At 42.3% G+C, this 72,089-nt stretch overlaps 1 long non-coding RNA gene across 1 annotated transcript; it reads right to left on the bottom strand.

The window, feature by feature from the left end:
- Positions 1–7,652: 7,652 nt before the first annotated feature.
- On the bottom strand, positions 7,653–40,122 carry LOC148538232 (uncharacterized). Its single transcript, XR_015872556.1, has 4 exons — positions 40,041–40,122; positions 11,850–11,936; positions 10,797–10,934; positions 7,653–7,815 (listed from the first exon to the last, which is right to left on the bottom strand). It is a non-coding gene; the product is annotated as an uncharacterized LOC148538232 (long non-coding RNA).
- Positions 40,123–72,089: the final 31,967 nt, after the last annotated feature.

Genomic DNA, 72,089 nt, shown 5'->3' on the forward strand with positions numbered 1-72,089 from the left:
ATTCTGAAGGGGAGGGGCAGACAGACAGGCATGACACAGAGGGGGTAGATAGGGAGGAAAGAGCATGAAGTGGGTTAGGATGAGAGCTGGAAGGCCTTGATGAAGTAGTGGGTCTTGAGAGCCCGTTTGAAGATTTCTAGAGAGGTGGAGAGTCTGATAGTGAGAGGGACAGTATTCCAAAGGGAGCAGCATGGGCAAAATCTTGGATGTGGGAGTGGGAGAAAGTAATCAGTTGGCAAGAGAGGCGGCATGCATTTGTTGAGCGAAGTGAGCGGGTGGGAGTGTGGAGGGAGAGAAGGTCTGAAATGTATGTGGGAGAGGATTTGGTGAGGGCTTTGCAGGCGAGTGTAAGAACCTTGAATTGGCATCTGAAGGGGAAGGGGAGCCAGTGTAATGCTTGAAGGAGAGGGGACGCAGATATAGAACATCTGGAGAGGAAGATGAGCTGAGCAGCAGCATTGAGAGCCGACTGTAGTGGAGAGAGGTGAGAGACTGGGAGGCCAGCTAGGAGAAGGTAACAGTAGTCCAATCTGGAGATGACCAGCGAGTGGATGAGGGTTTTAGTGGCATCCTGGGTGAGGAAGGGTCTAATCCTGGAGATATTTTTTAGGTGGAAATGGCAGGACTGCTAGAGGTGCTGAATGTGTGGTTTAAAGAAGAGGGAGGAGTCTAGGATAACTCCAAGACAGTGAACTTTTGGGGCTAGAGGAAATAGTTGTGCCAACAATAGATAACGAGATTGTGGGAAGTTAGGTAGTGGAAGAGGGTGGGAAGATGATCAGCTCAGTCTTAGACATGTTAAGTTTAAAAAAGCGCTGGGACATCCATGAAGAGACAGCAGAGAGACAGCTGGAGATATGGGTGAGGAGCGAGGGGGAGAGCTCAGGGGGTGGAAAGGTAAATTTGAGTATCATCAGCATAGAGATGATATTGGAGGTCAAAGGAGTTTATGAATTCACCTAGAGATCATATAAATGGAGAAAAGGAGAGGTCCAAGAACAGAGCCTTGGGGAACTCCTACTGTTAGTGGAAGTGGGGAGAAAGAGGTGTCATGAGAGGAGACAGAGACGGAACAATCAGAGGTAGGAGGATAGCCAGGAGAGGGCAGTGCCACATAAACCAAGAGAGTGAAGGATTTGCAGGAGGAGAGGGTGATCTACAGTGTCAAATGCAGCAGAGAGGTGAAGGAGAATGAGCAGAGAGTAGTGGCCCTTGGATTTTGCAGCATGGAGGTCATTGCTGACTTTCGTGAGGACAATTTCAGTGGAGTGGAGAGAACGGAAGCCAGATTGAAATGAGTGGAAAGAAAGGTGGTATGGCGGGTGTAAACAATACGCTCAAGGAGTTTGGAAGCAAAAGGGAGAAGAGAGATGGGTTGGTAGTTGGATAGTATGTTAGGATCAAGGGTATGTTTTTTTAAAATCGGGGAGACAAGGGCATGTTTGAATGCAGAAGGGACAGTGCCAGATGATAGGGAGAGATTAAGGAGGTGAGCAAGATGGGAACAGGCAGAAGGAAACCGGTATGAGAGGAGACGGGAAGGGATTGGGTCAAGAGGGGAGGTGGAAGGAGGGGAGGACCGGATGATGACTTCCTCTCCAGAAACAGGGGAGAAGGATGTCAGAGTTGGTGAGACAGAAGGGGAGGGGTGGTAAGGGCAAGGAGGGGGAGGAGTGCTGAGGGTCTGATGAGATATGATGTCCTCGCATAAGGAGTCAATTTTAGATGTAAAGTAGGTGGCAAAATCAAGGGCAGAGAGTGAGGAGGGGAGGCGAGGAGGGGAAGGGCAGAGGAGGGAGTTGAAAGTGGCAAAGAGACGCTGAGGGTTTGAGGACTGGGAGGACTTGAGGTTCTTGAAATATGTTTGTTTGGAGAGGGACAGGGCAGCACTGTAGGATGAGAGAATAAATTTTAAATAGAAGAAGTCAGCCTTAGAGTGTGATTTTCTCCACTGACGCTCGGCAATTCTTGAACACTTTTGCAGGTATCTGGTTCATTTGGAATGCCAGGTTTGTGGTGTGGATCTGCGAGGGTGAGTAGTTATTGCCAGAGCCCTAGGTTGCCACATTGCCTCTTGTCCACCACATACATACCCATTCTCCTCCATACCCTATGGCATCCACAGCTTTGCTCCTACAGTGAAACCAAAGGAGCTTTTGTGACAGATATCTTCTCAGTGGCATGACAGACAAAACTCTTCCTGAATGACACTGCAAACATTTTATTGTGAGTCACAGTCAAGACTTAGGGGTCTTATTTATGTAGTTTCAGAGCAATACAAATGAAAATTTTGCTGATCTTTAGCGATCTGGGGCTCCTTTCTCCTCCTTACCAGCAGCTTTATACAGCTGGCAAAGACAATGGAGCATCTGAGAAATCGTTGCTCTCTCTAGTGTTAACCTGTTGTTAAATTAAGAAAAGTCCTTTCTCCTGAGAAAACACTTTTCACAACTTAACACATAGACCATTTAATTGCGGAAAACAAGTTTGCACAACTTAAACCATAAAGTCCTTCTTTCAATTGTTATTTCATAATGGTGTACTTACTGATGCCGAACACTCAGGATATCAGATGGCTCCACACACTAATGCATGTGACATTTACACTTTTGTGTGCGTCATCAGAAATGTCACCATGGTGTACTTCTAGCATACAGAGACATCTACCGAAGGCTTATTGGAGGCATGTACCTTGATATGTGCCGTGTGGTAAATCTAAGGGCCTGATTCAGAGCCGGACGCTATTTGTGCTCGCTCGTTCAGAAAAAAGGGGTGGCTATTCAAATGAATCGTTCGCTCTTTGCGGTCTGTTCATGCCTCTAGGTCTGAACGAGCAAACCAAACATGCGGTCGTTTTTTGGCAAACTACGCCCCCTGGCCGCTCGCATCCTACGTCATGTCCGCTATTTATTAGATTAATTGAGTAAATCGACCAGCGTATGAACTGCTCGCTATTCTTGTGGTTGGTTTTTCCTACCGCAATCACGCAAGCAGTTCTGACTATAAAATAACCCAGTGACATGGTCAGTGACACTGCTGTATTAATTATGCACACCCATAAAACGCCCGTTTTGACCTTTAAGCACGCCTGCGTTCGGATCTCCACTCCCCGTTTTCAAGCACCTTCCCCTGTTACCACCCACATACGCCTCCTCCTGTCACTCAAAATAGCAGGCATTCGCTATTTAGCGAACAAACGATTTTCGTCCGCACTGACTGGTTTGCGCATGCGTATTACGATCCGTATGCATGCGCAGTTGGCCAAACATCGCTCGGAACGAACGAGCGTTCGCTTACGAGCGGCTCTGAATCAGGCCCTAAGTATACTGGTGCAAAACCAAAGTGTTGTTAGAATCAGGGGTGGGTAAAAAGCATCCCTCCAGCTGTTGTTGAACAAAAAATCCCAGCATGCATTGAAACATTTTTAGCATGGCCAAACAGCAAAACTGTGATGGGGGAGAGGGGGGCTCTTATTGCCCACCTCTAGCTTTGATGGGCCACACAGCACAACTAATCTCTACTCTTGGGAGATGCCTAAACAAAGTACTCTTAGGATGCGGCCAGCAGCTACCTTCCTGTTCCTCCAAAATTACCCCAGCTCTTGCCATGTGACATCATGACATCACATGTGCTGGGGGTTGCTAGACCAGGTGAAACAGTTGCCATGCTAATGTACTGCTTATACAGATCCAAAGCAGAGGATGACACAACACAGTTTACAATGTTAAAATGAAATCTGCCCTGGCATATAGACACACCAGCACACATTCACATCTACCTATTGGCCTGACAGATGTAGTAGGAGCAGGTGCAGAAGCCCAGGGTCTGTGGCCTGTGGCTCACTAAAAGCATGCCTGTGATGCTGACCAAGATGGAGGAGCCTGTTGTAAGTGCTTGGGAAACTAGAGCATCACAGACACACCAACCTATCTGGAGAATGGCTACAATTGCTGGTCTGGGTTTTCAGATTATAAAACATTGCAGAAAAAAAGGACAAAAAGTTCAGGACATATTGAGTTGAATTAGCTTTAAAAATCATCATGAGATTGTAATGTGCTTTCCTGGTGTATAGTCATAAAAGTGTCATTTTATAGTAGTCTGTAAGTGATTCCCCTGAGAATATAAAGATGTACCAATCTGCTGTCATACAATAGGGATAAGCTATTCTCTGCTATGCAGCTACCCCAATTTAACAGAATATTCAGGCTTTTCTTTCATTTTTCATTTGTACAGTGCTTAACAAATGCCCTTCCTCAACCCTCATGGGACTGTCCGGTCCATCTACTGCTTTGTCAATTTTTGTAATTAGCCACCTACTGTTACAAATGAGGAAAATGACCCTTTTCATGTTAGATCTATGCAGGAAACAAAAGATAACCCATGCGTATGACAGCCAAACAAGGCACTTGCTTGATATAAGTTCAAGCAGTAATCTGCTATGACTAGAAGTACCGGACAGTCAATTAACAGCTGAAATGTAATTACGAGTAATAGCAATAGTGTAAATCATTATTACGTATTTCTGAAATGAAGCTAGTAAGACGCTACTGAAAACTAGTAAGACTGAAAACTAAGCATTGTGCAATGTGCATCACGAGGGAGAAAGGGGTAGTGGCCCACAACCTAAATCAGACAGACAGCATTTGAAGTCAGAGTAACATCCAGCCTAAAGGGGCAAATGTAGGATTTCTAGAGGAGATTTCAAAATGCACATTTTTGGGACAAAGCAAAATATAAAAAACTTTCTGCAATAAGTTTGCAAGACACGGTTTCAAATCATTTTACTGTATATAACATGTCTAAAGTTTAAACACAAAATATTGTTTATTCACATAGTGTAAAATGTTATCTAATAACTGTTAGAGGAGCACACCACACTGCATCTGTTGTACAGAGCCACTGGGCACTAGGACCTCGAGACTCCCGGAGACACAACCTCCGAACTGTACTACTGTGTGGCTCATCACTGTGTCTGTCTACTAAACAATCCATTGACTCAGATGTGCCTCTGAGAGTGTCCCTAGTTGTGGCTACTTATAGAAATCCCAATTACCACTGTGCCACCACCGCAATGCATATTAAATATCCTCCCATTGCCACCACGGCATAACTACAGTACATACGTGCATACTAAAAGCGCACAACAATGCACAGCATGCCCTGGCTGGAGCTGGATATCTTGGCATCCTGTACCTGCTGCTTACTACGGTTAGCTCTGTGTTATCCTGCGACCTGGTTCTACCAGTTAATAAACCAACTTCCTGGTTAAGTTTATCTGTCATGTGGGCCAACCTCCATCATATACCGCTGCCGCCTACTCAAACCTGCCGCCTACGGAACCTGCGGGAGACTCACGATTTTTTCGGGTTACCTCCTGAAAGAGTAGGTACTTTTCCCGCATCCTACCCACTTCCTAGTGAAGTTGGCAGAATGGGGAGATTTATTATTGAGAGATGCGGTTCGATTCTACAAGAATCGCAGCATTTGACCCCACCCCCTGTTTAAATATGCCTTATTCGCAGCAATTTACAGCGAGGGGTGGGGCTTAATGGTGTGGAAAGTTCAGCCCCGCCCCAGGGGCCCCCACAGAATTTAATCCGGCCCTGAATGTCCGTCCACTTTATCTCTCTCCAAGGCTTAGTACATAGACCATAATCACTTTTGGCCTCCTCTGCCAGGAGTGTGGGAGCGCTTCTTGAAATTCATGAGTCTCCTGACATTCAGGACAGTAGACAACCAAGAAATGAGTGTGTAGAGCAAAGGAGATCATTTACACACTGCAACTATAAATGTCAGATTTACAGTGCAGAATGAGCTATTCCCAGTGTGTTACTCGAATTCCACAAATGTGTGTCTAGATTTCAACTATGCATTTGACTCAGAGACAGATTATTTATAAGGTTATCTAGGCCAGTCTGTGCAGACGGACATTTTACTTTTTCTTTCCCTAAATAAAATGCTACATGCAGAGGGTATTAAGTACGAAGGGGGCCCTTGTGCATTACACACACTGCACCCATTATAAATACGCCACTGGCTGTTTGCTCCTCTGGCCCACTCTCTGTAAGTATTCAGACTGTCTCTATCTCCACTGCTCCAGCTATTTTCTTTTGTTACTCCCCTCTCTCAATACATCTCCTGCCTGTAACTCCCAGCCTTTCTACACAGCTCCTAATTGCCTCTCTCTCCCCTCTCAGTACATCTCCTTCATGTCTCTCTCCCCTTTCTATAGCTTCTACGTGTGTCTCTCCCATCCTCTCTGCACACCATCTGTCCTATCCTATATCACACCCTCTCTCTCCCTCATCTGCATGTTTCTTTCTGTCTATATATTCTGCCCAGCTTTTGGCTGTCTCTCCATTCCTCTGCCCAGCTTTTGCCTGTCTCTCCATGCCTCTGATCAGCTACTGGCTATCTCCCTCCTCTATATTCCCAGCTTCTACCTGTATTCCCCTTGCTCTGTGCATCTTCTGCTGGACTCTGGGCCTGATTCAGCAAGATACGCAGTTGCTAATACGCACGCAATCGGTCATGCATCATAGTGTGCATGCGCGAACTAACAATTCCGATGGGAACTAGGTTAGCAGCGGCTACGCAGTCCGAGAGCAGAGTGATTGACAGGAAGTGCCGTTTGTGGGTGGTGATGGGGAGGTGGTCGGGCGAATGCAGGTGTGCCAGTGCGTTTCAACTCTGTTGCATGGGCGTGCATAAATTAGCCACTGCGATACCAGATGCCGCCTGAGGCCTCATAGTGTGCGCAGAAGTTAGAAATTCCTGACCTGCCTTAACTGTGCGTGTATGGGTCCGATATTACTCGATGTTACCGATTGTTTCGCTATGTTGCCCTAGTAGAAGGAGAAGTGGGCGTCCTTATGTTAGGCTGTGATCGCAATGCGATTGCACACATTTACATATCCCTGTTGATATTAGCAACTGCGTAGTGTGCTTATTAGCAGAATAGCGATCCTTGCTGAATCTGGCCCTCTGATTGCAGAGCTTCTGCCACAATTGACAGCAGGCTGCACCTTGCCATATAGTACAGCTTCCTTCTGTGCATAAGCCTTGCTCCAGCCCCACCTCTGTTCCTCCTCCATATTCCTGAGCACATCATTATTCTGCTGTCTGCATTCTGATACCCCCCATTCCAATGTATGTCTCCATCTATCACCCACTGTCTCTGTAATTCCCTGTTTATTTGCCTCCAATTTTGAACATGCATCTTTCCCTTCCATGTGCACCTTTTGTCTCTAAATAATCTCATTGTCCTCATTGTGTGTGTACTGTATGTCCTCTGTGGGAACAGAGCTAACAAAATTATGGGCTATGACAGCTCACACAAATTCTAAATATGTTCTCTTTCTACACTCACACAACCAACTGACCCCAGTTAAACATTGTTGTGTGACTGGACAAGTTTTGCAATCTGGCTAGACTCATGTGCAGTATGTAACACGTATCCTCATATACTGTATATAATCACTATTTTCCTATAGAGTGCAGCATTGTGTTAGGGGAAACTTTCACCTCTTTGTTTGTCTGTTATTGCTTAGTCTTGTTTTGTTCTCAATTGTTAAGCACAATGGAATATGATGGCACTTTATAAAGAATTGTTAATAAATAAATACAAATAAAAATACATCAAGGCCAATCAGAACAATAGTATGGATCATTTACCATGGGCCAAATTGTTATCTGCATGAGGCATCTTCCCCTTCAACATTTTCTTTATGTATGGTGGTCTCTCTCTTCTTCCTGAGGTTGGCTTGTTCTCTTAATCTGGGGTTCCTGATGTAGATTCCCTGGTTCCTATCTGTGCTGCAGTTTGGGAAGGAGTAAGGAAAATATATCAACATTACTATAATTGTTTTGCAAATGCTGCTCAAGTCCAAATCTCAAGTTTGGGGCAGAATGTGGCTGTCCACCTGCAATCTCTGATTGCATGTACCCATCTTGAAATTTGCATCAAGATTTATTGGGCCTTATTCAGGTAATTAGTCCTGTGTCACTGAAATTAATTTAACCCACATGTTACTAATTTTAAATGTCTACAGTGTATGTCTTCAAAAACCTTTAGTTTTAAACCATTTCTACATCATTTACAGTGCTCCTAAAATCCCAAAAATTATTTTTTAATATACACCAAATGTTTTTTTCCTCAGATCACTTGAGGAAAACTAAAGTTCCTGGTTAATTGGAAGACATGGGGGCATTGATGATGTTGTTTACTTCAAGAATTTTATCAGTAGTATCACCATAAAGTCTTCTTTTAGCGTTTGCCCCAACTTTTAAGGAGAAGTATACTGTTAGGCATCAGGCTGTTTACATTGTCCAGGGTCAGGTTTGCTCCCTGGTAGATGCCCAGCTGTAGTGCCAATAGATTGGTTTTGGATATTACAAAATATCTCCCCTGCTGAAGCCCATACCGCATTTAGCAGTGGGCATGTGATTAGCTTTACTACGGTGGTCACATGACTGCTGCCCAACCTCCTGGTCTCTCTGGTGGGCTCTTTAAACCAGTCTGTGTCTCAGATTGGTTTCATAGTGTTATCATTTGATAAATACTCTCTCCCTAGTAGGTGACTGGGATCCCGCTAAATATAGTGTCCCAGGGTATCAGGGAAGGTTTACAAGAGGAGGGGGCCAGTGGGTAGCCTCCATGTGGGCCCCCTTCTCTCCAGCAATAGCATTCTGCCAGAGTCTACTGTGCATATGCAGGTCTTCGGGAACAAGGCACCCGCGCTATGTTCCCGGAGACACTTCTCTAGTGCGCATCAGCCAAAAATTCATATAGCATCTTTATATAGGTGTAATTATTAGAAATATGATTGACAGCACAAAAAAACTCCCTTGATCAAAGCTTTATTTTGAATGTGTGTAATTATTAATCTCTTATATTTTTATATTGCAGTTCAGCAAAATATAAAAAAAAATTTGTTCACCGTGTTCTGCACTTGACCACTACATTGTGCATTTTTCATTCTCAAAAGTTGGCCTTTTATGTTCCCTAGTCCTACCCTAACCACTCCTCACTGCAGAATGTATTCACCATCTATTCATAGCATACACATTTTCTGAAGCACAAATTAGCAATAACAGTTTGGAATGGGATAGCAAACTGGAAAGTTAAAGATTTAGCATCAGAACATAGCACCTGCATAAAAGGGCCTGCTCCACTGCAAAGCTTGAGTTATCCGCAAGTTTGCTCATCTCTAAAAGGATAGTTTATTGAAGTTTTACTAGTCTGCCTTTGTTGGCGCAAAATTGGAAGTGACTGCCAAAGAGTTGAGTCAAAAACTACCAGAAAATGGCTATGATCAATGAGATTGCTTGCATGCAGTTTGAGCTATTTGTCCAACCAGAACATAATAAAGAGGCACATTAAACATCTGTATTAATGTGTCATTAATTATTTTTTAATTAAGGGGCTCAATCAATGTTAGGATGCTTGTCCTTTTACCAGCACTCACAATTGTGTAACTCGAAGTTAAGTGTATCAATATGTTTTTGTATACAGGTTAATTTGAAGCATAGATACTGTATTTGTATCATCTGTTCATTATTAATTGGAGATAAATGTTTATAGACAATATAGAACAAGTGTAATAACCTTTTACAGAGCCCATCAACACTACTCCTTGAGGCTGTTGGAACCACCTAGCAGCTGGCTGGTCAAAGAGGTTTTAATGCTCGTATTGGCTGCAGGCTGGTCCTAACCTTACTCAAAATGGCTTAGAAATGTGAATCGTTAGGAGAAAATTAGCAGGAAACATGACTAAAACATATAATTATTTACTTATATTCCTTTTACATAGACTATAACTGTAAACAACATCATGAATTAATATTTCTTTGTAACAAGTTAATTTTCCAAGTGTACTAAACTAAATGAATGATAAATGGAAACAAATTAGACATATTACTTTGCACAGGAGACAGTATTGACCTATTTTAAAATGCATTATAAGCCCAGTTTAAAAGTAGAAGATTCACAGTAATTGATCAGCAGGAACACTAATGTTCTCAACATCAATAAGAGTGCTCATTCCTTCACTGGTAATATTAAGGCTTTTTAGCTTAGTAAAACATGATCACAAAACAGCCAGAATAAAATTGCTTAACAAAATAAAAGTGACATAGCTTAAAAGTCAAGGGCATTTTTATTGCAAATGTTTGAACAAGATATGTTTCATCTTATTTTATAGCCTAATAATACATGCTGTTACTTTCCCCCTCCTAAGTATTTTTGTGCTCAACTTTGACTAAGGCAGTGTAAAGTACGGATACCATAAAGGAAGGATATTGTTGCAATACTGAACTTGGCACTTGTTAATTTTTTTGTAACTGAAAACTGACATTACTAACCTAAAACATATATAATTTCACCAATAAATGACACCGATGAATGCTTAGTGATGTTTATCCCATTCATTGCATGGTTCTGTGAATTTTGTTGCCAAATGTTACTTGGAAAAAGGGTATTGGTGACCTTAATGCTTGCAAATCTCTGCAATTAGTTAACTGCAAATTGTGACCATTTATATATCAAATCTGCTGGGCTTTTTTACAGTATGGATCCTGGACCTGGTCTAAATGCTAATGGTCCCATACTGTGCTTTAGTGGTGCCCAAAGTGGAAAATATCACCCTATTGGGGAGTTGGGTTTATACGTTCCAAAAGAATGTAATAGAGTGCTCTCACCGGGGACTTTCTTCTTCAAAAGTGGTATAACATCATAGTGCATTCAACATTACAGCCTTCCTCAGGACAAAGCCCACATGAAATAAGGAGCAACAAACCTCCTGTCTTTCCAGCCTCCTGCCTTTCCACAGAGATTCAACCAGACTCGTGCCACCTATGTCACCTCCAGCCTTCAACCCATTGTGTCTCTCAGTCTCATGCTCTCTGTGTCTCTCCAGCCTTCTGCAGGTTACAATCTATGGGGGAGATGTTTTAAACTTAGGAGAGAGATAAATGCAACCTGTAAAATGAAAGTTAGAAGCTGATAGGTTGGTATTTTACCTCACATCCACTTTATCTCCAAGGTTCGATACATCTACCCCTATAGTCCCTAAAACATGGACACATTCAGGGGCACAAAGAGGGGGTAGGTACTAATTACCCATTCAGCTGTTGACCCCCTCTTCCTCTTACCTGTCAGCAGCCTCAATTCCCAGCCCAGCACTTGTTGCTGTGTGCTGGGCTGTAGTAGGGCCACAGAGGCTACTGCCGCTGGACAGCAGCAGCAGTCTCCTCTGCCTGTGTGATTGTGAGTGTGGGGGGGGCAATAACATTGATAGTGCCCCTTTGCTTTGCGAAGCTACAAATAAATTTTTTCCAATGGGGGCATGGCCGCACCTCCCACAGTTAGGCCACCCCCCTGAAAAGCATTGGAGCACCGACCAGCTCTTTACGGGCCCTGACACATATACAAACTAGGGTTATTTTTGTCAGAATACAATGAACCTACAAGTATATTTTTGGATTGTGGGAGGAAACTGGAGTGTGTGGGGGAGTAACCCACACAAACACAGGAGAAAAGAGGCAAACTACACACATATAGGGCCCTGCTTGGAATCTAAATAATGACCCCAGCCCTCTGAGGCAGCAATGCTAACTAGTGTGCCACAGTGCACATTCCTTTATCTGTGGTACTCTACCTGGCTCTAAAAGAAGGCACATGGGTGGTTTATTGATGTTTCATTTCTGACCCACTTAATACAAAAAATTAGTTTCTAAATATTGTTCACTAGTGAAACCCACAAGTATTGACAGAGGCAAATAATGTGGGAACATTTACGCATCATATGTATTAAAGATACATCACAAGAAAAAAGGGTAACCAACCTTACCAGGTATCTTTTCCTAATGCACCCTTCCATCATGTCCAGCGACCTCTTGTATTTCATTTGTAGGTTCTCCAAACAGGTACCATGTTCCTAGGGTGTGTAATAAAAGTAGTTTTAAAGATGAAACCATGGCAGAGCTTTATAGGTCAAAGTATTATGGGCGACACATGAAACCATTATTAAGGCACAGTTCATAAAAGTGCACATTTGGTTGGATAAAGAAATATCTGTTATTATTGTTTGGAAGCAAAAATATAGTTAATAATTTGTTTTGCTGTTGATCTCCAGTGTAATCCTTCATGAAATGTATTTGTCATTTATTGCATGCTTTTGTTTCCTTTAAAAGCACCTTACATTGCAACATATGCCCCAGTAATGTTAATGAGTTGACTGCTAGTAAATTGGAGCAATGGTAAAACCCTGGCCACAGCATGCAACATCTTGAAGTGCTGTTGCCGTTGGATGCCTTCATTTTAGTGAACTCCAAATCTTTATCATCATGTTTAAATGTTGTAATCAGTAAATGAGAAAAGGTCTCTTATCTGTCATTGTTTATTTGGTCTGGTTTATTACTGTAAGTAATTGATTTTAATCATCACATCTAACTTAAACAGCTTAGAATAAGTGAGTTTATTAGCAGTCCATTTGTGATTGTGTGCCTAATTCCATGTAACCAGAAACAAGTTAATCTGATTCCATAGATGTAATTACTTTCTAATCAAATACAGTTAAAAAATGAAAACAAACACTGAATTTTTGTATACATCACTTTACATATGTGTCACCTTGTGTGTTTCAAATGCATTGTGCTCTGTGGGGGGATACAGTTCCATTACTTACAGTAGGGACATACTGTAAATAGGGATTTATTGTTATAAAGACAATCAGGTCTCCGTTACTAGCTTATAATATTTACTCCATCCATGCTAAATCTTCACTGAGCCCTGCATGACATTTCAAGATTTCCCTTCTTAAACACTTGTTTCTGGCCCTTAATTTCTGGCAATTTTACCTTGGCATTAGCTGCACTGAAGTAATTTTTTTATTTTTTTTTTAAAACTATAATTATATTTAATTAAGTACATGGAAGTAACTGTGGTGGTAAACACACTGATCTCTCTCTCTCTCTCTCTCTCTCTCTCTCTCTCTCTCTCTCTCTCTCTCTCTCAGAACAATAATGACATACATCAATCCATTCAGGGACGGCGCTAGGCTTTGCTGCGCCCAGCGCCGTCCTGTGTTGCCACCCCTTCCCTCCTCCGCTCCCTCCCCCTGAAGCTACATAATGACTATAGCGGCGGGAGGGAGGGTGGGCATTTCCAGCGCCCGCCGGTTACAATGGCGCTCCGGGCGACGGCCCGGTTTGCCCGGGCCTAGAGCCGCTACTGAATCCATTCTAATCAGAGCATTCTTTAGTACCTCTCTGTGTATTGTACTATGCTACACGCCAAACATTTTTCTGATCCAGTTATAAATACAATGGTTCAGTAGAACCAGATGTGTATCACAAAACTCCTAAGAGAGAGCTTAATTTACAGTAGCTCAATGTTCCTTAAAACACAAAACTAAACAAGATATGAATCCAGTACTTCCAAGCAAAGCAATACAGATGATGCTAACTCTATGCAAAATGTATCTAATACTGCTTTTACACCTAAATCCTGTGTCTGACCCGAGATTTGGAACACAGGGGGTCATTCAGACCCGGTCGCAAGCGCTGAGCGCTCGCAACCGGGTTGATGTTCCCCCACTGGGCATGCGCACGTCGGAGCCAGCTCCGTCGTGCGCATGTGCGAGACCCGGCTAGCGACGGGCGCTCCATCGCTAGGGGTCGCGCACCAAAGGGGGTGAGCTGTCGATGGTGAGTGACAGCTCGCCCTGTTTGGGAGGCGGGCAGGGGGCATGGCCGGCCAAACGGAGGCGTTCCCGAAGCTTCCTGCTAGATTAGAAGTCAACTTCACCTGATCGGCCGGCCGGGCACCATCCCGCTGACTCGTGGAGAGACGCTCCGGAGAGTCCAAGCCGTGCGCACACACACCATCCGGTACCACGTGACACTAACGCCTGGGCACCAACCCGCTGACAACCGGAGAGACTTTCCTTGTCAGTATGCGGCTACTGGCTTACAGTAAATACTCTATTTAACAACTTGTCCTTTTTCTGCATAGCTGTTGGGACTGGCTTATTATAGCCCGTTACACAGGCATGGGTGACGATTACTTATCCTTTTGAAAATATCAATATAGTTGGGATATACTAATGTACGATTAAGTCGAGTGAACTGGTATCTAATATACTTAAGATTATGATGGTTCTGGTATAATCAGCTATTTTACTATTATACAGCTACCAGTATATAGCTATTCATTTAATATACTTGGGATTATGATGGTTCCGGTACAGCAATTTTACTATTATACAGCTGCCAGGTTATAGCTATTCAATCAGCCTATTCACTGTTTATCCCTACTCCCTGCTACCATAGAGGTTCTTTTTAAGACTCCTTTATATGTGTCAGCTATTGGCTACATAAGACGCTTTTCTGTCATATAGCCATTGGATTTACAGGATTGTGTCACTTTTATATTTATTTACAGTGTATCCATATTCTTCTGTTACTTCTGATTTTGGATTTTGATCTGTGATTCACATTATTCCTAATAGGATGGATTTATGCTTTCTTCTAACATTATCCTTATGAAGGCCAAACAATATAAAAAAAAAATGTCTGCACTCTCTCATCGGTGTACCTACCATGCCTAGACTGCAATGTCTTTGACATCAGGATAGACGTGGTTTGAGCGCACCGACAACAGAAGTGCTCTTCATTCTTCCAACCAGTCACCTACCCTGTTCTCTCATCCTGTGTCCTCTGTTTTACACAAGACGCAGCGACAGCAGAAACAGGGGAGACCATATCTGGGCCCCTTTGTAACTTTTTTTGTCTTCTTTATTAACATTGCATATGTACATGCTAAATATTATAATAAGACATTGAATGTAATTTAAATTGTAATTTTTATGTGGGTTCCCTGGATTTATGTTTTGATGGCTAAACAGGTTCTTCCTTCCTTAGGTGATACTGTATGATATATTCATATTTTCATATAGATGTGTAATGTCTAAGGTCTAATGTCAGTATTCTCTTGCCCCAAACAATCGGAACATTCAAGCTTATCCAATATTACTCAATGGGCTAAAGAGACTGGTTCTTTGATATTATTACTTTACAATTTCTGACATCTGTAATATATTCTATCCTAATCTAGAACTGTGTTACATTTCACAGTATATCACTTTATATCTGTGCATTGTGAATTTGGATACGTCGTTCATAATCTATAAGCAGAATTTGGGGACAACCCTATTTATTACGTTTGAAATCTTCTGTGTTATTCTGTTAGTTAAATAGCCAGTGCATATTTAATTCGCCATATGAGAAACAACAGAGTTTTCTCTCTACAGAATTGACCTGGTGCAGTTCGCACCCTTATATAACCAGGTGTATTGTGTACATCAATCTCCCGTTTATTTGGTAATCTAACTTGACTATTTATTGTCAATAAGAATATCTATGTTTTGTTAGTCAATGTGGTGCAGTGTATATCATTCACCCCCTTTTTTTATATACAAAATTAAAAGTTAAGTTTTACATTTTTTCATAAATCATTTTGATTTACCAACAGAGTGCCCCCAACAAAGAGTCTTCTTTTCTCCATTTATCCTAACTAATTAAACCTGTGGTGGTATAACCCAGTACTCGATAACACTTTGCGGTGAATTTGTAGTGCTACATTAACTTCATTATCTTATTAGGAAGAATTCAGGGAAAGTGGGGTTTCTTTATAGTTTTGCTCATCTGTCCCTATTAATTGACCAAAATCTAATACTATATTTAATACAATACCAAATAAAAGCTCAACCTCTTCCGAAAACATAAAAATAACTTAGTTTACTTAAAAAAAGAAAGTCTGTCTCAAAAATGCCAGTGTAGCACAATACATCCACAAATTGTTAAGTTACAATCATGAAGGAGTTAACAAGAACTTAAGAAGCATATCAAATACAAAAGACAAAACGTAGAGTGTAAATTGTCAAAAAGAACCAAAATAATTATATGGACTCCATAGAAATATAAACTAATGTTAGAATTTGCAGATAATTTATATCTTGGAACACATAAGTGCATGCATTAGTAGGATTGGGCAGGTAAACCATTTTTAGACCAACTGTTAACAGCTGTATTGCCAAACACTAACATTCCCTGCTGTTCCATAAATAATGCTTGAGACTTGTGCTGTATGTAACCATGGCTATTCCAGTTACAAGTCAACTGTTAATTGGGTATTTAACTACACTGAATCTGTATCAAGTGCAAAGAAATAAGTTTCATCTGTAACAAGTGCATATAGGTTAATTAACAAGAAGCAGGCCTTTTGTGTTGAAACAAGACTCCCTAATGCTGTACATCCAGGTGCTGTTAAGAGCCAATTGAGCTCCTCTGTATAATTATGAAATACCTTTGTGTTCTCAATTTGTTAACAAAGCACTGCTTGCAATTTGCCTAAACCTATAAACCATCATCTGTGATCCACAGCAGTAATTAAGTGACAAGCCCCTTCTCAGTAGGGACTTGGCACAACATAAGAGACAGGATGTGAATTTTAGGAGCCAGATGGATAATTTAAAAAGTCAACTTTGACAGCCCTTTTTCAATAATACTTCTGCTAAATTAGTATACATTAAATATATTAATATCCAGTGAGCACTCCTATCCTCAGATCGCTCAACACAAGCTCAACACAAACACATGATGCTGGGAAATAAAAGGTTAAAGAACAATATTCAGCAGAAGGAAAAGGTCCATCGTTCCTTTAAATGTCTCATTTTAAGGCCTCTTGGGAAGATAACATGTTATGTAAGAAGATGGCATTTGTCCTATACCGTGCATTGCAAATATTCTAGACCCCCATTTATTAACGAGTTTTATCACCAAAACGAGTGATAAATTTCACTTTGTAAAATAAATGGTGCTCCAGCCAATCAGCTCCCAACTGTCATCTTTCTAACAGTTGACAGTTGGGAGCTGATTGGCTGGAGTACCATTTATCATACACAGTGAAATTTATCACTCATTTTGGTGATAAAACTCGTTAGTAAATGAGGCCCCTAATTAATAAGAATATTGGCCCTCATTCAGAGTCGGTTGCAAGAAGTGACCGCTTGTTCTGAATGAGGGCAGCCACTTGTATTTTTTAGTGCGGCCTCCTGGTCGCTAGCTAAGCTGTGGGTGACTACCCACAGCTTTAGCGACCGACCAGGTTGATGGTCACGATGTTCAAGACCATCGCGATAATCAGGGCTTGAGACGAGACCCTAAGGTTGGGTCTCGGGAATCACAAGCCCCAGGGAGCTTCCTGCTCTGATCGAGCAGGAAGCTCCCCACTGACATCACTGGTGAGCTGTCGATCAACATCGACAGCCGCCCCTTTTGTAGTGAGCTCCGGAGCGAGAGAATTTCTCTCTCGCTCCGGGGCTTGCGCACGCGCCATATGGCCGCTGCACTGCGCAGGGCCTTAACATCAACCCGGTTGCGAGTGCTCAGCGCTTGCGACCGGGTCTGAATGAGACCCATTGTTCTTCAATAAATATTTCCTCATCCTTTATTTACAATACCTTAATATTTTAATAGATTACTTGGGGAAAGTGGCATGGTAATCAGTACTAAACATAACCTTAACATTCACTAGTATTAGAATTTGAAAAATGAGATAAATAATCATTTATAAAAACATAGCATGGCAATTTTTTTTTATAAAATTCCCAAACTCAGGTGTGGACATGTTATACACCTACTGTGACTGAGGAGATGCCAATTACCCAGCTGTGGGTCCCGTATAATCAGCACCCAGTGTTACTATGGTAGTTTCCATGATGTCTTTATTTCAAAGTGAATTAATACATTGGCATTCTCATTTTCAGCCAACAAAATGGCAGCCCCTATTTGGCATAAGTGACAGGTGAATTTTAAACAAAACTGCAACAAGCTCGATAGGTTTTTAGCACAGTTATGTTTAAGGGAATAAATTGCCTTTTTGATAGTGTGGATTTTTAATGCAATGGTCACGTTGTCATTAAAAATTGAGTAAAGTAAAATAATATTAGATTATTGGTATTAATATAATATATTATCATACATTTTTCAAGTATATAATATTTCATTGTATATCATACATTTTACATGTGAAACATTTGAAAAATTGAAGCAATGTCCCCCAGTGATGCTAAATTGATGCCTGTCACACTTATAGCCCCTACACAGTACACGATATCTTTAACAATTTGGCCAATTCCGACACATCGGAATGGCAAATCTTTAAAAAATGTGTAGTGTGTATGCACTATAGCGTGTAGCGCGGGGTCCCGTGGGGTCGTTAGCCTCATCGCCTGTTCTTATGTACTGCATGTAAGATCAGGCAATGCGGCTGATGCTCCCATGCAGCTCTATGCGGGGGTCCGGCATATCGAGCAGTTGGGCACCAGATCGCCCAGTGTGAACAGACCACCCGATATGTCAGCCTGTCGGTGCTGGGTTTGTCGGCGACATCGCTGGGTAAACACATCGTTTAGTTACCCAGCTTAAGGCTCGTATTCAATTAGTTTTGCGTATGCGATAAAGTTTTGCCTGCCGGACGTTTTGCCTACATCGTGTATTTTAGCCGCGGAAAATTATCATGTGCGTACCCATGATGAGCCCTATTCAATTCCAAAAGACGCAAAATAGGCGACACGCAATGTCAGAACAGGCGAAAAGTGGTGTGAGAATCGGGGAAATCAGCCTGAACCCCCCAAAAAAGATGCAGAAACATTGGCGATCAATGTAGTAGTGCCCGATTAGCCCTAATACTACTGTTCGGGGTACTTAAGTTCGCGCAATTGCCACTTATTCGCATCTTTGCACAAGTGGTGAAGAATGGCATAATGCAGTATTTTTTGGAGAAAATAAGTAGTCCTGTCAAATTTGGGGTACCTGAAAATGGGTGCTAGCATATTTTTATGTCTCTAAACTGCATTTTTAATAATTGCGAATTTCCACCCTCATAAAAGCACCTGCAATCCCAAAAACACTTGACCCCTTCTTAGTGCACCCCCAGAACCTTATTTTGATTGTTTGCGAACTCGTACCGCCACTTTGTGCTTATTCGCCCCAAAATTCAAAGTACTTTTTTGGGGTGTTCTTAAGTTTTTTTTAGGAATTTTTTGATGCAGTTGCCCATCGGAGGGCTGTTCAAAAGGTTCTGAGTGGTTTTCCCACCTTTGCACCCCAAAACAAAAATTTTGCACTTCTTTTCTCCTGCTATTCAGAGGCAAATCTATTTTGCCTATTACACGCGAAAAGCGGATGGAACTGAACACGGAGATAAGTTTTCATCTGGCGAGAAGTCGCAATCGATGATACTTTTTCACGGATCTCTGCTTTTCGCTTCTAATTGAATACGGGCCTCAGTCTCCAAGTTCTAAGCTAACACTGCATGATATTCTATTCTATGTGCCCATACAGATTTGTGATTATTCCTGCATTCATACCCATCTGCGTTCATAATCATGTCTGCATGTGTTTACAATAATTGTGGGTAAACTAGCTTTGTGCCATTTTTTCCCCATTGATGCCAATGACCTATTGATTTAAATACGGTAGTGTGATACTAGTAGAAACTAGAGATGTGCGCAGAACCACAATTTTTGGTTTTGGTTCTAAATCATTGTCGTGTTTTAGTTTTGGCAAAACCCAAGTCAAGTGTTTTGGGTTTGGTTTTGTTATTGGTATCAATTTTGGATTTCTTTAAAAATTGATAAAACCGATAAAATCATATAACTTGGGCCTGTTTTTGTTCCTACAGTATTATCAACATCATTAACATTAATTTCCAGTAATTTACAGACAATTCTGACCACCTCACAGCTCACAATACTGTGTTCACCAATATTGGACCAAGGCTGCAGTGAGCTGGCTGGCAAAACAAAGCAACAGAGCAGCAGCCCAAACTCATGTCAGTTTAATAGAATATAGCACATCTATGAAAAACAATTGTAAGTAAGTTCAGCTCACTTCAAGTTCACTTCTAACAAACATACACAAGAGCCTGTTTGCACTGGATTGTGGTTACTAGTTAGTGTCTGCCAAACAAATATACACAGTGACAAAGATGCCTGCAGTCTTTTATATGCTTCCTACCCAATCTATTTACCTACTACTCTGGCACTTGAAATCACAAGTATTCCAAAACCCTCTAGATCCAATTTTGAGCTCCGAGATCAATCCTCATACTCAGAACTCCAAAGTGATCTGAGCCGAGACTCGGTTCAACTTGGAACCCTAAAGTTCGGATGTGTTTGGTTTTCTGCAAATCCAAACCTCTCATCTCTAGTACAGACTTATTGAACTATATAAACAACTAGCTGTTGCTCATGGCTTTGTTCACAATGAAATCGCTTTTGCCACCATTTTCTTTAGTTGAGGTGTTCTAGTTGTATTGCTCTGCATAGGTGCCCTGTTGCGGGAGTGGCCCACGTGACCAGCCGTACTATACAGACTGGTGGCACCAGCGCCTTCATCCACCACTCACTTCAATGTCACTGTGTGCCCTATGCACAGACTGCTATGTAGCCTATCCTATTCACTCACCTCTCACACCAATGTCACTGTGTGCCCTGTGCACAGACTGCTATGTAGCCTATCCTATTCACTCACCTCTCACACCAATGTCACTGTGTGTCCTATGCACAGACTGCTATGTAGCCTATCCTATTCACCCACCACTCACACCAATGTCACTGTGTGTCCTATGCACAGACTGCTATGTAGCCTATCCTATTCACCCACCACTCACACCAATGTCACTCTGTGCCATATGCACAGACTGCTATGTAGCCTATCCTATTCACCCACCACTCACACCAATGTCACTGTGTGCCCTATGCACAGACTGCTATGTAGCCTATCCTATTCACCCACCTCTCACACCAGTGTCACTGTGTGCCCTGTGCACAGACTGCTATGTAGCCTATCCTATTCACCCACCACTCACACCAATGTCACTGTGTGTCCTATGCACAGACTGCTATGTAGCCTATCCTATTCACCCACCACTCACACCAATGTCACTCTGTGCCCTATGCACAGACTGCTATGTAGCCTATCCTATTCACCCACCTCTCACACCAGTGTCACTGTGTGCCCTGTGCACAGACTGCTATGTAGCCTATCCTATTCACCCACCACTCACACCAATGTCACTGTGTGTCCTATGCACAGACTGCTATGTAGCCTATCCTATTCACCCACCACTCACACCAATGTCACTGTGTGCCCTATGCACAGACTGCTATGTAGCCTATCCTATTCATCCACCACTCACACCAATGTCACTGTGTGCCCTATGCACAGACTGCTATGTAGCCTATCCTATTCAAGTGAACGTGGACCCAAAGCACCTCTCCCCCCCCCACCTACTGGCTGTGCGCATGGTGCCACACATATCACTTGCATTGATGATATTAATACATTTTGTTTTTGTTATTGCTTAGCTTTCACTGAATGGATCAAGATGAAACAAAGTGCAGGATATTTCTAAGTGTTTCCACTACAAAATTGTGAAGCTTTCATGAAAATTGTTTCAGTAGTTTTTGCGCCAACTTAGAACAAACAGGTGACACAACGTTCTAATTTTATTAGTATGGATCATAATAAATGTGTCATTGACATGAGTGAAGCTTCACAACATTTTTTCACTCTCATATCAGAGAGATCCAATTAATATCTAACAATATGTGAGCAACACAGGAAGCCCCTGGACACCCATTACTGACAGTAAATCACAATGTAGCTGATTGGCTAATGACACTCCCTGATAATTCTTCTGTCATTTCGAGACAGGACTCCTAGTAAGATGATTGTGGTTTCTCATGTTGCTTTCTTTTTCTTTCCCTTAGATAACTAATACAGAAGATTTCCAGTGAATTAGAAAAAAAAAAAGAATTGATTTTATTAATAAATTGGTAAAGTTTGGTATTTGCATAAGTTTTTATTTGAAAAATAATTAACAGTTGTTTCTACATGTTATATGTACATATTCTTATTATTATAGTATAATAAAGCAGTGTGTTATGGTCCAATCAGGGTAACAATGCCACTCAAGTTTCCAAATAGTTCTTCTTGACTCAAACAGCCCAAGAGGACTGGGAAGAGCCCCATTTGTTTTGGTAGTCTCCGGTAGGGGGAACACCTGGGCCTGTCTCACAATGGTGGCTCCAGTGCTTTGTTAACCAACAACGGTCTTGTTTCCACTATGACATGTGGACCCCAATGCTTGTTGGTCCCATGTTTTAATGAAAACCAGCCCAATCTATCTAGTGCTGGGGCTGACTGAGGAAATGGAGGGCATTACCTATTATTTATATATTTAGTCCTGGAGATTAATTTATTGCTACTTCTATTTGGGTTAGTGGCAGAGTTTGGGAAGCTCTGGTATAATATATTTAGACAAGCAAGAAATTGCCCTTTTCCTAGTTAAAGCCAAAGAGTTGCTGCAGCTGCAAAGATAAAGCCTGTTTACCTATTACAAAGTTATTGCCCATTGCCTATTCACTACTGTATTGCTAACTACTGTGTTGAAATTACTAAATTCCTTTTTTTTGCTGCAATCTCCTGCTATATGTATGGTGATCATTATTTGCATACAGTAACCTGCCCAGGATGTACAGTACATCCTTCTAGCCCCCTTTAATAAATCTACTTAATTATTCTATTATTTATTTTACTGTGTGTATGGGGCTAGCCTCTCTGCTACAGCCTGAGGTTGATAAAGCTTGTGGAGTCATTACCATAGAAGATGGAAATTCCTCTGTTGCTGCCATCTCAGCTACACCTACGTTATCTGTGCCCACTTCAACACCCGGGGTACCACATTTACATGTGGTTTGCACTGTTGTTTTAAACTTAAATGAAGTACCTGTGGGTAAGAGGCCTCATGGTTTTATTTTGACTTCACCTGGATTAACACACTGTGGGGCATATTCAGTTGTGTTTGAGGTTTTGCCCACAAAATTTTTTGTGACCTCGTGGACAATTTTGAATTATCACAATTTTGCATGCTCCTAATACCTGCGGTATTCAATTTTGAAAATATGGTTGTCTTTTTCCAACCTTACATTCCCAGTATTTAACTATGTAAAAGCAAATTAATTCCTTTCCCAATATTATCATTATTCAAATAACATTTAAAAATATTATCAGAAACCACAGGAAATTTTCACCACAGTATATTTTAGAATACATAGAGGGTGACTGTTAAAATAAAAACCGACCTAGGGTAAAATAGTCAGACAAGCCTAATGAAGCACAAGAGGAGTGAAACAAACTCTGTGATAACTAGAACTGATTTGACCCTTTTCTTTGTACTGTAATGGGTGATTGTGTACCTTTGCTACTTTCCTCTGGATTTATGTTTTTTTTTCTCATGAATTATTTAAATGCTGCAATTTCCAATCTACAATTACTTTCAAAGAAGCCGAGATTGGGGAAAATAATCACAATTTAAACTACTAAAAACTGCATGACACCAGCAGAAAGCAACACTTCAGAACTATAGTTAATTCCAAAAAATGCTTTCTTCTGCGAATAGCTCATTATTTTTTCCCTTCTCTTTCTTCTTAATTTGAACAGCATGTACAATGACAACATCAATTTAAGTAAAATCAAATAAGGGCAGAGGGCTTCCTTCTATATAGTTAGGTGCTCTATATTTTTTCTCTAATATTATGCAATAGATTTTCATATGGTTCCACTGTAAATAATCCTACAAGGTAGAGATATTTTTAGAAACTTAATTTGCTTGGCTGTATTAATGGTTCATTCTTTATGATATAAATGTTCCACAATGAATATACGTTGCAGAATCTAATTGTTTTTACACTGGATTCTAGTACAGTTTACTTAATATGAGATTGAATTGATACCAGTGATGGACAGCAGAGCCATCACCAGCACGCCCTTCTCCAGTTGGCTTCAGCTTTGACATATTCTCATAGTATTACACTGGCAGACTTCATCTGTAGTCATAGTCTGACTGCGGCCCACATCAGATACTTAATTAATTAATTAATTTATTCATTCATTCATAGGTAGATAATAATTTGAATTATTTTACATACACAGTGAATTAGCTATTAGCTTAGTAGGTGTTGCTTACTGTTGCTCTCAATGAAGTGGGGATGGTGGCACATGGACAAATCTCAGGGTAGTTTTGGAGAATATATGGGGTATTTTAGGGTGAATGGGATCATTTCAAGTGGAAGGTCTGAGAGACATGTGAATGGCTGTCTTAGGGCATAAATAAATGTATTATTTTATCTTAATACAGAGGGTTTTGTACAACTGTTCTGAAGATTAAATGGGTGTTTCGTTATGGTCATCAATTACAAGAAACTGTTTCAATGGTTCAGACAATTTTATGTTGCAAGTATTTGTGCTTAATTGGAAATGATCAAAGATGGTGGGAGAATGTCGGGCTTTTATAACAGTTTGACTTTAGGGACATACTGTACATTGTTTTCAGATATTCTGTGTAAACTTTACAGGGATATCATATTTTCTCCAATCATAGCTAAGGAGTTATCTAATATCTACGTAACCATGACAGTTTAAGTTAATTAGGTGCCTAGTGTTTTTTCCTTAGTACTTTGGAATGAAGAAAAATAAAATAAATTAGATAAAATATATGACTGAGTCATGTTATATGGAAGCTTTTTGTACCTTTAAGTAATGGAATATATATTTTTATATATATATATATATATATATATATATATATATGTCTTTCAGTGACGAATTGTACCTAGGGGCTGAAGCTCCCCCAGGAAAATATGCCACCCACAACAGAGGCAGTGACTTCATATTGGAAATGCTTCCTGCTAATCACATGATGGACAGGCAGTCCCATGAGGAAGTGTTTTCTTCCCATGGTATTGCCAGTCTTGGCTGTGATAGAAGAAAGCGTTCCATGTGGGAAGCCACTGCCCTGCTATCATGGCAGACCTTCCCAGCTTCAAGGGGCTGCATCAGATGAAGTCCCTGGAAGCCGGTCTGCTTGTTAATTTGTGCTCATATTTAGGATCACAATCCTGTGCCTGTGTACAATTACAGACCAGATGTGCATTGAATCCACTGTAACTTCTTTAAACAGACCAAGCAACAGGAAAATAAAAGCATGCAACATAGGACCATTACAGCCATTGGGGAACTTGCAGATATACTGCACCCTCCATCTAATTAAGTTTAATTTTGCAATAACAGACACTTCCTGTAGTTGCATATTACTTCCTCTACAGATCCCCTTTCAAACTCAGTAACCAGTTCAATTCACAATGCCTGCCGTGTATGTGTGCCTCACAGAAGATCCTTTTACAGTATTCAATGTCTCTCAGTGACTCACAGAAGATCCCTTTACAGTATTCAATGTCTCTTAGTGCCTCACAGAAGATCCCTTTACTAGATTATATGTCTATTAGTGCCTCACAACAGCTCCCTTCATCATCATCCTGTCTCAGTGTGCCTCACAGCAGCTCCCTTCATCATCCTTCCAGTCTCAGTGTGCCTCACAGCAGCTCCCATCATCATCCTTCCTGTCTCAGTGTGCCTCACAGCAGCACCCTTCACTATCCTTCCTGTCTCAGTGTGCCTCACAGCAGCACCCTTCACTATCCTTCCTGTCTCAGTGTGCCTCACAGCAGCTCCCTTCATCATCCTTCCAGTCTCAGTGTGCCTCACAGCAGCAGCCTTCACTATCCTTCCTGTCTCAGTGTGCCTCACAGCAGCTCCCTTCACTATCCTCCCTGTCTCAGTGTGCCTCACAGCAGCTCCCTTCACTATCCTTCCTGTCTCAGTGTGCCTCACAGCAGCTCCCTTCATCATCCTTCCTGTCTCAGTGTGCCTCACAGCAGCTCACTTCACTATCCTTCCTGTCTCAGTGTGCCTCACAGCAGCTCCCATCATCATCCTTCCTGTCTCAGTGTGCCTCACAGCAGCACCCTTCATCATCCTTCCTGTCTCAGTGTGCCTCACAGCAGCTCCCTTCACTATCCTTCCTGTCTCAGTGTGCCTCACAGCAGCTCCCTTCACTATCCTTCCTGTCTCAGTGTGCCTCACAACAGCTCCCTTCATCATCCTTCCTGTCTCAGTGTGCCTCACAGCAGCACCCTTCATCATCCTTCCTGTCTCAGTGTGCCTCACAGCAGCTCCCTTCACTATCCTTCCTGTCTCAGTGTGCCTCACAGCAGCACCCTTCATCATCCTTCCTGTCTCAGTGTGCCTCACAGCAGCTCCCTTCACTATCCTTCCTGTCTCAGTGTGCCTCACAGCAGCTCCCTTCATCATCCTTCCTGTCTCAGTGTGCCTCACAGCAGCTCCCTTCACTATCCTTCCTGTCAGTGTGCCTCACAGCAGCACCCTTCATCATCCTTCCTGTCTCAGTGTGCCTCACAGCAGCTCCCTTCACTATCCTTCCTGTCTCAGTGTGCCTCACAGCAGCTCCCTTCACTATCCTTCCTGTCTCAGTGTGCCTCACAGCAGCTCCCTTCATCATCCTTCCTGTCTCAGTGTGCCTCACAGCAGCTCCCTTCACTATCCTTCCTGTCAGTGTGCCTCACAGCAGCACCCTTCATCATCCTTCCTGTCTCAGTGTGCCTCACAGCAGCTCCCTTCACTATCCTTCCTGTCTCAGTGTGCCTCACAGCAGCTCCCTTCACTATCCTTCCTGTCTCAGTGTGCCTCACAGCAGCTCCCTTCATCATCCTTCCTGTCTCAGTGTGCCTCACAGCAGCTCCCTTCACTATCCTTCCTGTCTCAGTGTCCCTCACAGCAGCTCCCTTCACTATCCTTCCTGTCTCAGTGTGCCTCACAGTAGCTCCCTTCATCATCCTTCCTGTCTCAGTGTGCCTCACAGCAGCACCCTTCATCATCCTTCCTGTCTCAGTGTGCCTCACAGCAGCTCCCTTCACTATCCTTCTTGTCTCAGTGTGCCTCACAGCAGCACCCTTCATCATCCTTCCTGTCTCAGTGTGCCTCACAGCAGCACCCTTCATCATCCTTCCTGTCTCAGTGTGCCTCACAGCAGCTCCCTTCACTATCCTTCCTGTCTCAGTGTGCCTCACAGCAGCACCCTTCATCATCCTTCCTGTCTCAGTGTGCCTCACACAAAATAATTTATTACCAATACAGTTCTAAAGTGATTTATGTTATTTTTATTGTAAAAATGCTTTTTCATATTTATTTATATCGGTGACATAAGGGTTCATTTTAAAGGTTCTTATGCAAGTTATGAAAGCCTGGTTTGCAAAAAAACTCACATAATGCTGGTTAAATCAGCTTTTACAATAATTATTAATGAAATGACACAGTATTAGATAAAAGCAAAACTGTGTAGCAAAGAAAGCCTGATTCAGCATGGATCACAATTGCAACCGAGTACGCAGATCAGCTGTATGCACCACAGTGCGCATGCACAGGACAACATTGCAATCGCACTGTGATCACGCACACAGATAGAAAGTGAGTGACAGGACATCAGTGTTTGGGGGCGGTGACAGGGGAGTGGTTGGAGAAACGCAGGCGTGCCTGTCCGCTTGAACACCATTGCATGGGCGTGCATAAATTAGCCACTGTGACGGCATCCACAGCTTGTGTACTCACTGTGGGTCTGATTCAGAGCCAGACGCTCTGACAGAGCGCTCGCTCTGAATCAGGGCCGGCCTTCTGTTTTTTTAGAGCGGCCTCCTGGCCGCTCGAATAGCTGTGGGTGACCACCCACAGCTATAGCGAGCGGCCAGGAAGATGGTCGCGATGGTCAAGGCCATCGCGACCATTGGGCTTGCGACAAGACCCTTGTGGTAGGGTCTCGTTACCGCAAGCCCAAGAGTGCTTTCGGCTCTAACAGAGCCAAAAGCACTCCCACTGACATCACTTGTGATGTCAGTGGGGACGACCCCAGACGGTAGGCGTTCCCATGGGAATGCCTCCGTCTGGGCAGCCACGCCCCCGGCCCACCCATCAAAGGGGGCGTGCTGTCACTCAACATCGACAGCACGCCCCCTTTGGTGAGAGATCCGGAGCGACAGTTTGCCCGTCTCTATCCGGGTCTCGCGCATGCGCACGACGGAGCCTGCTCTGTCGTGCGCATGCGCACTGGGCCACCATCGACCCGCTTGCGAGCGCACAGCGCTCGTGAGCGGGTCTAAATCAGGCCCTGTGTGCGAAGAGATATGCAATTTCTGAGACAGGTCAGAGCTGCTGTAATTGTGCGTGAGGGGCCGATGTTAGTCGATGTTACCGATGTATACCCAGAACTGTAAGGTATTACGAATGTGAGATAGTGGTAGTGGATGTCTCTATGCTGGCTGAGCGGTTGCAAACATTAGCATATTTAGCAGCAGAACTGCATGCGTAATTGCAGCTGCGATCGCAATAGAGATCCAAGCTGCATCAGCCCCTGAGTTCCTGCATGTTACAGTGTTTTGTAGCTAATCGATCAGTTTGCAATTCAGAACAATTTTGTCATGTTTGCAAATATATATTTTACATTTTTTCTTCTTTTTTAAAGTTCATGTTAAGCAAGATGTTGATAAGACTTTACCATGAAACACATTTTTGTTTGACAGAACAATCCAATGTTTCCCCCTGATATTTGTATTGTGTCCTGTAGCTCAAATCATTCTGCAAACCAAAAATTAAAGTTCATTTCTGCACAGAAACTTTCATATTAAAAAGTCACCCCTGGTTACTTCAGTGTGTGGAAGTCAGACTGTGTTCACAGGTCTACTCAATAAAAGGAGCAGTCTTTAATAATTAATTATCCTAATGTGCTTAAGTTTATAAACCTTTGAACCATAAAATGGACATTCACATTTGATTATAATCCAACAAAATATCTAGAGCATTTAATGAAACCATAATCATATAATAATGGAAATAATAGTATTGCCAGCAAGGAAAAACATAAGGCAATATATTATGTTAAATACTATTTTTTATGTGCATTCAGTACAAAACATTTTCTCTGTTTTCTAACATTTTAAACCAGTGTGAGTGATTTATTATTTCAATTTATGAGGTATCTAGACGACCACAATTGTGTCAAATGATAAGTTCAGTGGCCACACATTTACAATGAAAGCTTTCATCTTTTACTAGCCATGCCTTATAGGAACCAACACACAACATTATCAACTTGTCAACCTGGCACATAAAAAATAAAAACAATTATTCAGTAAGTATATTAATATTTATGTGCTCTGACCATGGTCTTTAAAGATTTAATCCTTTATTTTTCACAGGCCACATGGAAGAGATATAAACAAAATATTTGAGACTGAACCCTTCAGCATTTCCAGTAAAACCCTCTTTCCATAATACACTATTATCTGTGATCTGAGGCTTCAATGTCAAGCTGGAAATTTCATGTAGTGGTTAGGGCACGTTGCAGGGACAAATTCTTATTTCCATTGTCCCGCAGGAAAACAATGTATGGCACCAGTAACAAGTCTGTTATTTCCTATCCAAACAGTTTATGTATAAAAATGTGATGTCTGCAGTCTTGAAGCTATTTAGCTTTAAAAAAGAAGATATCCTGCTTTATGCAGAACAACCAGAAGATGGCATGCTCTCTACATTGATTGAGTTCTGTCATCCAACACATAATGTTAACAGTCATTTTTTCCACTCACAAGTACAAAGTAACAAATACTGAAAGCTTTAGAACTAAAAATAACCCTTCAGTCTACAGCTCTCTAGTTTAACAGAACATTTGTTATGCAGTAACAGAGCTTATACACAACATTAAGTGATTCCAGGAAGCAACCAGGACATATTCCAACATGTTTCCTCTCATGGCAATGCTGACTGGGACATTATCACAAGTCTGTCCTCAGATGTACCACAGTTTTAATGACTTCATGGTTGACTCAATCACTGGTCAAGAAGGTGCTCAGTCAGCATTATTATCCTCAAATGTAATAATAATACATAATATGTGGAAATGTTACTACTGTAGACTTAAAGACAAGGCAAAATTATATAATGTCAAAAGTATAGATGCTGGATGGTTACATAATACAAAACAAAAATACAATACAACCTATAGAAATTCACAACTTTCAACACACAGGTTTCCATTTGTGTATAGGTTTAATAAATCATAGAACTAGTGAGAAGCAAAACAGTATGGAAGAGTTTCCAAATCCTAAGGTTTTGGCCACGTTAGGGATCTTGAATATTCTTTTATACCACGTTTTAGATAAGTCATTCTCAGGACATTTTTTAGTAAATGGTGTTTCCTAACACTGCCTTGGAAAACAAATTCTATGAAAGAAAACAACAATGGATGTTTTGAACAAATCTGAATTAAAGACAAATGTTTTAATCACAAAATTTTTTTTAAAATAACTTTTATCTGAAGTAAAAAGCAAATTCATTTATTGAGGAACAAACTAATATCAATCTCAGTATGGTCAATATTCGACAAAAAGAAAATCAGTAGACTGGCTCATCTCTATGTCCCCTCACTTTAGTCATTTTTTTTTCTTCCGCTTTGCAAATGTACTAAAATAAAAAGACTGCATTTTCATATATTCCTTTCATATATTCCTTTCCCACAGTTACAGTAACAGGAGAAACCATTATGAAGAATATATCTCCGCCATCTAGAGCAATTAAAATCCAACTGCTAGCAAATAAGATTGAGGACTCCAAAATAAAAGTAAATAACAAAAAAGAAAATAAACATGTCACTAATAAAGAGGTAGCACAATACATAGGCAGTTTTTGTTTGTGTTGAAGTAGACCAGAAAATATTATTTTTTGGTGATACACATATGTATATCCACATTAGTAATTTCACATCATAACTTGCTGTAAGGCCATCTATCGCTGTTGACCTTTTCTTATTATCTCCTTTAGAGTTTAATGACATGTAACGTGCCATTCTTTATTAGGGGACTAATAGGACTGCCTAATATTCAGCAAACTCCGAAAAGTTTTTGGAATTTTCTTGCGATAACTAACTTCATCTTCAGATGATGCTGGTTCTGGGAGCCCTGCTCCTTCCTTTGGGAAGGAGGTCTAGGGCTGCATAGAGAGATCCAAGCGGATTCATCCACCTCCTCCTCGCTGTGTACCCAGCGGCTTTGCACATGCGTGATACAGTAAGAGGAACAGTGTCAAAATCTCAGCAGTTTACAAAACCAACTTCAATTTTATTTTAAACCCTCTGAATGCCATTGATGTTGGATCTACATGAGTTCTGCTCTATTTCCAGGAGATCATCAATACAGAGTTTACATCATCAAGTTTTTTCCTCCTAAGTGCTGAAAATTTAGTGGTGGTATACAAATAAACTAAAATAAATTAAATATAATCACCAGACACAGACAAATACAGATGTGTTCTCACACACCTATCTTTTATCCATCATAAAGCACCCTATACTGTATATGGGATGAGTATGGGATCCCGACGGTCACAATGCCAACAGTCAGAATACTGATAGCAGCATCCTGATAGTCAAAATTCCGACAGATTTAGGTAAGTATTCTAACCCTTCCCCTAATCCTAACCCACCCCTCACACAGCCTAACCCTCACTCACCAATACTTCAGCCTAACCCTAACTCACCAATACCTCAGCCTAACCCTCTCCCTAATCCTAACCCACCCCTCACACAGCCTAACCCTCACTCACCAATACTGCAGCCTAACCCTAACTCACCAATACCTCAGCCTAACCCTCCCGCTAATCCTAACCCACCCATCACACAGCCTAACCCTCTCTCACCAATACCACAGTCTAAACCTAACCCTCCCATACTGCAGACTAACCCTCCCCCTAATCCTAACCCAACCCTCGCACAGCCTAATCCTCACTCACCAATACCTCAGCCTAACCCTCCTGCTAATCCTAACCCACCCCTCACACAGCCTAATCCTCATTCACCAATACCTCAGCCTATACCTAACCCTCCCATCCTGCAGCCTAACCCTCCCCCTAATCCTAACCCACCCCTCACACAACCTAACCCTCACTCACCAATACCTCAGCCTAAACCTAAGCCTCCCATCCTCCAGCCTAACCCTCCCCCTAACTCACCACTCCCACAGCCTAACACTACCCCACCAATACCTCAGCCTAACCCTCCCCCTAATCCTAACCCACCCCTCACACAGCCTAACACTCACTCACCAATACCACAGCCTATACCTAACCCTCCCATCCTGCAGCCTAACCCTCCCCCTAAACCTAACCAATCTCTGAACCCTAGACAATTCATTTTCTTTTCTAAACAGCTTGGTTTACTGGATACAGGTTACCTGCTATATTGTAGCCTTTAGAGTGTAAGTACTTTTACTTCCCTCTATTATACCATCATCTGATACAGCAATGTCTTCAAACCTTGTCCTTGTCCAGCAATGTTTTGTACTGCAAGTCACTTTTTCCTTGTTTTATTGGGGGTGGTATGATATTTCGACAGTGATAATATTGACATCCATCATGTCAACATGGTCATAATGGAGACATTGACAATATCGATCATGTAGACAGTGATGAAATGTCGACATATTGCCCCTGGTGATCCAGTGGTCATTTACTTGCTCATGACTGTTGCAGCTGCTCCATCACAGCTTCCGGGTCCCAGCGGTCATGTGAGTGTCACTTCCGGGTCAGGCCTCCAATGATTCAGTGTTCAGATGAGTATTCCTCCCCTATCCTTTACACTGATTCCTAACCCTAAACCTCCCTTTAGTAACTAACCCTGACCCCTCCATCCCCTGCAGCCTAAATGTTTACCTATTAACTACAACCCATGGTTCATACTGTTTCTGTTATGTACTGTGAAAGGAGCTGCGGACCACTTGTGATGCCAAATAAATAAGGATAATAATAATAATAATAATAATAAAATGGTCATTATTATTTAATTTCCCTTTATACAAGAAGTTCCAAAAAAGGAACCTGTTGCTGGCACATGATAGTGTTATAAGGGCAGCCGTGATCACCACACGCCTTCTCCAGTCACTGTTATGAACACTACTAAATTTTAATCAGTAATTTCCAGGAGGAGTGTATAATAACTTTGCATATTGTAGACATGATGCACACATTATGGGGATGATTTTGAGGCGGACGGATCTCAGTGTACGGAAGCAAATGGCGAGTTTTTCATACGGCGCATGTGCAGATATAATTTACACATGTTTGCATACATGTGTCTAGGCCCACCAAGAGCTGCGGCGGGCCCCAGTAATAGGGGGCGTGGCCTAATAGCGGGAGGCGTGGCCACGCCCCCTTGCTGATAGAAAAAAAAAAGATTTGCAGTGCTATGCGCTGGGGAGGGTGGACGCTCTGAGCCCCCTCAGCCCGGTGCAAAGCCAGGGGGGGCGCGATCAGTGTGATCGCTCCCCCCGCACAGGCATAGGAGACTGCTGTGGCTGCTGCTCAGCAGCCACGAGCAGTGTCCAACTGCAGCTCAGCACACGCTGTGTTCTGGGCTGCTGTGAGGGGGGGGCGGCGCCGGACTCGGGCCCCTGCCGGGCCCCTCAGAAAGCCTGGGCCCGGGGAATATATGTACCCGCTCCCCCCCCTCTCGGCGCCCCTGCATGTGTCCTATTTGTACAGAACTCAGTCGGATCTGTCCTTTAGTGAATTTGGGTGCTTTGGAGAGGCAACAATGCGAGTGCACGACCGGCCCTGATTTGTGGGAGTGCCATAGCAGTGTCATGGGAGTGTTGTGGGCATGTATCTAACGCTCCATGCATACTGGGAAGGGAAGCCTGTTTCTGACATACAGTATCTCTTGCACCTAACATCGGGCTAGTGCAAGTGCCGATACAAATGAGGAAGGTTGCACTGGCTGGCGTAGTCAGTGGGTGGTACAGGTTTCCTCTTGCAGATGCTTGAACCCCCACATTATCCCTACGGATTCTCACTTCAGTATAAATTAGGGAATCTGCAGCTGCCCACAACTAATGCCACTTTGCACAAGACTCAGAATAAGCCCCTAGGGTGGGGAAATAACTATTGCATAATGTATTATTGTGTTCGATCCTATTGCTAAAATATATTAATGTATGTATATAGTAATGTATACCATTAAAAGCTGTTGTGCTAAATTCAACTAAATTCAATTGACTGCAAATAGGACAGTTACCCCCTTGTACATTGTAAGGACAGTAGAAGCCCTCTTTTGAACAATCCATACTGCAGGGCTGCGCTCAGGAACCATCTGATGTATATATTTCCACAAACTGCATTCCAGTTCTTGACTTTTCCATTTCTAAAATGCATAGTGCACTGGGACATACATTAAACATGTTATCTATTTAGACCATACGTCTTTTTCAATTTCAAAAGCATTAGTATGTGTCAGGAATCTATTCCAGAAAATCCTTTGTAAATATTGACTTCTTTTAAATAAGCATTCAGAGTTACACACTTCCATGCAGTGGAACCAGTCTGATATAGGACAAACATATATGTATATAGATGTATCATCAGGGCCGGATTAAGGTCTGTGGGGGCCCCTGGGCAACAAACATATGGAGGCCACTATTAAATATGAACTAAATGGGGGTATGCGTAATGGGGACCATATCGCTCGTAAGCAGTACATTGATAAACAGCGATAAGCTAAGCTTAGCGCTGTTTGTTAAATACTGAAAGGAGGACATAACACCTTTAGTGAGTGCTAAAGGGGTTATGTCTCATTATGAAATGGGGCCCATGGACTCCACATGAAAAAAAAACCACAGACACACAATCGAAAAAGAACACACAATATACACCCAGAGGAAAGAAAACACATATAGACACCCACATGAAATATTACTCACCAATTGCACAATCTTATCCACATTACAACGCACATAGGGCCTGATTCAGACCCCCTCGCGAGCGCTGAGCGCTCGCAAGCGGGTTGATGTTGGGCCAGTGCGCATGCGCGAGACCCGGATAGCGACGGGCAAGCCATCGCTATGGGTCTCGCTACAAAGGGGGCGTGCTGTCGATGGTGAGTGACAGCATGCCCCCTTTGGTGGGCGTGCCGGGGGCATGGCTGGCCAGCCGGAGGCGTTCCCATGGGAAAACACTACTTACTAATACTTACCTTAAGCCCCGCTCCCAAATTCACGTCCGTCTGGCTGCCTGCTCCTTGGAACTATGGGAGAGATGACGTCATGATGTCTCTCCCATAGTGCACTGCACTACTGCAGGAGCCGGAGGCCAGAGCTCAGGTGTGAGCTCCAGCCTCCGGCTGACACTGCGGGAAGAGAGACTGGCGCCCGCTTGGAACAAAATCTTAGCGGCCGTCCGGCACATGGAACCTCCCTGCGGCGCCAGAGTTAGGTGGGCTGGAGGAGGCGGAACTGGTTAAGTCTCCGGCCTACTTTAACTCCTGGTGAGTGTGGCGGACGACCTCCCCTGTCGCCCCCCCCGTTAATCTGACCCTCTGTATCATGTCAATCTGAAAAATTACACTCAACAAATATCTACTCTAACCTGTTCGCATAACCAACCAATCCAAATATGATAGCCAAAATGCACTGTAACTTCTTCACTGAGCAGTCTGTAAATTATAGGGTTAAAACAGACATTATCAATGCAGCATTTCATTGTGAAGTTCTCGTTACATTACATTTTTGAATATTTAAATCCATATTAATCATAACAAAGAAAATATTGCTAATTTGCATTATTGTTTCATAAGATAGATAGATAGATAGATAGATAGATAGATAGATAGATAGATAGATAGCGAACAAACCTATATGAAATTATCATTATTTTTATTGGAGCACAAATCAATAACACAATGACTTCAGAGTCCTTATTGTTAAATCGTCTTCCTGGTAAGGTTAAAGCAGTGATACAAAGGGTAAACTTCAAAGTCTTAAAAAGAAGCTTGAATTAAGTAGCAGGTCGTATATGTCCTCATGGAATGCACTGTATGGTAGTCTGTTATCTAAATGCCAAAACTGCTTTCAAAATGTCACCCTGGAAAATGCCACTAAAAGACTGCAAAAGATTTCACATTTCTGGGAAACTAGTGTCATGTAGATTTTAAATTATTTTATTTACATATTCCTAATCCTTTAAAAAATAAAATATATTATGGTAACACATACTGTAAACAGTAGTGCAAGAAAACAGGAAAATTTTTAATGTGTAGCTTTTTTTTCAGAATTATTAACAAAATTAGGATAAGCAAAATAAATTTTAAATTCCCTTTTATATTTTATAATAACTTATTGCAAATTACCATTAAGATTAGAAGAACTAGAGTATATGAAAATATATCAAAACTGTATTCAACACAAAGTTGTAATACAAAGCACAAAAACTCCTATAAAATGTTATAAAGATTTCCAGCTGCGTATATACTTCAATTCAAACTTTCCTGATGTTTCAGTATCTGTTCCTCAGCGAACTTTGTAGGGATGTGTGAGGCTCGACCAAATGGCCAATCCGGTGTATTTGTAAATTTAAAATTCTTTAACAACAAGGTATAATTTATTTATCAGATGTTAAAAAAAAATCCAAAAAGGTTTTACAAATAAATGTGAAGTATCAATGGCCTATTCTGCCGTGCTTCCTGGCGATTGAGCATCAGAGCCAAACGGTGAACAAGGCAATCACTTCTTCCAATACCCTCCATTAGCTCAGTTATGGGCTTTGGTTACATTGCATCCCTTTTGCTGATCAACCATGACCAACAATGACAAGTCTCATGTGGACCAGGCCCAAATGTCATTAACGGTAGTTTATGCTTCTTGCTGGCATAAGCTGGTATGAATAGTATAAAAACAGTTACATAGGACACCAGCAATAATAAATGGCTATCTCCCTACCCTAGGGCCACATAGAGTCAAGCAAGTGGTGTGCCTGATTTTACTGGTGGTATCTGTAGAGGATACATTGTATGCCTTAGGCTATTGGTGATGCACTGGTGCCTTTTATAGTGTATTCTATGTTCTTAGACCAAGCTAGTTTAAGTCAACTAGTAAAAGCTATGACCCCAGTATATGTTTTATCCCAGTGGTAGTTACATTCTTCTCGTTTTGATTAGAATAGGGCCAGTGGTGTAACTTCATCCCAGGTGCCCGGAGGCAAGATAAATGTTGGTGCCCCCCCACTCCCCAAATTAAAATGTACTACCCCCCAGCACCTATTCCAGCCCCAGCTGCCACCGTCCCCCTATGAAGTTCCTTTTATACAATGCCCCCAGTAGTGGTACCCCTATGCAGTGCCCTCAGTAGAGGTCCCCCTATGTTGTGCCCCCAGTAGTAAGGCCCCTGTAGTACCCCCAATAGTAAGGCCCCTGTAGTGCCCCCAATAATAAGGCCTATGTAGTGCCCCCCAGTAATGGTCCCCCTATGCAGTACCTCCAGTAGTGGTCCCCCTATGCAGTACCTACAGTAGTGGTCCCCCTATGCTGTGCCCCCAGTAGTAAGGCCACTGTAGTGCCCCCAATAGTAAGGCCCCTGTAGTGCCCCCATATGATGCCCCCAGTAGTGCTGCTGCTGTAGTGCCCCCATATGATGCACCAGTAGTAAGGCCCCTATAATGTCCCCTGTAGTGCCCCCATATGATGCCCCCTGTAATGTCCCCTGTAGTGCCCCCAGTAGTAAGCCCCCTGTAATGCCTCCAGTAGTAAGCCCACAGTAGTAAGCCCCCTGTACTAAGCCCCCAGTAGTAAGCCCCCAGTAGTAAGCCCCCTGTAGTGCCATTATTAGTAAGCCCCCTGTAATAAGCCCCCTGTAATGCCCCCAGTAGTAAGCCCCCTGTAGTACCCCAAGTAGTAAGCCCCTTGTAATGCTCCCTGTAATGTGCCCCCAGTAGTAAACCCCCTGTAATAAGCGGCAGCCCTCTGTAATGCCCCCTGCAGTAAGCCCCCTGTAATGCCCCCAGCAGTAAGCCCCCTGTAGTGCCCCCCCACGTGCACACACACACATACATACAGGAAAAAATATAAACTTTCTGCTCCTCGGAACTATAGGAGTGACGTCATGATGTCACTCCCATAGTGCACTGCGGGACGCAGAAGCAGGAGCTCAGGAGTGAGCTCCGTCCTCCGGCTACCGCCGGGGGGAGAGAGGGAGCCAGGCGCCAGCTGGTAACACACTCAGCGGGCGCACGGCAAATGGAGAGTTCAAGGGGTTGCGACCGCACCCCCTGCACCCTCCGTAGTTACGCCACTGGAGGTGGAGCACCGATCAGCGGCACTCCTTCTCCATGCAGCTCCTGGTGACAATGGAGCCCGGTGCCCCCTTCGGGGCTGGCGCCCGGCGGCAAATGACTCCATTGTCTCTGGGAGTTCTGCCACTGAATAGGGCTAATAGAATAAGAGCTAACCAGAAATAATGTAATGCGGTAGAGAAAACATTTCATAGAGACATTAAGTGCTCACTATTGATACTAGTTTGGCATCATTGAGTAGGCAATAGACCCTGTTCATTGTTGGCCATGCAGCAGGAAAGTTGTTGTTTGAGACAGTACCACTGTACAGCAGTGTAGGGCCTGCTTTGTGATGCCAGACTTTGGGGTCTGTTCATACAGCAGTGAAAATCTCTTCATCACTCATCCACTGTGATAACAGGTTTTATCACAGCTTCATTTAATTCAGAGAAGGTGTTAACATGGAGAACTCTCATATTTCTCTAGCGGTGTCCCCTATAACTGCACAATTCTTTCCCTCATGCACTAATATATAACACTATTTAGAGAAGAATGGAAAGAACAGTTTTCCATTTTGCTTCTTAAACAAATGTAGCCATCTGTGGATGAAGAGCAGTAATTAAGGGAAACAAGTCAAGTGTTGGAAGAAAAGCAGAGAGGATTCATTTCTTCCTGTCTCCTCCTAGTCCTCACCAGTTGCTCTGCCCCATTTTCAGTGTCCAGGTAAAATTATAATCAGTGCTCGAAGTGGGAAGTTTGAAGTGGGGGTATGGAAATTTTTGTTGAAACCTCCCCCCCAAACCTTAGAGACTACCCGCAGGCTCTTTCCCTCTCTCACCCCCTGCACCTCACAGATATAATAATTGGCTAAGGAGTGTCCTGTCTACGGCATGTGCAGTGAGTACCGGTGCTTGTGCCTCAGGAGCCAACGGCTCCCACTGCAGCAATGGGACAGACCTTAGAGGACAGAGAAGGACCACTCTGCAGATGCAGGGAACGGGGTAAGTATTCAGCAGGGATGGAGTGGGGAGGGAGCACAACAGAGCATGGGGTGGGACGGAGAGGGCTTTGGACTGAGGTGACCTAGCACATGCCTAGTCACTGTTCTAATCTGTAATAATGCTGCATAAAGTTTTGTGATGGTTAATTTGAACATGTGGAAAATATTCAATAGGTCCATGTTCTTATTATCCCCAGAAGAAATATAAATTTATCCTTGGAATTTTCCTAAACTGCCACATATAACTTTAAACTAAAGGGAAAAGCCTTGAGTTCAAACCTAATCTATTATTATCAAAGTAATTTCACATTCTACATTTATACAGAGTAATGAATACTTCTTTCAGTTCCCTCTCCAACCCCCTGCATCTCACACTACCTACTTCCCTCCACCCACCCCCTGCACCTCACACTATGATCTTCCCTCTCCCAAAGCCCTGACCTCACACTACCTGCTTCCCTCTCCCAAAGCCCTGCACCTCACACTACCATCTTTCCTCTCCCATTCCCAGCACCTCACACTACCTACTACTACCTCTCTCCCCCCTGCACCTCACACTACCTGCTTCACCCACACCCTGCACCTCACACTGCCATCTTCCCTCTCCCATTCCCAGCACCTCACACTACCTACTACTACCTCTCTCACCCCCTGCACCTCACACTACCTGCTTCACCCACCCCTTGCACCTCACACTGCCATCTTCCCTCTCCCATTCCCAGCACCTCACACTACCTACTACTACCTCTCTCACCCCCTGCACCTCACACTACCTCCTTCCCTTCAGGCTCCACCCACCCCTTGCACCTCACACTACCAGCTTCCCTCTCCCAAAGACCTGCACCTCACACTACCTGCTTCTCTCACCCAACCCCAGCACATCACACTACCTACCTACTACCTTTCTCACCCCCTGTACCTGCGGAGTTGGCGCTGACAGAGTCCGGATTCTCCTCCTCCTGTTCAACGGCTGGCACTGGGGCTCCGCAGGCAGTTCAGCATCCACCTCCAGGCTTTGGACTTGATGCCGGCTGTGAAGCAATCACAGCATGCACCAGCAGCCAATCAGGTGTAGCAATGTGGCTGCTTCTGATTGGTTGCCGGTCCGCAAGCTGTGATTGGCTAGCGGCTGGCACCAAATTTAAAGGGCCACCACTGATGTTTTTTTATTGGCTGCCGGTCCGTGATTTGTTTACAACCGGCACTAGGTTTGTACTTTGGCCGCATCTGTCCTGGCCTCGGGACCAGTCTCCCGATGCTCAGTCAAACCAGCACTACACAGAGATGTGTCCCCAGCGGGACAGATCTCCAGCAGCTGCTCTTTATCTCCCAGTGCCGACTGTCAAGCGGGAGTTAGGACACAGGCTGAAGTGGCGGTATGGTATATAGCTGTATACTGTCTCACTTCAAGCCCTGATTATAATGCTATTTGTGCTAATCTGTCCACTGTAGTTGTTACTCAAACAATGTCAGGACTGAGTAAAGTGTCATAAAGTATAAAAGTTTTCTGTCTGTGTTCAAGATTCAAACTAGTAATTCTACATCCTCGTTCAATGTAAAATCTAGGATCAAATCCCCAATGGAATTGCTTAAATGGGGTGTTAGTGTTAATGAAAGGGCACATTGTGTACCCGGCCATCTCTGCACCACGTATAGGAGAAGTATGCAATGTTAGCCTAGGTGGAGGATTAATTAGCTGGTACAGCTCTCCCTTACCCTAAACATAACCCTCCCCACTTAGTGCCTAACTCTAACCATCCCCCTAGCGCCTACCCCTAACCCAGCTAGTTATCTTTGGGATGCCGCAGGTCGGGCTGCCAGCGCCAGGAATCTGACAGGTGTTGGGATTCCCTGCCGGCAATCTGAACACCGGAATCCCTGCGGTCGGTATTATGACTTCATCCCCTCCATTACAACCCCCCCCATATTCCCTGTGCCGCTTACAAATGATATATGTGCAGTGACTGGAGAATATTCAGTGCGTATCCCCGATGTTCACTGGCACATTTGTTATTACTTTATTCACTTTGCTACGGGACACCGTGAAATGAGTCTACATGAATCTATACTAACAATACATTTTTAATGCATTGATAACATGCAAATTGAATGAAAAGGATTTCACTGTTCTTTATGAATAGAACCCTGTGATGGTTCTGAAGAAGGCTGCAATGGTGACATAGGGCCAAATGTAATAGGTAGTCAGTTTTAGTAACAGTACAAACTCGTACTTTCTCGCACTTTTAGAAAGTGCGAGTTTGTACTGAAACTCGCAAATTCAATAGCCTGCGAACTTTTCAGCTCGAGGATACTGCATTTGCTAGTTTAGGCGAGTTTAGGACTATGTAAACTGACACCTTTTAATGCGAGTAGCATTAAAAGGTGCGAGTTTTAGAGAAGCCATCACAGATCAGTGAGATCCGTGATGGCTTCTGTGTGTGTGTAAAAAAAAAAAAATGTGCACCCCCTCCCCAAAAGCATAACCAGCCCCGGGCTTTATAAAGCCTGTTCTGGTTCTAAAAATACAGGGGCCAAAATGCGTAGGGGGCCCCTGTATATTAAGAACCAGCACAGGGCTTTGTTGAGCTGGTCCTGGTTCTGGAAAATCAGGGGACAAAATGAGTAGGGGTCCCCTGAAAATTCCAGAACCAGCACCGAACTCTGTTAGGCCGGTTTCCCCGGCCAAAGCATTACCCCTGACCGCTAGTCAGTCCTGGCCGGGGATCCCTGGGGAGTTGGGTACCCCCCCAATAAAAGGGTACCCCTCTCCAGAGCACCCCAGGCCTAGACTGATAGCCCGGGGCTATCCCCGGCACCCTAGGGCGGTGGGTGCCAGGTTGATAGTGTAAAGTGTAAAATTAAGTTTGCAATATTGTCTTTATTTGTAGAACCACAAGTACCAGCAAGCCTCCCCTGCATGCTGGTATTTGGAGAACTACAAATACCAGCATGCGGGGCATTACGGGCCCGCTGGCACTTGTAGTTCCACAACTAAAGAAATACGTAAATAAACAAACATACACCGTGAAAGTATAATTTTAATAAAACATACATGCACACTCACACTCACACTCACACTCACACATACTCACCTAGTATCCGAAGTAATCCATAGGGGTGTACCTGAAAAAAAAAATCCATACTCACCTCTCCTATGCATAGATCACGTCCACTTGTCCGAGTAGGCAATCCAGGGGTTAAAATAAAAAATAAAAAAAACGAACCATACGGACTGAGCAAAGGTATGTGTGTACACATACCTTTGCTCCGCGTAAATGACCGGGGCACACGTGTGCCCCGTCAGTGAATGGGCCGCCAGCCAATCAGGGAGCATCTCCGTTGGAGCAGCTCCCTTATTAGCTGAATGCGGCCAGCCTGTGTTCCATAGACGTCTATGGTGAGAAATCCCCATAGACGTCTTGTGGGAACCACTACATCGTAGCCGCAATATTAACTGAGGTTAATCTTGTGGTTACATCACTGATACAATGTTGTGAAAAATTGCGAGTTTAGCACCAAACTCGCAATTTACCAAAACAGACTACCTATTACATTTGGCCCATAGTCTCTGAGCAGTTGTGTTCCTGTTTCACATGGCAGCTTATGAAGTCCAGATATGAGATGACATTTAAGCTGCCCACGTATTGTTGCAATTTGCTCTAGCTCCCATGCTCTGTGGTCAATTATTTGTTCTCTGTTTTATATAATGTTTACTAAGACAATCTACATATTGTCATTATTAAGTGTCTCTTTGTAATGTATGAACAAATATCGTAGCAGTTCACCTTGGTTATACTGTATGACAAGAAATCATTGTGATTCTATACAGGACTTGCAGAGAATATGGCTGAGATACCAATACTAAACCTGGCTTTATCACTGTGTGCATCTGTTAGTATTATATGTATTTATTTTACTTGGAAACTATATTGTACATTTTACTTCTAGAACAGCTGTAGCTTCTTGTGGCCTCATTGTTAGTTATTTTCTTCAGGTGAACTATCTTTTTACAATCTTTGAGCTGCTGCAGAAGGAGGCATCATGCTGTATATTATACTCTAAATCCCAGGCTGTTCTGGCACTATCATGTAAATATCCAGCTTTGCCTGAAAGCCAGCAGGTGAGCACCATTCTCAAGAGCTTATATAGGCAACAGGGAATATGCTCTTAAATAAGACGCATGGTGTATGATGACTGAAAACTGCACTAGATGTCTGAACAACTTAGTTCCTTCTTTCTATATTGATATACTGCTACTATAAAATATTTACTTTTATTTTATATTTTGTATTGTTCAAACTTCCTGAAGGTCAGCTGTAGAACGATTGCTACAGAGTACCATGCTGCTGCTGAAGATCACGAGCAGGAAATCATTACAGTGCAGGAAATTAGATACAATAGTCTTGCTATTGTTCTCACTTTTTTATTCCTATAATTGCTTCCACTTCTCTTCTTTTTGTTCCCATTAATGAACAAATCAACAATGAGATTTTAAGCCTAGTGCAAAGTTAGATAATGAAAGCAAGTGTCTGATTGGTTACTATTGTTAAGTGTAAGCTTGAAACTAATTGTAAAGATTAATAACTCAATGTTTAAGGTTTTATAACAGAACATATAATGATATATATATATATATATATTAGGGGTGAGCGGGTTCGGATTTCTAAAATCCGAACCCCCCCGAGCCCCCCCGATCCGAGTCCGATCCGAGTCAGGCTCGACTTTTCCCGCCTGACTCGGATCTGAAATCGAGGCAAAACGTCATCATCCCGCCTTCCGAGTCTCGCGGGTTTTGGATCCTATATAAGGTACCCGCGTCGGCGCCATTTTCTCACTCGGCTGTGGACAGTGAAGAGGGAGGGTGGGAGTTAGGGCTGTGTAGTGTAGTGTAGTGTAGTGCTGCTGTTGTCCACTACTTCAAAGTCCATAGGGGCTGGCTGTGTTGTGCTGTGCTGCTGTTGTTAATAGGGGCTGTGTCCACTACTTCAAAGTCCATAGGGGCTGGCTGGACTGTGTTGTGCAGTCAGTTCTCCATAGGGGCTGTGTCCACTCCAAAGTCCTGTGCAGTGTCCCAGTCCTAAAGGAGAGCTGTAGTGTTGTCCAGGGGGTGCTCTGTCCATCAGGGGCGCTCCCCCCAAGTGCTAAAAAATTAATATATTTTCTGTGTTTGTGAATTGTGTGCGCAGTAGCCGCACGTGCATCAACAAAGTAGTGCCAAGCGTGCGCCTGTGTCATAAGTAAAGGGCCGGCTGGCTTGACCGTTAAAGGGTGCTGTAACCCCCGAAAGTACACTCCAGTCCAAACCAAAAAAAAATTATTTTCTGTGTTTGTGAATTGTGTGCGCAGTAGCCGCACGTGCATCAACAAAGTAGTGCCAAGCGTGCGCCTGTGTCATAAGTAAAGGGCCGGCTGGCTTGACCGTTAAGGGTGCTGTAACCCCCGAAAGTACACTCCAGTCCAAACCAAAAAAAAAATTATTTTCTGTGTTTGTGAATTGTGTGCGCAGTAGCCGCACGTGCATCAACAAAGTAGTGCCAAGCGTGCGCCTGTGTCATAAGTAAAGGGCCGGCTGGCTTGACCGTTAAGGGTGCTGTAACCCCCGAAAGTACACTCCAGTCCAAACCAAAAAAAAAATTATTTTCTGTGTTTGTGAATTGTGTGCGCAGTAGCCGCACGTGCATCAACAAAGTAGTGCCAAGCGTGCGCCTGTGTCATAAGTAAAGGGCCGGCTGGCTTGACCGTTAAGGGTGCTGTAACCCCCGAAAGTACACTCCAGTCCAAACCAAAAAAAAAATTATTTTCTGTGTTTGTGAATTGTGTGCGCAGTAGCCGCACGTGCATCAACAAAGTAGTGCCAAGCGTGCGCCTGTGTCATAAGTAAAGGGCCGGCTGGCTTGACCGTTAAGGGTGCTGTAACCCCCGAAAGTACACTCCAGTCCAAACCAAAAAAAAAATTATTTTCTGTGTTTGTGAATTGTGTGCGCAGTAGCCGCACGTGCATCAACAAAGTAGTGCCAAGCGTGCACCTGTGTCATAAGTAAAGGGCCGGCTGGCTTGACCGTTAAGGGTGCTGTAACCCCCGAAAGTACACTCCAGTCCAAACCAAAAAAAAAATTATTTTCTGTGTTTGTGAATTGTGTGCGCAGTAGCCGCACGTGCATCAACAAAGTAGAGCCAAGCGTGCGCCTGTGTCATAAGTAAAGGGCCGGATGGCTTGACCGTTAAAGGGTGCTGTAACCCCCGAAAGTACACTCCAGTCCAAACCAAAAAAAAATTATTTTCTGTGTTTGTGAATTGTGTGCGCAGTAGCCGCACGTGCATCAACAAAGTAGTGCCAAGCGTGCGCCTGTGTCATAAGTAAAGGGCCGGCTGGCTTGACCGTTAAGGGTGCTGTAACCCCCGAAAGTACACTCCAGTCCAAACCAAAAAAAAATTATTTTCTGTGTTTGTGAATTGTGTGCGCAGTAGCCGCACGTGCATCAACAAAGTAGTGCCAAGAGTGCGCCTGTGTCATAAGTAAAGGGCCGGCTGGCTTGACCGTTAAAGGGTGCTGTAACCCACAAAGTACACTCCAGTCCAAACCAAAAAAAAAATTATTTTCTGTGTTTGTGAATTGTGTGCGCAGTAGCCGCACGTGCATCAACAAAGTAGTGCCAAGAGTGCGCCTGTGTCATAAGTAAAGGGCCGGCTGGCTTGACCGTTAAAGGGTGCTGTAACCCCCAAAGTACACTCCAGTCCAAACCAAAAAAAAAATTATTTTCTGTGTTTGTGAATTGTGTGCGCAGTAGCCGCACGTGCATCAACAAAGTAGTGCCAAGCGTGCGCCTGTGTCATAAGTAAAGGGCCAGCTGGCTTGACCGTTAAAGGGTGCTGTAACCCCCGAAAGTACACTCCAGTCCAAACCAAAAAAAAATTATTTTCTGTGTTTGTGAATTGTGTGCGCAGTAGCCGCACGTGCATCAACAAAGTAGTGCCAAGCGTGCGCCTGTGTCATAAGTAAAGGGCCGGCTGGCTTGACCGTTAAAGGGTGCTGTAACCCCCAAAGTACACTCCAGTCCAAACCAAAAAAAAAATTATTTTCTGTGTTTGTGAATTGTGTGCGCAGTAGCCGCACGTGCATCAACAAAGTAGTGCCAAGCGTGCGCCTGTGTCATAAGTAAAGGGCCGGCTGGCTTGACCGTTAAAGGGTGCTGTAACCCCCAAAGTACACTCCAGTCCAAACCAAAAAAAAAATTATTTTCTGTGTTTGTGAATTGTGTGCGCAGTAGCCGCACGTGCATCAACAAAGTAGTGCCAAGTGTGCGCCTGTGTCATAAGTAAAGGGCCGGCTGGCTTGACCGTTAAAGGGTGCTGTAACCCCCGAAAGTACACTCCAGTCCAAACCAAAAAAAAATTATTTTCTGTGTTTGTGAATTGTGTGCGCAGTAGCCGCACGTGCATCAACAAAGTAGTGCCAAGCGTGCGCCTGTGTCATAAGTAAAGGGCCGGCTGGCTTGACCGTTAAAGGGTGCTGTAACCCCCAAAGTACACTCCAGTCCAAACCAAAAAAAATATTATTTTCTGTGTTTGTGAATTGTGTGCGCAGTAGCCGCACGTGCATCAACAAAGTAGTGCCAAGCGTGCGCCTGTGTCATAAGTAAAGGGCCGGCTGGCTTGACCGTTAAAGGGTGCTGTAACCCCCAAAAGTACACTCCAGTCCAAACCAAAAAAAAATTATTTTCTGTGTTTGTGAATTGTGTGCGCAGTAGCCGCACGTGCATCAACAAAGTAGTGCCAAGCGTGCGCCTGTGTCATAAGTAAAGGGCCGGATGGCTTGACCGTTAAAGGGTGCTGTAACCCCCGAAAGTACACTCCAGTCCAAACCAAAAAAAAAATTATTTTCTGTGTTTAGCCGCACGTATATATCAAATCGATATAACATAAATGGAGGACCAAACTTTCTCCGATAAAAATAAAATAGAGAAAGATCAAGAACCACTTCCTCCTAGTGCTGAAGCTGCTGCCACTAGTCATGACATAGACGATAACATGCCATCAACGTCGTCTGCCAAGGCCGATGCCCAATGTCATAGTAGAGGGCACATACAATCCCAAATGGCAAAGTTCAGGAAAATGACCTTGAAAAAGACATTTAAATCAGCTGAAGAGAAACGTAAACTTGCCAATATGCCATTTACGACACGGAGTGGCAAGGAACGGCTAAGGTCGATCCCTAGTATGTTCATGACTAGTGGTTCAGCTTCACATGACGATGGAAGCCCTCCTCCCACTAAAAAAATCAAAAGAGTTAAGCTGGCAAAAGCACAGCGAAGAACTGTGCTTTCTAAGAAGATATCACAAATCCCCAAGGAGAGTCCAAGTGTGGTGGTGGTTGCGATGCCTGACCTTCCCATCACTGGACGTGAAGAGGTGGCTCTTTCCACCATTTGCACGCCCCCTGCAAGTGCTGAAAGGAGCACCCACAGTCCACTTGCTGATATGCAAATTGAAGATGTCACTGTTGAAGTACAACAGGATGAGGATACTGGTGTAGCTGGCGCTGAGGAGGAAGTTGGCGAGGAGGATTCTGATGGTGATGTGGTTTGTTTAAATCAGGCTCCGGGGGAGACAGTTGTTGTCCGTGGGATGAAAAAGCCCATCACGGTCATGCCTGGGCAGAAGACCAAACATTCCACCTCTTTGGTCTGGCAATATTTCTATCCAAATCCGGACAACAACTGTCTTGCCATATGTACCATATGTAAAGGTGAAATAAGTAGGGGTAGGGACGTCAACCACCTAGGAACATCCTCCCTTATACGGCACCTGCAGCACATTCATAAAAAGTTACTGTCAAGTTCAGAAACTTTGGCTAAGACCGTAAGCAGTCCAGGGACACCTAAATCCCGTTGTCCTGTTGTATCCAAGTGCCTGCAAACCACACCGTCAACTCCCTCCTCGTCAATTTCCTCCTTAGTCAGGATCGGAAGTAGTCCTGCAGGCCATGTCACTGGCATGACTGACTCTCCTATCCGGGATTCCTCTGGAGGATCCTGCATTGCTACGCCTACTGCTGCCGCTGCTGCTGTTGCTGCTGCTGGGAGTCGTTCATCATCCCAGAGAGGAAGTAGGAACACCACTACTTTTACTAAACAATTGACCCTCCAACAGTCCTTAGCGAGGAGGATGAAGTACGACAGCAGTCATCCTGAAGCAAAACGTATAACTGAGGCCTTGACTGCTATGTTGGTGTTAGACGTGCGTCCGGTATCCGCCATTAGTGCAGTGGGATTTAGACAATTGATGGAGGTAGTGTGTCCCCGGTTCCAAATCCCGTCTAGATTCCACTTCACTAGGCAGGCGATACCGAGACTGTACAGAAACGTCAGAAAAAGTGTCCTCAGTGTCCTGAAAAATGCCGTTGTACACAATGTCCACTTAACCACGGACATGTGGACAAGTGGAACAGGGCAGACTAAGGACTATATGACTGTGACAGCCCACTGGGTAGATGTATCACCTTACGCAGCAACAGCAGCAGCGTCACCAGTAGCAGCATCTCAGAAACGCCAGCTCGTTACAAGGCAGGCTACGCTGTGTATCACCGGTTTCAGTAAGAGGCACACCGCCGACAACCTCTTAGAGAAACTGAGGGAAATCATCGCCCAGTGGCTTACCCCACTTAGACTCTCCTGGGGATTTGTGATATCTGACAACGCCACCAATATTGTGGGGGCATTACATCTGGGCAAATTCCAGCACGTCCCATGTTTTGCTCACACAATAAACTTGGTGGTGCAGAATTTTCTGAAAAGCGACAGGGGCGTGCAGGAGACGCTTTGGGTGGCCCGAAAAATTTCTGGCCACTTTCGCCATTCAGCGACTGCGTGCCAAAGACTGGAGCGCCAGCAAACACTCTTGAACCTGCCCCACCATCACCTGAAGCAAGAGGTTGTGACGCGGTGGAACTCAACCCTCTATATGCTTCAGAGGATGGAGGAGCAGCAAAAGGCCATACAAGCCTATACATCCACCTATGACATAGGCAAAGGAGGGGGTATGCACCTGACTCAAGCGCAGTGGAGAATGATTTCCGTGTTGTGCAAGGTTCTCCAGCCCTTCGAACTTGCCACACGTGAAGTCAGTTCAGACACAGCCAGCTTGAGTCAGGTCATTCCCCTCATCAGGCTTTTGCAGAAGCAGCTGGAGAAAGTGAAGGAGGAGCTAAGACGGAGCGATTCCGCTCGGCATGTGGGACTTGTGGATGAAGCCCTTCATTCGCTTTGCCAGGATTCCAGGGTGGTCAATCTGTTGAAATCAGACCACTACATTTTGGCCACCGTGCTTGATCCTAGGTTTAAAGCCTATGTGGTGTCTCTCTTTCCGGCCGACACAAGCCTGCAGAGGTGCAAAGACCTGCTGGTGAACACACTGTCAGCTGAAGCGGAACGTGACACGTCAACGGCTCCTTCTTCATTTTCTCCCGCAACTGGGGCTGCCAGGAAAAAACTTAGGTATCCTAAGCAACCCGCTGGCGGTGATGCAGGGCAGGCAGGACCAAGTTTGGACATCTGGTCCGGACTGAAGGACCTGGCAACAATTTCTGACATGTCTACTGTCACTGCATATGATACTGTCACCATTGACAGAATGGTGGAGGATTACATCGGTGACAGCATCCAAGTAGGCATGTCAGACAGTCCATACCTGTACTGGCAGGAAAAAGAGGCAATTTGGAGGCCCCTGTACAAGCTGGCTCTTTTTTACCTGAGTTGCCCCCCCTCCAGTGTGTACTCCGAAAGAGTGTTTAGTGCAGCCGGGAACCTTGTCAGCGAAAGGCGTAGGAGGTTGCTTCCACAGAATGTGGAGAAGATGATGTTCATCAAAATGAATTATCAGCTCTTCCAGGCAGACCAGCCTCCAGAAGGTACAGAGGGACCTGTGGTGGTGGATTCAAGTGGGGACGAGTTAATACTTTGTGAGGATGAGGATGTACACACTGAAGAGGGTGAGGAATCGGTGGATGAGGAGGATGAGGATGACATCTTGCCTCCGTAGAGCCAGTTTGTGCAGGGACACATTAATTGCCAGCTTGTTTTGTGGGGGCCCAAACGAACCAATCATTTCAGCCACAGTTGTGTGGCAGACCCTGGCGCTGAAATGATTGATTTGTTAAAGTGTGCATGTCCTGTTTATACAACATAAGGGTGGGTGGGAGGGCCCAAGGACAATTCCATCTTGCACTTCTTTTTTTTCTTTGCATTATGTACAGTTTGGGGCCTAGTTTTTCTAACTGCCATCCTGTCTGCCACTGCAGTGTCACTCCTAGATGGGTCACGTGTTTGTGCCGCCCACTCGTGTCGCTTAGCATAGTCATCCAGCTACCTCGGTGCAACCTTTTGGACATGAAAACACTATTGTGAGGTGTGAGGTGTTCAGAATAGACTGGAAATGAGTGGAAATTAAGGTTATTGAGGTTAATAATAGCATAGGAGCAGAGAAACCAACAAATTCTGTGATTTTAGCTGTTTTTATGCTTTTTAAAAAAAAAATACAGATCCAAAACACAAAACCCAGAACCCAAAACACGGAAGGGTGGTTTTGGCAAAACCAATCCAGATCCAAAACACGAAGAAAGATCCAGATCCAAAACCAAAACACAAAACACGAAAAGTGGCCGGTGCACACCCCTAATATATATATATATATATATATATATATATATATATATATATATATATATATACATATATATAGGAGCAGGGTTTTATTTCTTAAATTTATTTTGAGCGCCTGCATGTACATAGTTGGCAACATTTTAAACTATTTTACAGTAGCGCCTTGCTGACGTGCCAGGACATCCACACAGGTAAGACAGAATACTGTCTCAGTGGACCCTGCACGTAGCATATAGAAATAGAGAGATAGTAAAATTGCATCTAGCAAATATACTGTAGTTGCAATTTTTGGCAGTCGGTCAATACTAAGAACAGGGACCTCTCCAGAGACAAAAACTTAAAGAGACAAATCTTTACAACATGAGACTGTCCCTCGTGAGATTATGGGCAGTTGAAAACTAAGCATTGGTGGGGCTAAATATAAAGATTGAATAAGAGAAGTGCGCTAACCCCCGTGTTTTAGTTTTGGACCTGGATTCATCTTTGTGTTTTGGTTTTGGATCTCGATTTTTTTTTAAAACAGCTAAGATCATATAATTTATGCAATCCAAAACCCAAAATTTGTTTTTAAAATCCAAATTCCGAACCATGAAAAGATCAGGCCCACGACTCAGATTTACGTGGATCTCCTCAGGAGATCAGGGCCGCGACTTGAATGTGGTGACTGCACTATAGTAGCTGTACTTAGAAGGGGTCCTGGCAATTAAATTTATATGGGATCTCTGTTAATCATCTTTAGTTACTGCTCAGATCTCTCTACCTTCCTAGAATGTATTATGACCCAATATATTCTACAGTTATAAAAAAGCATACAGTATAAAGGGTAACCCTACTAAGATTGCACTTTTCAGAAGACACTGTATAAGAAAATAAATAATATAACAAAATCTTATATATCAGCTGCCCCTAAATACTGTGATCAGATGGATCTCACAATGGCTCTAAAGGTTATACCAAAAGTAAATATTTCCTTTAAGAAAATTGGAATGATGCATGTATCCAGACTAGTGTTGTCCCAATTATCTTCAGATGTACAACTGGGAGATTAAATAAGTAAGTTTTCTCTATGTTTAGTTTAGGAAACTCAATGATTTTGCCCTGCTTCCATTTTCCGGTTACTGCTCTGTGGCAGAGGCACTCTATGAAACCTCACTAGTATCTCCTATGAGAATTAATGTGAGAAAAAAAGCTTTTTTCAAAACATATTGAAATATGTCTTTTTGTGTGTAGAACATAAATATTAGAACCTGTAAATGGAATGCGTACAGGAAAATATGTATCTTAATAAATCCTTATTATTTATTTATTTCAATGTGTGTTCTGTTAAAGACAGACACTGGGGTGCAGATGACTCAAACTGTTTCCTCTTTACCAGAAAAACATATCTTTATTATGAACTGACCACTGATAATAATTAGAGCATCATGTTGGTGCATTCTGCTGTGATTAAAATTCTGAGAATTTCACATACTCTGCACACCTGTATATACCACTAAAACACATGTACATTTAAATAGTAATGGTGACATGTATTGTCCCCACCAGCTCATTCAGGTTACAATGCTTTGATGTTGCCCCCACTACTGACCATCACCGCTGTCACAGTGTCCACTGGCTACCGTCCAGGCATGCACACATTGTGCACTTTAGGTTCCATGTGGACTCACCAGCTGATGACAATCTGGTCAGTGGCAGTCTAGCAACTGAAGATGGGCCCGCAGAGGAGGACTTAGAAACATAGAATTTGACGGCAGGTAAGAACCACTTTGCCTATCTAGTCTACCCTTTACTTTTGACTGTAACACTAAGAGAATGAGTAACTCAGGGGTAAGCAGAAACAGTGAGAGACAGGGGGCCAGGAGAGAGCGACTGAGGGGCAATCAGACAGAGTGACAAGGGAAAACCAGCAAGACAATAAAGGAGGGGAAGAGATATAATTATGTATCTCCTCTAATATATTATTATATTTGGAGAGGAGTAATGACACTTGTGTAATTTGGCTTGTCAAAGATTTATGTGATGGTATGCTTACCTATCAGTGAAGATAAAAACATACCTAGAGATCTAGATATGAGGATCATAGCAACCTCTACATTTATTGTCTAGGCCTTCAATAAACTATCTCAAACAATACTTAATAATTGTATAACACTAATGCATAATATAAAACTCCAACGTAGCACCTTGAACTATCTTTTGTCATTTAGTAGATTAATAAGATAATATATTAATCAAAGTAAATTTTTCATAAATAATTTCTAAAGCAAAAAATTAAAGAATAGTAGTTGCCTTCTACTTAACTCGTTATGTTACTCTTATAGTCTATGAAAACAGCAGACACCTATTGCCTAACAGTGATTTTTTTTTTTTTGGTGTGTTGTCAACTGCTTACCTCCAAGCTCCCGGAGTAGGTAGTGTACAACTGCTTCACCTTTCTTTCCACTGTCTTCTTCCTGGACCCACTCCAATCTGGCTTTCAGTTTCATTCCCCTGAAACTGCCCTCACTAAGATTGCAATGACCTCATCACGGTCATATACAAAGGCCGGTTCTCTATTCTTAAACTCGACCTCACAGTGACATTTGACACAGTTACATTACCAACTCTGCCTCCTCCAAACCCTCTGTTGTGCTTGTGACTCAACTCTCCCCTGCATCACCTCTTACTTGATACACTTGTCCTTCTGTGTATTGTCACCTACCAACACCTCCCTTCTATTCCCCTTCCCATTAGGGACATCAAGATTCTGTCCTTGATCCTCTTATCTCTCTACATGTCTTTATTCAGCAAACTAATCAATTCCATTAAACTTCGCAACCACCTCTATTCTGACAGAACCCAAATTTACACAGACCTCTCTCCTGTTGTCCTCTGGAATGTCACCTCCTTTCTGTCAGCCATCTCATCCTGGGTATCAAATGCTTCATGAAACTCAATATCATCAAAAATGTAGCTCATTGTCTTTCCCCCAGCCAAGGCACCCTCTCCCTTTATGTTGACAACATCTAACTTTCCGCCATTCCCCAAATCCCTGTCTACAGTAGGTGTCACCAGTGACTCTTATCTCGCTTTCACCCCCCCTTCCCCATCTATATACAGTCCCATTCACAATCATGCCATTTTCACCTCTGCAATATTTCCAGAATTAGGTCCCTCCTCACCTTGGAGGCTACTTCATGCATTCTCTCATCATTTCCCATCTTGATTACTGTAATCTGTTCTTCTCTGGTTTTCCTATCTCTCCAGTCTATCCTCAACTGTGCCTCCTGCCTCATTTTCCACTCTTAATTATCTATCTCTGCTGCCCTCACTGCTATTTACACCACTGGTTCCTTATAGCCCTCAGAGTTAAAGTCAAACTCCTCTCTCTCACCTACAAGTATTTTTCCCAGATGTATCCTAACCTCTGGAATGCCATCCCTAACAATTAGACTCATCAGTCTCCAAACCCTTAAAACTCACTTTTGCATTCTAGTAAACACCCCTCCACCTAACTCTACAGTCTCTCAACCCTTAAAACTCACTTTTTCATTATAGCTTATCAACTCTCCACCTAACTCTGCAGTCTCTGCCCTCTTCTCCTCATTGTGTCCACCCATATCCCCTATAGATTGTAAGCTTGTATGAGCAGGGCCCTCTCACATTTATCACCTCTACATACTAATGCTAACTGAACACTTTAATTATTCAGATGAATGTATATACTATCTGTATTAGGGGTAAATTTACTAAAGTGAGAGTTTATAGAATTTGAGATGTTGCCTATAGCAACCAATGAGGTTCTATCTATAATCTTCTAGAAGGTGCTAGTTAAATGTTAAGTAGAATCTGATTGGTTGCTATGGGCAATATCTCCACTTCTAAAAACTGTCACTTTAGTAAATTTAATATTACTACTACTACTACTACTACTACTACTACTACTAATAATAATAATAATAATAATAATATAATGTGCACTCTGGAGAAGTAGGAGTTATTAAAATATGATTCCACATGACAAATTTTTGCATTCTGATTATATTTTTCCCCTTTTACAACTAAATTCTACACCTTTTTTTGCCCCATATTAAAAAATTGTTTACAGGCTCCAAAATATTATTTTCATAGAGACATACAGCCTGACAAAGCATTTTGCTCATCATTAGGAAGATCAATATTTATCTAATATAATATTAACTTCTCAAGAAACTATGTAGTAGTATATTGCATGATCAATTCCTGCATGATGAGATCAGTGTATAAACAAGCATTAGTGTAGCAATGTTCTTTGAAGAAATCATATAGATTATCTCGAAATATCATATGTAAATTTTGGACTTGAACATAGATTTTTTAAGAATATTAATAATATATTTGTTCCTGCAATAACTATTATGAAATGAAGTCACCCAAGCAAATCCATATTCCCCCTTCACAGCTAGTGCAAGGCATACATCAATATAGTTTAATGACATGGATTGGTTAATTAATTTGGTATATTAATGTGAGAGTGCATTAGGTGTTTACAAATTGTTAACTGCACACACAGCTCTCTGTGTGCCTGATGATTGAGATGACTTTAAATTATGAGTTAATTGCTACTTGTTTCCAATTGATACATATATTGCAAGCAGATTTATGTACCTTCATATGTAACATCAAATAATCTAACTATGAGAAAGCAGACATGTCTTTGCAGTTCAATCACATCATGTAGCATAATTAGGAAAATCCAATGATCACTATGGTTTATCAGCAATTACATCATAGTTTTTATAGCAAATCTTTGATGCCATTTAGTTGCATGAACTGCAGTACATTGGCAGCAGCATCATCTTATTTTAATTTCTGGACATTAGTTGACGAGCAGCCTAGTACTGACTCAGCGGTGCCTCGCTTTCTCCTGGGGTCCAGGTCTCCACAGCTGCTGTTGCTCTACATTTGCCTAAAGCAATGTGCCAGCTGTCTCTGCCTGTATTAGAGCACAGCGATATGAACAACTGGAAGCAATAATGTGTCTCCCCATTTGCCTAACAATACCAACATGAACAATAATTCAGGAGACTGAAGATTTGTGCTGTAATTTAATAAACCCCATGCACATTTCTACAATTGAACATCACATCTGTGCAATGGATCCTAGATGTATAATATTCTTTTATAAGAGGCTATTAACCAATCTTAAGTTTATAGGTTTCCTTAAATCTTTTTCATCAGCTGTTAAACTACAGTAAAGACAAAATTACCTCTTATGAAGCAAGGGACAGTAAAACACAAAGACTGTGATTAAATGTCAATCAATTAAGGATTACTTCACAATAAAACACAGGCTGATGATTTAAAAAATCATTCAGAATTATACTAACAAATTTATGAATTGTTTTTGAAGTTAATGAAATATGCAGTATTTGGTTCTATATGGATATGCAGCTCATTACACTGCGGCAATGACGACAATGATATTACAGAAACATTCATTGACAACAGAGTGCACCCCTCTCCGATTCCTTGCCATGGCACTATGGCATTGTAAAGGAGTTGCCTTTAATTGGTTTTGAACACATATAAACATATAAATCCAATAACTTTGTATTTTCAGAAAGATTTACTATGATAGCGCATCTAAAACGCTTCTGCTAAAAAGATCATTACAACTAAAATGAGTAGGCTTTAATGCAGTCACACTTGTATGTAGTTTTCATTTTAATAAAAGAAAACGAAGTCACCCACATGACCTGATGTTATAAGCCATCCCTTGATTCCTAGTGGACGACAAAGGCTGTAGAAAATGATTATATTTCAACTAACTATATACTATTGTGAAGTTAAGGAAGGTTAGAAAAATAAAACTTATATGTCACTGATGTCAGGAAAAATAAAATGGTACAGTTGAGGGAAAGGTGAATTATACTGGAGTCAGACTCTTTAAAGCATCAACAAGGTATAGCTTGGAGCAAGTGAGCTGGACATGATTGTAAAGAAAGACAATGGTCTGATGGACAGAATTAAAGGAATGCTAATCAGTAATAACTCATTCAAATGACAGGTCATATTATTCGGGTGAAGTGCGGCTGGCGGTTCAAATCCCAACAGCGGCAGCCTGACAAGGGTGAAGATCCCGATCATCCCTAAGTTAAGTATTGCTAACCTAATTTCCCCCTAACCCTAACCTCCCACCCAAGTGCCTAACCCTAATCCCCCCTCTAAGTGCCTAAACCTATCCCCCCCTTCCCCGCAGCCTAAACCTAAGTCCCCCGGGGGGGTACCTAACGCCAACCTCCCCCCGAGGGTGCCTGACCCTAACTCCCCCTTCCCCTAGCCTAAACCTAACCCTCCCGGGGAGGGGGGGGGTGCCTGACCCTAAGTCCCCCTGGGAGCTCTAAACCTAACCCTCCCCCCCCCGCGGCTGTCCGCGCCCGGCGCCTGGCTTACCTTCGTTCAGTATGCCGGGCATCGGTCTTCCGGCGTATGGTTAATGACAGGCGTCGAGTTTTCGATGCCTGTCATTAGAACCACGCCGGGATTAGAAAGTCTGGAAGCCGGCAGTCGGCATTTAGACCGTCGGCTTCCAAACTACATCCCTATTATTCATATGGTACCACACTATTAAACAACACTTGCCACCTGTGGACAAAGCCAATATTTTCCACTGAACCAATAGTCACTGCATAAAGCATATCAATTCACCAGAAGCCAGTGACATCATTTATAGGTCGCATCTTCATAAGTATGGTTCAGCCTACATAACTGTGGGTAAGCTATCTTTGTTTTCCTTCTAAACAAAATAAAATGTACTGTACTGTAGTTGCAAAGGCTGAAGCAACAGATTTAATATTACTATTTATATTCAGTTATAAAGTTTTGTGTTTTTTTTTCTTTCGGCAAGATTGTATTGTACAGTGAGGTATAGATATTATTATTGGCTCTTGAGAAAGAGGAAGCTATAAAAACTCTGTGTGAATATAATATATGACATCTAAGCACAGAGCGTATATTGTTCAACAAAAACACACACATAGAAACACACACAAACGTATACAAAAACTTTACTTTCTTAGAGCCGTGAGCTTTCTGGCTGTAATGCTTGAAATTATACTTGTCCCCAGGCTCTATCTGCCTTGGGTAAGATATATATTGAGGGAGCCAGAGGCAGAACCCTCATTAAAAGTAGAAGAATTCATTAGAATTAGAATTCAAAATAAGTTAACACTTCCGTCATATTAATTATCACATAGTAAAAAGTGACAGCAATCAGAAATCAGTATACTGACACACTGTATATAGCATTTACATAACTATTAAGTGTTTCTTGACTGTTTAAAACAAAACAAAATATGATATAAAAATCCTATCTAAACAACCCACGGCAAACGCATGGAAATTGCACCAAATCAATGCCTGTCTTTTATAGAAACACTGACAATGTACATTTTGTGTATTGTTCTTGAATTACCTCTCTGTTCCTCCGGAAATAGGCCACGCTAATGTTTAGTACATTGAATTATTACTTTTTACCTGAAAGCCATGTTTGGAGATATTAACTGCATCCTGTTTTTTATTATAAAGGGCATCTAAAGTCACTTTAAAATACAGGGACATGTGTGTATTAGCAAATTCAATAACATACATGAACAATTGATGTTTTTATACTTAACTACATCTGTCCAGCATGCTGTATGTCTATCATTTAGAGAAAGCATTCACTGCTTGGGATGGTTGTGCTTCTCTATCTAACAACAATTTAAAGCCAGAGCTTGTGTGATTGGTGTGCAAGTCTCCAAGGAAAGAAAAATGCTCTGTACAGGCTGCAAAGTGGTGGATATATACACAAGGACAGCCCCAATCATGTAACACCAACCTAACTTCTTTATCAAATCCCATAAAATCAGTATCCTAAATATGTGAGATGTGGATTCAGCTTTTTGTAACGAAGTGAGGAGCATTTACACAATCACTCTTTACTTTTTAAAGTGAGCTGCACTGAACATTTGTGGTAATATAAACAATTTATTTTACCTCCCTGCTTCATCTGTGAAATTGTAGATTTAGAGGTTTTGTGGCCCATTATCTTGGTTATTGTATCATATGGCAATAAATAAACTATTATTAAAATGCTAAATCAAGAAGGTCTTGTAATCTCTAGTGACATATTGTAAGGGCCTTCGAAGGTGGCGCTAATGAACCCAAAGAACTCCGCAACCATGGCTGCCTACAAAAAACACACACACACATACACACACACACCACTTAAAAACACATACATTTATATATTAAATTTAGTTTGACCCATACCTGCCTATATCATGGTATTATGTAACTGATGCTGGGTCACATGACCACTCTGAAATCACTGGTTCCAGAAAAATAATTAATGTACTATCTGATTTCACTTAGGGGTATATTTATTAAAGTGCAGGTTTTTAGAAGTGGATCAACCAATCAGATTCTACTTATCATTTATCAAGCACCTTATAGAAGATAATAGCTAGAATCTGATTGGTTACTATGGGCAACATATCCACTTCTACCAGTGTACCAGCGAGCAAAATGGTAATATTAAGCAAGATAACTATAGATAATAGACAAGTTGAGTCTTGTGAGACTGTGGGGTATATTTACTAAAGTGCAGGTTTTTAGAAGTGGAGATGTTGCCCATATTAACCAATCAACTTGTCTATTATCTATAGTTATCATGCTTAGAGTTACCATTTTGCTCACTGGTACACTCCTGTTTCTAATTAGATCTAAAAATAAAATGACATTACAAATCATGCAGTAATTTTTTGAATTCATGATTCTTTAGTTATATAGTTCAAAAACTACAGTATAGCACATTGTGAGTATTTTCATCTATTGTCTTGAGACAATTTTATTCTCAGTCTACAAAACATTATCTGAACTCCCAAAAAACTGGATGTGCTTTGCTTCAAGTGTGCTTTTATGGACTTATTTCACTGTCTGCTTGAATGCAATGACGGTGATATGTGCCTCTTTTTATTCATGTTGTAAGGAAACATTCTATGTACAGTATGTAACGTGTAATTACTGCAGATTACCTTGGTACAATGCAACTTTAATGATAGATGCAAGATTAGGTGACTGTTTTATGTAGTAGTCTAGCCAAAAAGGACACTTTCAAAGACTGGATATGACTCAATATGTTTCAGATGGAACAGCTGAATGACTACTTTCTTCCTAACTAGGTAACACATTTATAGAGTTTGTGTCAAATCTAGTTTTATTATTATTTAAGATAGACTATGTCAAGCCAGTGTGAGCATTGGAGATCATCAAATGTTTCCTTTCCTGTTAGCAGCCATGTCAAATGTATGGAATTTGTCAATCACACTTGTTAGATCAGCTGGAATCTGATGAATTTTAGTATGACATGTACAGTTAAAAGGACAGAAAAATGATGACAAGAGATGCAGTCTGGCCCATTACCCTTATCATTTCTCCTTGTACAGTACTTTCAGTATAGACAGCATATTTTACAGTATAGGCTAATATGCTGCAATTATTGTTTAACCAATTTAATATAATAAGATGTATTTAATGCGCACACAGTACTAATGGTGCAAAATCTGCTGTTAAAAATAATCCTGGGAACTGAAAACTGCTGCATTTTCAAAATGATCAATTATGATGTGAATTTGATAATTACTCAAATTTAGAAATGGAAAAAGAAAAACTTTGGTGAATTAAAAAGTCAGGTCATCGAGTGTATATACTAATCCACTGTCTGCTTTGCTGATCTAAGCCATGTCCCTTCTAGCTATCAGTGTCTCTTCTGCCTTTGATTGATAATTATTCATGCTGCGTCAATGACCATCCATCACAAATGTCTCCGTGTGACGGCCTGCTCTATGATCCAATACTCAAAGCAATTACGTTTGGAATAAAGCCAGCTTCATAGGTTTATTGTCTATTCTACATGACAACAGTAAACTCAAAGTCTATCCTATTCTCATTAGCAATCCCTGGCAGTCACTCAATAGACTGACATCGCTTTGCCCTTAAGTATGTACAATATGTAAAGGTCCTGTCTTACTATAGGTTGTATTTATCAGCAATTACATACTGGCATGTTTACATGTTAACAAATGTTTAAACATTTCTAAATTGCACTAAATATACTATACATTTCTAAGTATATATTAAATATATTATTTTAATTTACTATAATCTTACTTCATATATCACTCAAAACAAACAAAATTGAATTTCCATAAGTTATTGCCTAAATTAAAAAAAACTTAAACACATGCCAAAAAACAGTAAATAAACTTTGCCACAAAGATATGTTTTCTGACATAAACCCATGACTTTTATTTAGCATGTTATCAGGGGTAACACTAGCACAATTTATTAAAATCTTTTATCATACAGTATATTAGAAACCTTTATTAAAGTTGTTGCATTTCATTTTAAATATAGTATACTGTTTTTCAGTTGTTTAAGCTATTATGTATATGAATTATGAAGCATTATATGATGTAATATAGTAAATTAATGTATATTACGTAGTATGCACTAATATATACATGTAGATGCACACAGCTCAGTGTGTGTCAGACATAAAAACTGTATATAGTTACTCTCCACTGTAGCACAGAGATAACATAGATATGTGGTCTGACAGTATTAGCAGTAAAAACTATAGTCACATGAACCTATTTTATACACACTATAATAGTGTAATAATGTCTCTTGTACACAAGAGACATTATGGTTGACACATTAATAAATATGAAAGTTGAATTTTTTGCATAAACTCTAATTACATATAAATGTAAATACAAAAATTAACTACTTTAAATGCAAACATTGTTGTCTTCCCCTTTAAGAATTGCATAGGAAGCTTCTTTCCACTGGATGTAGTTCAGAAGTGCTCAGAATGCCGGCGACAGAATCTCGACACCAGTCACAATCCTGACGCCAGTATGCCGACTGCCGGCATCCCAACAGTAAGTATTAGGGTTAGAGTTAGGGTTAGTGGTTAGGCTCTAAGTGGAGGGTTAGGGTTAGGCTGTGTGGGAGAGGGTCAATGTTAGGCTGCGGTGGGGAGTTTAGGTTTAGGCTGCAGAGGGGAGGGTTAGGTTTAGGCTGCAGGGAGGGAGGGCTAGGTTTAGGCTGCGGGGAGGGAGGGCTAGGTTTAGGCTGCAGGGGGTTTAGGGTTAGGCTGCAGGGGGAAGTTTAGGTGTAGGCTCCAGGGAGGAGGTTTAGGTTTAGGCTGCAGGGAGGGAGGGTTAGGTTTAGGGGTAGGGTTAGTATACTTAACTGCAGGTGTTGGCCATGTAAATCAGTTGCCCAACCCTTTTCCACAGAAGTTGAGTTGGAAATGTCAAGTAATAAGATAATATGGCATCAACTTCACATAATATATCTACGATGTTAATGAATTAAGTACCATAAGCTATAGGGATCAATACATAATCAGATGACCAGAGGCAGCTAGCTAGTGCTGCTGATAGTCATCTTCATCAATGACTGGCATTGCTCTAACCCTCTAGAATCTGGAAAAGGTACAACTTCTAAAATGCACCCATGTCTAATTGTGTTAGTTATTATAAACCTGTCCTTTCTGTACTTGGCCTACACTTATCTGTCTTTGTCCATGTCCATAAGCAGCATCTATATAAAGCCTTAAGTAAATGACATCCCATATTCCTGCCCCTTATTTAGTCTCAGTGTTCCAGACTCCCATTTCTAGGACCACCCATTCTAATCTAATTATTTATATACATACAGTAGCAAGAGAAGGAGCAGCTACTGTACCTACCACTGAGTGCAATGGACAATATACTGTACTATAGCCTTTACCCTGACATCAAAGGCATAATCAGATGACACATCTAATTATAAAATATATATGTCAATGATGTTCTCCTCTCTCTCATCTCCCCACACCACCCTACCAAATTTGTATAAGATAATCACGGACTATGGAGTTTTGTTGGGTTCCAAACTTATCTCTTCATGTACCTCTTCTCTGCTTTTCACATTAACGTGATCACTATAAATTTTTACTATACATTTTTCTTGGAGGTGAAATAAGATATATCTTGGCATCTTATGCCCACTCCTTTTGGCTATAAAGACGGACTTGTTCATTTGGCAATCTCTCATATCTCCTTGTTATGTTGTGTAATAGTTATAACAATGAATCTACTTCCACCCCTTTTATATTTATTTCAAACTTTGTCATTTAAGGGTTCCTGATTCAGTAATAGCCCAGTTAATTAACAGTTTATTAATTTTGCGTGGAAGAACAAGGTGCCTAGAATAAGTTTTTCAAACTTATGTACTGTAGACCTACAGCAAATGTGGACAGGGGTTTCCCAGACATTCATTTATATTACTTTGCCTATGTTTATAATACATTGCTTGCTCCCATCTCTACGTTCCAGTGGCTTTCTCTAGAATTGGCCCTGACCCACACTGCCTCATTGGCATCTTTGCAAACTAATATTTCCTAAAAGTAGACCTCCCCTGCTTAATTACCACCCAGTGCTTAGTTTTACTTGTCAGGTTTGGGATTACTGCACCTGCCAATTAAACCTTCTCTCATTTACCTCCTTTCTTATACCTCTATGGGACAACCCTCTTTTTCCTCCTGGACAATCCTCTGCAAGCTCTCTTTCTTGGATTCACAGGTATAATTTTAGTATTAGACATCTTGGTTGGTGGAACATGCATGTCCTTGCCTGACATTCAAACGAAATTTGAATTCCCAGAGTTGAACCTTTTTGTCTACATTTAGCTGAGACATTTTGTCACCTCTCTAGCCTGTTCTGCATCCCTCCATAATCTGTCTTCCCTCTAATCCATTTTTTACAACAGGCCCCTAACTAAAGGAAAAATATCTTTCCTCTATAATCTTCTCCTATATTCTAAGAAGTATCTTAACCCATCATTTGAACTCCAGTGGGAGGCCGACTTGAGTCTTCCCATTGATGAGGAATACTGGTCCTCCATTCAAGGGCATATCTCCAAATAATCTATATCTATGCAGATAAAGAAAAATGCTTATAAGATATACTATATAGTGTTCCCACTAGACTGCAGGAAGGGCAGGGTGTGGAGGGTCCGGGCATGGATTATCTGCATGCACCGAAAGCGCGTGTGCTCCTGAAAGGGAGTGTGGTCAAATGAGGAGGGGCATGCCCTTATGACATGCCCCCAAATCGGCACACTTGGGGGGATTGCCCAACACTTACGGAGGTGCTGGGCTTCCCAAAGCTCTCCCCTTATGGTGAAAAGATGCCATGTGCATGTGCATGGCATCTATTCCCCTGGTGGAGATAGCTCACCGCAGCTTTTCCCACCTGCAGGATACTGTGGCCTGTGGTTGGGAAAGCAGAGGGTAGACTGTTTTAGTGGAGTGCTACTAAAAGGGCAGGTAACATTTTGCCCCTTTAAAATTGGCTAGGCCATGGCTACAACAGCCTAGCGGGAACACTACTATAGATATCTAGTTACCATTAGATTAAACAAAATGTTTAAGTCCATCTACCCTCGATGTTAGAGAGGATGTGGGGAACTTCATTTGGGACAAGAGTGTGGATTAGATCAGTAAGGTAGTGACTATCCCAATGGTTAAAGATTCCTGGTCCTTTAATTTGGGACTACCACTTATCCTAAAGTCCCGTCCTTTCACTTAGTGATGGATAAAATTTGGCATTTAGTAGGTCTGGAAAGAAATTGACTGCCTATCTTAATAATAGACCTCACACATTTCTACAGTTTTGGGGTCTTTGGTATCATTTCCATAATCCCCCTTCCATAATTTATGAACTGTCAAACTTCCTGTTCAAAACATTTGTCTATCTTAGTTTATTTCTTTAATTCCTCTCTTTCTATATTTGACCTTTTTATTGGTCTGTTGTGCTCTTCACTGTTTGGGCCATCTTTCCAGCAATCCCCCTCCCCTCCCTCAACTGTTCTCTTCCTTCCTTAATCCCCCATCTTTCTACTTCTGTCTGTATTACTTACATCTCTTGCTTCTGTTATTTAATTCTCTTGTCTATATTTTTTGTTGTTTCTGCATGTTTCTACAATTTGTTTCTTAGTATCTTTATAATTGGTCTGCACTTTGTTACTAATTGCTGTTGCTGCAGTTGTCTCTGCTATTACCTTACTTGTATAATTCTCTTGTATAACTGTTAATGTGCTGGGGTCTTTTCTTCTTGTTTCAATGTAACTTTTGTTTTGTCTAAAATTATGAATAAACTGTTTAAAAAATAGTTAAAATATGAGAGTTCAGCAATTTTGTTAACAAGTTCATAAATTTTTTTGCAATTTGAGTTTGTTCCTGAGTCAGGCCCTGATTCAGAGCCGGACGCTCTGACAGAGCGCTCGCTCTGAATCAGGGCTGTCCCTCCTACTTTTGGAGCAGCCTCCTGGCCGCTCGCATAGCTGTGGGTCACCACCCACAGCTATAGCGAGCGGCCAAAATGATGGTCGTGATGGTCAAGACCATCGCAACCATCGGGCTTGCGATGAGACCCTTGTGGTAGGGTGTCGCTGTGCAAGCCCTGGAGTGCTTTTGGCTCTATCAGAGCCAAAAGCACTCCCACTGACATCACAAGTGATGTCAGTGGGGCCGGCCCCAGACGGTAGGCGTTCCCATGGGAACGCCTCCGTCTGGGCAGCCACGCCCCCGGCACATCCACCAAAGGGGGCGTGCTGTCAATCACCATCGACAGCATGCCCCCTTTGGTGCGAGACCCATAACAACGGCTTGGCCATCGTTATTCGACGGAGCAGCCTCCATTGTGCGCATGCGCACTTGGGCAACATCGACCCACTTGCAAGCGCTCAGCGCTCGCGAGCGGGTCTGAATCAGGCCCTCTGTTCCATCTACACAATTTTATATCACCCATTTGCCCTTAGCAGTGCCTTAACTAGGGTATTTGGAGCCCAGGGCATGATAAAAAAATGGAGGCCCCCCCACAAGTGCATGCACCGTAACAGTGGGCGTGGTCACATGCCACATGACACACCACCATTTCTCGTCACTCTGGGAACATTCCTTTCCATTCCATATGCACCTTAATGCCCCAAGCAGTAGTGCCCCTCTTGCATTGACCACTGTAATAGTGCCCCTTATGCAATATCCCCAGTAGCGGTGCCCCTTATGCAGTGCCCCCCTGTAGTAGTGCCCTATACAGTGCCCCCAGTAGTGCACCCTTATACAGTGCCCCCAGTAATGCACCCTTATACAGTGCCCTCAGTAATGCACCCTTATACAGTTCCCTCAGTAATGCACACTTATACAGTGCCCCTTATGCAGTGCCCCCAGTAGTGCCACTTATACAGTGCCCCCAGCAAAACCTCTTATACAGTGCCCCCAGTAATTCCCCTAATACAGTGTAGCTAGTAGTGGTCCCCCTATGCAGTGCCCCCAGTAGTGGGCCCCTTATGCAGTGCTCCCAGTAGTGCCCCTTATGCAGTGCCCCCAGTAGTAGTCCCCCCTATGCAGTGCCCCCAGTAGTGGTCACCCTTATATAGTGCTCCCAGTAATGCCCCTTATACAGTGCCCCCAGTACTGGTCGCCCTTATATAGTGCTCCCTTATACAGTGCCTCCAGTAGTAGTCTTCCCTATGCAGTGCCCTCAGTAGTGCACCTTATATAGTGCCCCTAGTACTAGTTTCCCCCTATGCAGTGTCCCCAGTTGTGGTCCCCCCTATGCAGTGCCCCCAGTAGTGCCCCCAGTAGTAGCCCCCTCCCTATGCAGTACCCCAGTAGTGGTCCCCCTATGCAGTGCCCCTTATATTATGCTCCCAGTAGTAGTCCCCCCTATGCAGTGCCCCCAGTAGTAGTTCCCCCTATGCAGTGCCCCCAGTAGTGGTCCTCCCTATGCAGTGCTCCAAGTAGTGCCCCTTATATAGAGTCTCTAGTAGTAGTCCCCACCTATGCAGTGCCCCCAGTAGTGGTCCCCCTATGCGGTGCTCCCATTAGTGTCCCTTATACAGTACCCCCAATAGTGGTCCCCCTCATGCAGTGCCCCCAGTAGTAGCCCCCCTATGCAGTGCCTCCAGGAGTGGTCCCCCCCTATGCAGTGCTCCCAGTAGTGCCCCTTACACAGTGCCCCCAGTAGTGGTCGCTCTTATATAATGCTCCCAGTAGTGTCCTTAAAAAAGTGCCCACAGTAGTGGTCCCCCCTATGCAGTGCCCCTTATATAGTGCCCCCAGTAGTAGTCCTCCCTATGCAGTGTCCCCAGCAGTGACCCTTATATAGTGCCCCCAGTAGTAGTCACTCCTATGCAGTGCCCCCAGTATTGGTCCCCCTATGCAGTGCCCCTTATATTATGCCCCCAGTAGTAGTCCCTCCTATGCAGTGCTCCCAGTAGTGTCCCTTATTTAGTACCTCTAGTAGTAGACCCCCCTACGCAGTGCCCCCTGAAATGGTCCCCCCAATGCAGTGCACCCAGTAGTGCCCCTTATATAGTGCCCCCAGTAGTAGCCCCCCCAGCAGTGCCAGACAAAGACAAACACATAAAAAAAACAAAAAAACCCCACTTACCTGAATCCCCTGCTCCTGCTTTCACCGCCGTCCTCCGCTCCTCCGTCCTCCTGGGCTGGCCTGCTCTGCATTATGGGAGAGACGTCATGATGTCTCTCCCATCACCCACTGCGGGAAGATGGAGCTCAGCCCGGGTCCGGCAGTGGGAGCAGCAGTCAGTGGGAGTCTATCTGATTAAGTCCAGTGCATTCAGTGGCAGGTTACATGCAAAGCAGGCATGCGGGAGTCATACCTGAAAACAAAGTCATAACAGTAGCTATCTACCTTTGCTTCTATACCTTCACCAGGACAGGACTTGTTCTGTCCTGGCACTCGCAGGATAATTTTCGCTTTGCAATTATCAGCCTTATTATCACATCTCAACTGCATTAATTTGCCGAGAACAATGGATTGGGCATACACACTATACGACTTTTACAATATACAGTATATTGTTTCGATCCGTGTCAGTACAGTATATCAGACTATAGAACGTATAGTGTGTACCCAGCTTAAGTCTTCCAAACTTAACCTCAGTCTATCCAAACTACTGCACAGTAGATTTTGAGACCACACCAACTTAAGTCACAGTGTTATAGTTAGTTAGTGGATAGAACATTCAGTTGGGATGCTAACTAGTACTATACAATTCAATGCAGTCTGTTTATGTTGAATTCTTCCATAACTTTCTTACATTTGCCACAATTTGCTTATCTCAATGTCTCAATGGCATATCTATCATGGGTCCAGGGTGGTCCCTGTACACTCTGCAAACACGATTGACCAATGTGCCTCCACGCGGTGTGCCGGCTTCTTATGTTTCTTCCGATGTGCCATCCTTCTAGTAATTTATAGTGGCGCAAGAGGCTTTCCTTTCTTCTGTACATGCACCATCTATCTGAATATATAATATTACTGGAAAGATTGCACTGACGGAGACACATAGGGAGCTGGTGCACAGTGCAATCAAACAGGTATGGAGGGGAGAGGGGACGTTTCATAGTGGGGGCCCCACTGCACATGGCCCCCCCAGTTCCTAATACGCCCTTGCTATGACTATTGACTACACTATGTAATACCAACAAAAAGTGATGCTGCAAACTTTTAGTAAACTAAGAAAATGCACAAAAACATGAATACATTGCATGCTTTTAAAAATATTAACAAAAACTATTTTCTTGTTCAAAATATATATATGCTTTATATGCTTTATAAATAACTGTTTGAGATGGCTGACCTGCAAAAAAGGTATTTTTTCCTTTCTTTCAGTCCTACCTGACAGCCTTTCAGGTCAAATCAAGCAATAACGAAGTACTTTCTGGTGACTGTAGCACAGCTCAAAGAAAAAACAAAATGAAGGAAAATGTCAAGCACATTCTTTTTAAACCCTCAAAAAATCTTGCCGGAGATTCATTGTGTCTCCAAACAACTGTACATAACACTTGGCTGCAGTGAAATAAGGGTGTTTAATAAAACATCAAAGGTCTTTAAAAACACAAAGCCAAGAAAACAAATACAGTCAAGGCTATTAAGGATCAATATTATGCATGTAGAGAGAAAAAAATGAGCATTGTTTAAGAAAGACTTTGTCAATTTAAATTCCGAGTGGCAAATTACATTGTTGTAAAACGTCTATGGATGGATGCCTCTAAGTGTGGTCGACACAAGCTAGGTGAATGTTTCTATTGACTTACAAGCTAGATGCATGTGTCAAATGCAGTCCGGTATTTTTGTAATAATAGCTAGCAGTCATAGCTGTAAATTATTTATGGGGACTATTCAGTGTGAACAGGTTAGTGTACACATCGTCTTCAGCTTGACTGCCCTGATTTCAGATCACTCATACATTCAATTCCTTAGAGACGTGCTCTTATCATTGGAAACCCTAAAAAGTAACAAAACTACAGTCACTATGACAAGCCAAGATGTCCTCGCAATTTGTTCATTTTTCTTTTAAGGTTCATTGAGTTTGTTCTTACCAGATTCTTTTTGCAACACCTTTTAGTTTTAGTTTTATTTTACATGATAATAATAGAACCACACAGAGGTAGATGAATCTGTTAAATTGCAGTTACAACATTATCCCATGTTCTCCATCCAAACAGGCAGCAGATGTCATTGTTGTAGATCCTAATGGAGAATGACATCTGGCTAATGATGTGTTACTTACAAAGTGAGAATGGGAAGAATGTTTCTGATTAGACTGATTGGAGGCTTACATTTTTAATGACACAAATAAACACAATACAATTGTTGCTGTTGACATGCTTTTGGTATTTTGCAATGTTTTTCATTTATTTATGACATCATAAAAACTAGCTGAATGCTGTACACTACATACAGTATTAAATATAAGTTATGAATGTTAAAAATAATGATCAATGACCTTTTACTACTGGGGGACAGGGTTTGTGGTTGTTTTTTATTGTTTATTACACTACAAATAGCAGATATCCAGGAAGTACATTTTTTTTTAATATATAAAGAGACCTCTAAATAAATATTTTTTTATTATTATTTTTTTCTGATATTGTGATTGCTCATAGGTTATTGTGATGAACAAGAAATTGGTCATTGCTGAATATGTGCAGATAGTTTCTCCTTATTCACTCCTAATCCTAGTCACTGTGCCCTTCCTCAATAAGTCTTCTGGCCTAGACATTCCTTTTCTATAAATGTTGGAACTTGGTTGCCTACATAGTCCAAGTCAGATTCAGGGATTTCCTAATTTGTGTCTAAGGGGTATATTTACTATTACTATTTACTGTGGGTTTTAGAAGTGGAGTTGTTGTCCATAGCAACCTATCATATTCTAGCTGTTATCTTCTTATCTTATCACATAGTCATAAACATACACACATACATACACACAGTCACACACAAACATATACTGTACATGTACTGTAGATGTCTTCCTCCTCTCTCTTACCTTACATCACCACTTGTTACACTGTCTGCAGCTGCTTCTGCCTCATTCCCTCTTCTCTCCCATGCTACTGGCACTGACTGACAGTGCCATGTAGTCCCACCCCCTGCTCAAACTCCACCCACTCTCTGTCTCCTTCTCAAAATCTTGACTATGAGCTCAAGAACACTTTTTCACTGCAGCACTATATGGCCATTTAATGTAATGTGTATGTATTGTGTACTGCAAATTTTAACATTTTTTGACTCACAATAATACACACCTCCTGTTGTATTACTGGCACATTTCATCATGGTACTTGAAAAAAAGGGGCCCAGAGTTGCTGACTTGCCTATGAGCTCAAAATCTAAATAGGTAGAAAAGATGTGAATTTTTTAGATGCATTTTGTGATTATGCTTGCATCCACCACTGAAGAAGGCCTAAAATATGTAGGAATAATAAGGTAGAAAGAAACACACATTACGCCATTTTGAAAAATAGACAAATTGTCTTTATTGATGCTGGAATGGGGATATCTGGGCATTACCCACATGTACCCACATGTCTAAGGTGATCACCAGATAATTATGAATCAGGCTTTTTTACACTCTTGCATCATTGAGTTTATTGAAGATATTATGGGAGAGTTCCTACCCCATCCCTTTGCTTCTGAATGATTAATGCAGTGTAGAGGTTATTCTCTGGTGGTTATACTTGATCTTAAGAGAATAGCTTCTTAGGAGCCATAGTGTGGACTCCTGAGTCATTGGGTGCCAAAATTGTGGAGATAGAATGATTTTAGTGCTTTTTTCCCACCATTCCCTACCACGTAATATTTACTTGCAGTGTTTTGTTGTGAGGGGTGGGGCTTAATGACATACAGGTCTATGTACTAAACTTTGGACAGAGATAAAGTACCAACCAATCAGCTCCTAACTGAACTTTACAGGCTGTGTTTGAAAAATGAAGAGTTCTTAGCTGATTGATTGGTACTTTATCTCTGTCCATTTATCTCCCTTCAAGGCTTAGTACATAGACCCCATAATCACAAGCCCCACACAATGAGTCATCAAACCTCCCTCCTTTGCTACAGCAGCAGTTATCATCAATGGAGGCCTTTTAGTTTTGTTTTTTCCTCATTTAAACTCATGCGCTAAACACCGGGCCATTTTCCAAGCGATTTTGTCAGCGCTGATACGGGCACCGACGTGGGACTCTGGCGACGGAGTGGTTAGTATTTAAAATATGGGTGCAGGATGTGCGATGTGGGCCCCACCTGGACCCATGGACCTGTGTGCCCCGCACACCCTGCACCCATTATAGAAACGCCGCTAGCGCTGCAGCCCCACCTCTAGAGCAACCACTGGTTGTCATATCTGAAATTTTTTTATTTTTCTGCTAACTTCCGTCAATTTTGGCTTCAATAAATTTACCCAAAAACCCGCTGAAAGTCAGTTTGACCAACTGACTGCTTCATAAATCTCCCACATGGTGTGCATAGAAAGATTTGTTCCCTCAATTCTAGTAGTGTCTTAATCTTAAACATGTCCAAAATTATGTTTACTTTTTTTTTAAATGCATTACTGTGTATCTTTTTTAGACCTAAATCAACTTTAAAATAACCATCAATGAAAATAAATAAGTTTAAACATCCCTAAAATGTATGGTTTGCTTGCAACTCTTCTGTAATAACAAGAAAAACACATCCTAAGCCCACCAAATGGATCTTGAGATCTAGAAAAGTTTATCAAGGATAATTCTTCATTTTAGGAAAACATAAAAAGTAGGTGTATTGTTTATAAACATAAAAAATATAACTAAATGAAAATTACTAAATGTGATGTATAATACAATATGCAGGACATTTAATAGATATGAACTTATTTTTATAACAATGTTCTGTATAAAATTCTAA

The sequence above is a fragment of the Taudactylus pleione genome, unplaced genomic scaffold, assembly GCF_031769625.1.
Source record: "Taudactylus pleione unplaced genomic scaffold, aTauple2 ptg000041l, whole genome shotgun sequence".
Lineage (NCBI taxonomy): Eukaryota > Metazoa > Chordata > Amphibia > Anura > Myobatrachidae > Taudactylus > Taudactylus pleione.